The sequence below is a fragment of the Spinacia oleracea genome, chromosome 3, assembly GCF_020520425.1.
Source record: "Spinacia oleracea cultivar Varoflay chromosome 3, BTI_SOV_V1, whole genome shotgun sequence".
Lineage (NCBI taxonomy): Eukaryota > Viridiplantae > Streptophyta > Magnoliopsida > Caryophyllales > Amaranthaceae > Spinacia > Spinacia oleracea.
In genome coordinates this window covers 150,416,291-150,488,379 of record NC_079489.1, presented here as the reverse complement: position 1 = coordinate 150,488,379, position 72,089 = coordinate 150,416,291, and the positions used below count along the sequence as shown (strand labels likewise).

Genomic DNA, 72,089 nt, shown 5'->3' with positions numbered 1-72,089 from the left:
TATTCACTCAAATCTGTGTGAAATAATAAAGTCATAAAACCTTTCTTTAGCTTTGAACTCTATTGTCTAGGCGTTCTAACAATAGTTCATATCTTTTGTTACTTTCAACAAGTAAGACTAGTCGTCTTAAATTGATCTAGAAATCAATGAACTTTCAAAAGTCCATCAAAATAGAGCTTTTGAATGTTAATTTGTTGATGTGGTCTAAGCAACAATGCCAAAGATTAGTGGAACTCAAATCAAGGGGTTGATTTGTACCTAGTAAAGTTCTTTAAAGAGTTGTTTGTTTTAATCAAGCATATTGACTCAACCTGTAATTGACCATTTCATTCAAATAAACAAACAAACATTGTTTTTGTTTTTCTTGAATGTGAGTCTTTCTGTGTTTGAAAACAGAAATTTAGGTATGTTGATTATGGAACAAAATAGCCATTAAGTTCCAGCCTTTGAAAGGACTTAAAACAAACTAGATGACCCTACAACTAATGTAGCATTGCCATGCTTCATTTCCCACTTGTAGGTCATTAGTGTATCCTAGCTTCCATTGTTTGAGTTATTACCGAAGTAAGAACCTCAAGCGGTATATGATACCAAGGAAGTTTGATTGCTAGGTCACTTCTCTTTAAACATAAACTTATAGGTAGAAACGGAATCGTAAATTCCTTTCATTTGTTCCTCGTTTTCCTATTTCTTGTACCCTTTCTTATAGTCTTAAGAATTGATTTCTTTAGTGTTGACTTTTATACTTTGTTAGACATGTCCAATGTCACCAACAAGGTTTTTACCATTTTAATTTATGTTGAATATTTTGCTTCAACTAGATGATCTTACCAGAAGCTTCTAAAGTTCTCTAAGCATCGATCTATTCGAATGTCTAGGGACTAGACTCATTCGAGAATTAAATGGACAAAGATGTTTAGGTTGTTAACCATTGGTAAAGCTGAGCGTTTAAGCTCAATGCTTTATGATCTCAAAACTACAGTGTATTTTGAATTCACAAGCACCAATTGGTTTGCCATTCGATTTTGATACTCGAAAACAACCATAAAAGTCGCTATAAGAAACGTACATTTTAAATTGCTCATTTTCTCTCATTTCCGTGAATCGTTCTTGGATTCACTACCAATCGAGGAAATTTACTGTTACCTTTCTAAAAGGATTTACTGCAGTGCAAGATATTTAATTATAAACAATAATTAAAACATACATTGAAGCATGCAAAGTCTAAACATTTACCATGAGTAATAACTTGAAAATTAAAGCAATCATGCAATTTCAACAAGTTATTAGCATTTTATTCGAATTATGTGTTCCGGCAGGTGTGAATAAAATGATTCCAAGATCCTAAAATCATTGAAGAACTAAGCACAGTTTGTCGACTTAATCCTAAAACATCTTAGGTAAGCAAAAGCCTTTTGCTAATAGTCTAGAAACTATTCTTGGTTGATAGGTACGTCTAAGAACTTATTAGGTAAACCTATCGATGTTGCCACGACATAAAAGGACTCCTTACTTATATCGTTGAGTTTCACCAAAACTAACATGTACTCACAATTATTTGTGTAACTTGCCCCTTTAGGACCAATAAGTAACACCTCGCTGAGCGAAAACTATTACTAGATTGATGTAAAGGATATCCAAGCAAGTGTATATTTTGGCATGGCACCTTTTAACTCAATTTTTAAGATTGGAACTTAAGGCTCTTACTATGTTGGTTAGATTTTAAGTGAACTAAAATCCTTAATCATGCAACATAATCAAGCTTTTGATCTCATGCATTTTAAGACATATTTAAAAGCAATAAATAACTTAAAACATGCATAAGATAAATGTGATCTAGTATGGCCCGACTTCATCTTGAAGCTTTAAATTCAAAGTCCGTCTTGAAAATCTCCGTGGGAGGCACCATTTTCTTCAAATAGGATAAGCTATAATTAAAAATAATTACAACTATTTGATGGTACGCAGACCATATTTGAATTGAAAAACAACTTTGGTACTTTAGACCAATTACATTCAAATTAATGGTACGCAGACCATATTTTCTATCCTATTTGGGCCATACTAGTCACTTCATACCCTGCAAAACAGTACATATACAATATATACCATTCACCCATTAATTATCATGAATGGCCCACATAGCTGGTTAGTAAAACACATTATGCATCACGTAAACATTTGCAGTAATTAATCAAGGGCACCAATAATCTACCAATTATTCAGTCCTTATTAATTCTAATCAAGTTTTTTTAACCTTAAGGATTTGTAGACCTAATCAAGAGTTTATGACTAAAAAGGGCTCCCACTTAAACCAATAAATTCATATGCTTTACTAATTTTAAACATAAAAATGTATTTCTAGTCTAACCGGAAACATACAAATTTAATTAAAATTTAAAGCTCATATAAATTTATAATTGAATCCAAAAAGTTTAATTTAATTTCAGTCGTATTTAAATTAATTCATGATTTTAATTTTAGTAAAATAATTAGAATAAATAAAATTTATTATAATTACAATATTCAAAATTAAAATCCAAGAAAATAATTTAAATTATTAATTTTAAAATTAATTAAAATTACGTAAACTGAAAATTTCAAATTAAAATTTCAAAACGATCTAATCGCATCGCAACAATCCCACGCAACGCACGCCCATGGGCCACACGCACACAGCCATCGTTGGCCATGTGCGCGCAGCCCATGCGCTGCCTCGCATTGCTGCTGCTCACCATCGCAAGGCATCACGCGAGCTGGTGCTCGCTGCGCGCGCCAGCGGTCGATGCACGCGAGCCATCGCTCGCTGCGCTCGCTCGCCAGCGCTCGATGCACGCGAGCCATCGCTCGCTGCGCTCGCTCGCCAGCGCTCGTTCCATGCGAGCCATCGCTCGCTGCGCGCCTGCCTTTCCCGCACGCGAGCTTGCGCTCATCGCACGAGGCAGCAGTATGCGAGCTGACGCTCGCTGCGCGCGAGGCATCGACGCTGGGCGTAGCACTCGTGGCACGCGAGCTTGCGCTCGCTGCGCGCGAGGCTCCGCACGCTTGCGCGCGAGGCTCCGCACGCTTGCGCGAGGCAGTGCGCGCTGTGGCGCAGCTCGCTTGCTGCCCACACGCGACTGCTGTGCCTTACTTTCGCCCTCGCCCATTCGTCCATTGCTCACAGCCCACGACACAAGGCAGGGCTGCTGCCTTGTGCTTGTGCACCATGGCCTTGCTCATTGCATTCGTGCCGCATGGGCGACGAGCTCCCTTGCTCGTCGTCACATGCCCGCACTATACAACACCCCTTAAGGGTAACACGTAGCGTCCATTGCTTTGTGCGTGCAAGTTATATGAGCGAATCGCATAAAATTTAAAAAATTTATATTTAAAATTAATGACAAATTAATAAATAATATTAATTTCATAATTTTAGGGCGAAAAATCGAAAATTTATTATTCAATTGATTTCGGATTAACATGGATTCAAGTCTAGGTCATAAAAAATTTAAAATTTAACATAATTTTACAATTTTTATGGTGGTTTTTAATCATAGGTATCTAATTAAATTATAATTAATTATGAAAATAAAATTAATTCTAAATTATTCTAATTTTCAACAAATTAATCATAATTACAAATTAAATTGCATAGTTAAAAAGGCTAGGCATTCAAACTTGTTAAACATATACAGTAGGTCAATCAAAAATTCAAGATTTATCAACAAGAATCGCAAATATTTAATTTAACATCTTAAATTTACGAAATTTTGCATTCGAAAAACTAAAACCTCCGAAAAGTCATAGTTAGGCTTCGAATTTGAGAATTCTGGATTCGGCAGAAAAATATTATTTTTGTCAAAATTTTAGAATGCCTTTTACATGCGGAATTGACACAAAAATCACTCGATTTGGATGAGTAACGAAGAAACTGCCGAAAAATTGCGTACGTATAATTAAATAAACGCAATTTGCAATTAATTAACAATTACGAAAATTAATCACCCCTTTTAATTCTTGCAAATTTGTAATATTTAACCATGTTCATGCAATTTTAGATTATGAAAATAATAAGAGGCTCTGATACCACTGTTAGGTTATGATACATATGACAATTCATAAATCATGCGGAAAAACCATAAAGCCAGGAAAACATATTATTTACACATAATCATTTAGCATAGTTTAGATGCATACTCTTTGTTGCGTGCCCTCCCTAGCTGCGCCCGAACCGAACAAGAACAAGTCTTTAGGACTCCAAGTGTCGTCCCTCCGTAGATAGTCCACAGCACGTCCGGATCCGCCTTAAGATTGACCAACTAGAATCGCCCTTAAGGTACTTAGAATTTTCGGCACTTTATAGGCAATTGTATGACTGAATTTTGCTCTCAAAAACTCACTTTGAATACTTGAATGCTCGATGTAAATATGTGACCCTAGGCACCTATTTATAGAGTTATGGAAAAGGATTTGGAATCCTATTAGTATACTAATTTATTTAATTATAATCCTACTAGGACTCTAATTAAATAAACTAAATCTTTTAGGATTAGATTTAATCATATGACAAATCCCGGTAGCTTTAGGATTCGAGTAGCACACAAACACACACGCACGCACAGCAGCCCACGAGGGGCGCCATGCGCGCGCGCGCAGCCCGCGAGCTCGCAGCCCACTGCCGCAAGCCCACACGCTGCCGTAGCCTTGGCGCGCGCTGGGCCTGCCTTGCGGTGGGCCTGGCGCAGCCTTGGCTGGTGCGTTTGTGGCGCGCTGGCTTGCTGGGCGATGGCCCGGCTTCATGCTGGGCCTTCGTCTGGCAGGCCTCGTCCGATGCTAATTCGTACGATACGCTTCCGATTAATTTCCCGATTCCGGAATTCATTTCCGATACGAACAATATTCAATATTTCCGATTCCGGAATCAATTTCCGTTTCGAATAAATATTTAATATTTCCGTTTCCGGAATTATTTTCCGATTCCGATAATATTTCCGATTCTGACAATATTTCCGTTTCCGGCAATATTTCCGATTCCGGCAATATTTCCATTTCCGATAATATTTTCCGATACGTACCATGTTTCCGTTTCCGGCAACATCTACGACTTGGATAATATTTATATTTCCGATACGATCCATATTTCCGTTTCCGGCAATATCATCGTTTCCGGAGTATTCATTTCTTGCCTGTGACGATCTCAGCTCCCACTGAAACCAAGATCCGTCGATTCCGAATATCCATAGATGGAGTATTTAATGCCATTAAATACTTGATCCGTTTACGTACTATTTGTGTGACCCTACGGGTTCAGTCAAGAGTAAGCTGTGGATTAATATCATTAATTCCACTTGAACTGAAGCGACCTCTAGCTAGGCATTCAGCTCACTTGATCTCACTGAATTATTAACTTGTTAATTAATACTGATCCGCATTTATTAGACTTAACATTGAATGCATACTTGGACCAAGGGCATTATTTCCTTCAGCAGCATCATTCCCCTGGCCTGCCGAGTCAAACTCCTCCTCCTTCTCAGGAGATTTCTCTTGAGCATTATCCGGGGCAGGCTGCGCAGAATCGTTCACTCGAGACCGATTCACCCGAGTAAAGGGCTGGTTGCGATCACGGGGACACCTGCCAATAAGGGCCGCACCACGACCACAATCCAAGCTTTTAAAACCACCAGCCATTTCAGACGAGCCGGCAGTATGAGTTGTAACAAAAAGTTGTTGAGGAGCGGTGTCAACAGCCCAACCACCGATAGAACGATCAGACGGCTCGCGAATAGTAAGGGGCTTGGGGGCTGGTAAGGAACTCAGCCTTTTTGTTGAAGGAAATAATTCCCTTGGTCTAAGTATGTATTCTATGTTAAGTCTAATAAATGCGGTTCAGTATTAATTAACAAGTTAATAATTCAGTGAGATCAAGTGAGCTGAATGCCTAGCTAGAGGCCGCTTCAGTTCAAGTGGAATTAATGATATTAATCCACAGCTTACTCTTGACTGAACCCGTAGGGTCACACAAATAGTACGTAAACGGATCAAGTATTTAATGGCATTAGATACTCCATCTATGGATATTCGGAATCGACGGATCTTGGTTTCAGTGGGAGCTGAGATCGTCACAGGCAAGAAATGAATACTCCGGAAACGATGATATTGCCGGAAACGGAAATATGGATCGTATCGGAAATATAAATATTATCCAAGTCGTAGATGTTGCCGGAAACGGAAACATGGTACGTATCGGAAAATATTATCGGAAATGGAAATATTGCCAGAATCGGAAATATTGCCGGAAACGGAAATATTGTCAGAATCGGAAATATTATCGGAATCGGAAAATAATTCCGGAAACGGAAATATTAAATATTTGTTCGAAACGGAAATTAATTCCGGAATCGAAAATATTAAATATTATTCGTATCGGAAATATATTCCGGAATCGGGAATTTAATCGGAAGCGTATCGTACGAATAAGCATCGGACGAGGCCTGCCGGACGAGGGCCCAGTACGAAGCCAGGCCATCGCCCAGCAAGCCAAGCGCGCCACACGAACAGCCAAGGCCACGCCAGGCCCAGCGCAAGGCCAGGCCCAGCAGGCCGTAGGCAGCGCGCGCAGCTACGAGCAGTGGGCTGCGAGCATTGCTGCAGCTCGCGTGGGCTTGTAGCTCGCGTGGGCCGTGCGGCCGTGTGGGCTGTGCGCGGGCATGGCCTGCACGCTTGCGGGTCATGCTCGCGTAAGTGTTTGTGTTCGCATACGAAACCTAAAACGTGCAGAGTTCGGTTAATGATTAAATTCCTAATTCTATTTGATAAATTAATTAAATAAGAGTTTTATTATAATTCTAATTTAATTAATTCGTATCCTAATATGAATCCAACTCTCTTTCCATACCCCTATAAATATGTGGCCTGGGTTCACAATTTATAACGAGTTTTTCAAGTATTCAAAGTGAGTTTTTGAGAGAAAAATTCAGTCATACATCTTGCTCAAAAGTGCCGAAAATTCTAGTACCTTAAGGGCGATTCTAGTTGGTCAATCTTAAGCGGATCCCGACGTGCTGTGAACTATCTACGGAGGGACGACACTTGGAGTCCTAAAGACTTGTTCTTGTTCGGTTCGGGCGCAGCTAGGGAAGGCACGCAACAAAGAGTATGCATCTAAATTATGCTATATGATTATGTGTAAATAATATGTATTCCTGGCTTAATGGTTGTTTCCGCATGATTTATGTAATGTCATATGTATCATAACCTAACAGTGGTATCACGAGCCTCTTATTATTTTCATAATCTAAATTGCATGAACATGGTTAAATATTACAAATTTGCAAGAATTAAAAGGGGTGATTAATTTTCGTAATTGTTAATTAATTGCAAATTGCGTTTATTTAATTATACGTACGCAGTTTTTCGGCAGTTTCTTCGTTACTCATCCAAATCGAGTGATTTTTGTGTCAATTCCGCATGTAAAAGGCATTCTAAAATTTTGACAAAAATAGTCTTTTTCTGCCGAACCCAGAATTCTCAAATTCGAAGCCTAACTATGACTTTTCGAAGGTTTTAGTTTTTCGAATGCAATATTTCGTAAATTTAAGATGTTAAATTAAATATTTGCGATTCTTGTTGATAAATCTTGAATTTTTGATTGACCTACTGTATATGTTTAACAAGTTTGAATGCCTAGCCTTGTTAATTATGCAATCTAATTTGTAATTATGATTAATTTGTTGAAAATTAGAATAATTTAGAATTAATTTGATTTTCATAATTAATTATAATTTAATTAGAAACCTATGATTAAAAACCACCATAAAAATTGTAAATTTATGATAAATTTTAAATTTTTATGACCTAGACTTGAATCCATGTAAATCGGAAATCAATTGAATAATAAATTTTCGATTTTTTCGCCCTAAAATTATGAAATTAATATTATTTATTAATTTGTCATTAATTTTAAATATAAATTTTAAATTTTATGCGATTCGTTCATATAACTTGCACGCACAAAGCAATGGACGCTTCGTGTTACCCTTAAGGGGTGTTGTATAGTGCGGGCATGCGACGACGAGCAAGGGAGCTCGTCGCCCGTGCGGCACGAATGCAATGAGCAAGGGCGTGGTGCACGAGCACAAGGCAGCAGCCCTGCCTTGTGTCGTGGGCCACGAGCACAAGGAAGCAGCCCTGCCTTGTGTCGTGGGCCACGAGCTATGAACAAATGGGCATGGGCGAAAGGCAAGCCAAGGCAGTCGCGTGTGGGCAGCAAGCGAGCTGCGCCACAACGCGCACTGCCTCGCGCAAGAGCGCGCAGCCTCGCGCGCAGCGAGCGCAAGCTCGCGTGCCACGAGCGCTGCGCCCAGCGTTGATCGCGCGCGATGGCTCGCGCGCACAGCGAGCGATGTCGCGCGCACAGCGAGCGATGGCTCGCGCGCACAGCGAGCAATGGCTCGCGCGCACAGCGAGCGATGGCTCGCGCGCAGCGAGCGCTGGCGAGCGCGCACAGGGAGCGATGGCTCGCGTGCGTCGAGCGCTGGCGCGCGCGCAGCGAGCACCATAGCGTGCGATGGCTTGCGATGGAAGATGCAGCAGCTATGCGACGAGCGCATGGGCTTCGCGCACATGGCCAGCGATGGCTGTGTGCGTGCGGCCCATGGGCGTGCGATGCGTAGGGTGTTTGCGTTGCGATTAGATCGTTTTGAATGTTTAATTTGAAATTTTTCAGTTTACGTAATTTTAATAAATTTTAAAATTAATAATTTAAATTATTTTCTTGGATTTTAATTTTGAATATTGTAATTATAATAAATTTTATTTATTCTAATTATTTTACTAAAATTAAAATCATGAATTAATTTATATGAGCTTTAAATTTTAATTAAATTTGTATGTTTCCGGTTAGACTTGAAATACATTTTTATGTTTAAAATTAGTAAAGCATATGAATTTATTGGTTTAAGTGGGAGCCCTTTTAGTCATAAAACTCTTGATTAGGTCTACAAATCCTTAAGGTTAAAACAACTTGATTAGAATTAATAAGGACTGAATAATTGGTAGATTATTGGTGCCCTTGATTAATTGCTGCAAATGTTTACGTGATGCATAATGTGTTTTACTAACCAGCTATGTGGGCCATTCATGATAATGAATGGGTGAATGGTATATATTGTATATGTACTGTTTTGCAGGTTATGAAGTGACTAGTATGGCCCAAATAGGATAGAAAATATGGTCTGCGTACCATTAATTTGAATGTAATTGGTCTAAAGTACCAAAGTTATTTTTCAATTCAAATATGGTCTGCGTACCATCAAATAGTTGTAATTAGTTATAGCTTATCCTATTTGAACAAAATGGTGACTCCCACGGAGATTTTCAAGACGGACTTTGAAGTCAAAGCTTCAAGATGAAGTCGGGCCATACTAGATCACATTTATCTTATGCATGTTTTAAGTTATTTATTGCTTTTAAATATGTCTTAAAATGCATGAGATCAAAAGCTTGATTATGTTGCATGATTAAGGATTTTAGTTCACTTAAAATCTAACCAACATAGTAAGAGCCTTAAGTTCCAAACTTAAAAATTGAGTTAAAAGGTGCCATGCCAAAATATACACTTGCTTGGATATCCTTTACATCAATCTAGTAATAGTTTTCGCTCAGCGAGGTGTTACTTATTGGTCCTAAAGGGGCAAGGTACACAAATAATTGTGAGTACATGTTAGTTTTGGTGAAACTCAACGATATAAGTAAGGAGTCCTTTTATGTCGTGGCAAAATCGATAGGTTTACCTAATAAGTTCTTAGACGTACCTATCAACCAAGAATAGTTTCTAGACTATTAGCAAAAGGCTTTTGCTTACCTAAGATGTTCTAGGATTAAGTCGACAAACTGTGCTTAGTTCTTCAATGATTTTAGGATCTTGGAATCATTTTATTCACACCTGCCGGAACACATAACTTGAATAAAATGCTTAATAAACATTGAATTATGCATGTATGCTAGAATTTAAGTTTATTAAGAGAAACTGTGAATGGTTATTTATTTGTTTATTCTTTTCAATTGTAGTTTTTAATATGGCAAACAACAATTCATTCAACATTCGATCAATTCTCGAAAAGGAGAAGTTGAACGGGAAAAACTTCCTTGACTGGCAAAGGAACTTGCAAATAGTTCTTATGCAGGAAGAAAAGGAGTATGTCCTAGATGAGGCGATGCCCGAAGCCGCAGGCGACAGGGTCACTCAGGCAGCCCTCAATCGTTGGATTGATGCCAACAAGGATGTGAAATGTCTAATGCTCGCCACCATGAGTGCGGATCTGCAGAAAACGTTCATCAACTCAGATGCTTTCACAATCATCAGTGAGTTGAAGAACATGTTCCAAGATCTGGCTCGAGTCGAAAGATTCGAGACTCATAGGCAAATTCTTGAGACCAAGCTTAAGAAAGGCGAGCCCGTAAGTCCACATGTTCTCAAAATGATTGGACTCATTGAGAATATGAGTCGGCTGGATCAGCAATTTTCTCAGGAAATGGCTATAGACACCATCCTCCATTCTCTTCATAGCGGGTATGATCAGTTCAAACTGAACTACAGTATGAATAGTCTGGACAAAACGCTCACTGAGCTTCACGGTATGCTGAAGACCGCTGAAAAGACGCTCAAAAGTGATAAGCAGGATGTGCTTATGGTGCGTGGGGGCAAGTTCAAGAAATCTGGAAAGAAGAGGAATGCTAAGAAAGGTGGCAACAAGGCCAGCCCAACTAAGAAAACTGGCGCCAAATCTGTAAAGAGGAAGGTCAGTCAACCCACTTCTGAATCCGAATGCTTCTACTGCAAGAAGAAGGGGCATTGGAAGAGAGATTGCTTGAAGCTAAAGGAAGATCAGAAGAACGGAACAGTCGTTCCATCTTCAGGTATTTTCGTTATAGACTGTATACTTGCTAATTCAACTTCTTGGGTATTAGATACAGGTTGTGGCTCACACTTATGTTCCAATCCACAGGGACTAAGAAGAAGTAGAAAGTTAAGCAAGGGTGAAGTCGACCTACGAGTGGGAAATGGAGCACGGATTGCTGCATTAGCTGTAGGAACTTACTATTTGTCGTTGCCCTCCGGGCTAGTTTTGGAACTGGAAGAATGTTTCCATGTTCCAAGTCTTACTAAAAACATCATTTCAGTTTCTTGCTTAGATGCTAAGGGATTTTCCTTTTTAATAAAAGACAATAGTTGTTCGTTTTATTTTAAAGAGATGTTTTATGGATCTGCTAGATTAGTCAATGGACTTTATTTATTAGATCACGACAAACAAGTATATAACATAAATACCAAAAAGGCCAAAAAGGATGATTCAGATCTCACCTATCTGTGGCATTGTCGATTAGGACATATAAACTTGAAACGCTTAGAAAGACTTCAAAAGGAAGGAATTCTAGAACCATTTGACTTAGAGGATTATGGTAAATGCGAATCATGTTTACTTGGCAAAATGACAAAGCAACCTTTCTCTAAAGTTGGAGAAAGAGCAAATGAACTATTGGGTTTAATCCATACAGATGTATGTGGACCAATGAGTACAAATGCTAGAGGTGGTTTCAGCTACTTTATCACTTTCACTGATGACTTCAGTAGGTATGGTTATGTCTACCTAATGAAGCATAAGTCTGAATCCTTTGACAAATTCAAGGAATTTCAAAGTGAAGTAGAGAATCAATTAGGCAAGAAGATTAAGGCACTGCGGTCTGATAAAGGCGGTGAATATCTGAGCTATGAATTTGATGACCATCTGAAAGAATGTGGAATTCTATCAGAATTGACTCCTCCTGGAACACCACAATGGAACGGTGTGTCGGAACGGAGGAACAGAACCTTGCTAGACATGGTCAGGTCAATGATGGGTCAGGCCGAACTTCCATTAGAATTTTGGGGACATGCACTAAATACAGCTGCACTCACTATAAATAGAGCTCCGTCTAAAGCTGTCGAAAAGACTCCATACGAATTATGGTTTGGAAAGCCTCCAAATGTATCTTTTCTTAAGATTTGGGGATGTGAAGTATACGTCAAGCGATTAATTTCAGACAAACTTCATCCAAAATCTGACAAATGTATCCTTGTGGGCTATCCAAAGGAAACAAAGGGGTATTACTTCTACAATACATCTGAGAACAAGGTGTTTGTTGCTCGAGATGGTGTCTTTTTGGAGAAAGATCACATTTCCAAAATGACAAGTGGGAGAAGAGTAGACCTCGAAGAAATTCGAGTCGAACAACAAACTCTAGAGAATGCTCAAGATGACATTCAGGATGAAACTCAGAGATCTTTAGAAGAATCTGGTGAGAATCATGGTCAATCTAGAAATGTTACCCCGCGTAGATCGCAAAGATATAGATCTCAACCGGAAAGGTACTTAGGTATTTTGACGAACGAGAGCTATGACGTTCTATTACTTGAAAGTGATGAACCTGCGACTTACAAACAAGCTATGACGAGCCCTAGCTCCAAGCAATGGCAAGAAGCCATGCAATCTGAATTGGACTCCATGTCTGAAAACCAAGTATGGGATTTGGTCGATTTGCCAGATGGCTACCAAGCCATTGGAAGCAAATGGGTTTTCAAACTGAAAAAGGACAAGGATGGGAAACTTGAAGTTTTCAAAGCTAGATTGGTTGCAAAAGGTTACAGGCAAGTCCACGGTGTGGATTACGATGAAACCTTTTCACCAGTTGCAATGCTAAAGTCTATTCGGATAATGTTAGCAATCGCTGCATATTACGATTACGAAATATGGCAGATGGATGTCAAAACTGCTTTCTTAAACGGCGTTTTAACAGAAACTGTGTTTATGACACAGCCTGAAGGTTTTGAGGATCCAAAGAATTCTAAAAAGGTATGCAAGCTAAAGAAATCAATCTACGGATTGAAGCAGGCATCCAGGAGCTGGAATATACGTTTTGATGAAGCAGTCAGTGACTTTGGTTTCATCAAGAACGCAGACGAATCTTGTGTATACAAGAAGGTCAGTGGGAGCAAAATTGCTTTCCTAGTATTATATGTCGACGACATATTACTTATCGGAAATGACATTCTTATGTTGAATTCTGTCAAGATTTGGCTTGGGAAATGTTTTTCGATGAAGGATCTAGGAGAAGCACAGTACATATTGGGCATCAAGATTTACAGAGATAGATCTAAAAGGATGATTGGACTTAGCCAAAGCACTTATATCAATAAGGTGCTTGATAGGTTCAAGATGGCGGACTCCAAGCGAGGCTACCTACCCATGTCTCATGTAATGACTCTAAGCAAGACTCAGTGCCCAAAAACACTTGATGAGCGTAGACGAATGAATGGGATTCCATATGCATCATTGATTGGTTCAATAATGTATGCTATGATATGTACACGCCCGGATGTTGCGTACGCACTCAGTGCTACGAGCAGATACCAGTCAGACCCAGGAGAGGCGTATTGGACTGCTGCCAAGAACATTCTGAAGTACCTGAAAAGGCACAAAGATGACTTCCTGGTCTATGGTGGAGATGATGAATTAATTGTTAAAGGCTATACGGACGCAAGTTTCCAAACCGACAAAGATGATTTCAGATCACAGTCTGGGTTTGTCTTCTGCCTCAACGGAGGAGCAGTAAGCTGGAAAAGTGCTAAGCAAAGCACCATTGCGGATTCTACAACTGAAGCGGAGTACATTGCTGCACATGAAGCAACAAAGGAAGCTATATGGCTAAGGAAGTTCATAGGTGAACTTGGTGTAGTCCCCTCCATTAAAGGACCAATAGCCCTGTATTGTGACAATAACGGAGCTATTGCACAGGCAAAAGAGCCTAGACACCACCACAGAGTCAAGCATGTACTTCGTAGATTTCACCTTCTACGAGAGTTCGTTGAAAGAAAAGAAGTCGAGATAAGCAAAATTGGAACTGATGACAACATATCAGATCCATTAACTAAACCTCTGCCGCAGGCGAAGCACAACTCGCACACTGCAGCTATGGGAATCAAGCATATTGGAGAATGGCTTTGATGTCTCTGTTTAATGTTTTAAAGTTTTAGAGTTTAAATCTTTGTAAAACATTATTGGTTAATCATTCACAATAAATGAAAAGAATTCATTTTTCCATTAAATTTGTGGTTTATTAAATGATGAGTCCCTTCAATTTGACGATATATTCAAGATAGACTGTCAGGACCAGTCCTGTGACTAAGAAATGTCTATCAAGTGAACTTGAATGTCAAAGGTTGAAAATGGTCCCTAGTCGGAGTTTTCTATAAAATTGGACGCATAGAAAACGTTAGACGATTAGAATGCAAGATGACTAGTAGTTCTGTTTCTTGAACTATGTGGACATGGCAATGTCATAATCATTTGCATAGATACTTACTTTGGGAAGACTAGTATCGGACAAGACCTATGAAACTTTACTGTAAGAGATGAAAATCTGTCATAAGTAAATTTCATTAAATTATTAGACACTAAATCCTCAATACCTGAGTGATTTGAGATTACTTGTTTGAGAACTGGTTGCTTTGACGTTGACCAACCGTCGCACCGTAAAAGGAGGCTATAAAGGCAACGCTCAGGTAATCACCTATCAAACGAAGTCTAATCTCAAGATCGCAAGATTGGGATTGTCCTCCCATAAATCGGGATGAGATGCTTAAAAGTTGTACAAGGCCACTCGGAGAGCTAGAAACTGTGAAATGCATGGCCGTGCTCGGATGAATCATAGGCTATGATTATCTGTTTATTTGATCAGTTGAACTCTGAAACCGAGGAACACCTCTGGACATAATAAGGATGACAACTCTTACCTTATGTTCAAGAGCAAGCATCGAGCGACAAAGGAATTAGGAAATGCACACTTGTCCCTAAGGACAAGTGGGAGACTGAAGGAAATAATGCCCTTGGTCCAAGTATGCATTCTATGTTAAGTCTAATAAATGCGGTTCAGTATTAATTAACAAGTTAATAATTCAGTGAGATCAAGTGAGCTGAATGCCTAGCTAGAGGCCGCTTCAGTTCAAGTGGAATTAATGATATTAATCCACAGCTTACTCTTGACTGAACCCGTAGGGTCACACAAATAGTACGTAAACGGATCAAGTATTTAATGGCATTAGATACTCCATCTATGGATATTCGGAATCGACGGATCTTGGTTTCAGTGGGAGCTGAGATCGTCACAGGCAAGAAATGAATACTCCGGAAACGATGATATTGCCGGAAACGGAAATATGGATCGTATCGGAAATATAAATATTATCCAAGTCGTAGATGTTGCCGGAAACGGAAACATGGTACGTATCGGAAAATATTATCGGAAATGGAAATATTGCCAGAATCAGAAATATTGCCGGAAACGGAAATATTGTCAGAATCGGAAATATTATCGGAATCGGAAAATAATTCCGGAAACGGAAATATTAAATATTTGTTCGAAACGGAAATTAATTCCGGAATCGAAAATATTAAATATTATTCGTATCGGAAATATATTCCGGAATCGGGAATTTAATCGGAAGCGTATCGTACGAATAAGCATCGGACGAGGCCTGCCGGACGAGGGCCCAGCACGAAGCCAGGCCATCGCCCAGCAAGCCAAGCGCGCCACACGAACAGCCAAGGCCACGCCAGGCCCAGCGCAAGGCCAGGCCCAGCAGGCCGTAGGCAGCGCGCGCAGCTACGAGCAGTGGGCTGCGAGCATTGCTGCAGCTCGCGTGGGCTTGTAGCTCGCGTGGGCCGTGCGGCCGTGTGGGCTGTGCGCGGGCATGGCCTGCACGCTTGCGGGTCATGCTCGCGTAAGTGTTTGTGTTCGCATACGAAACCTAAAACGTGCAGAGTTCGGTTAATGATTAAATTCCTAATTTTATTTGATAAATTAATTAAATAAGAGTTTTATTATAATTCTAATTTAATTAATTCGTATCCTAATATGATTCCAACTCTCTTTCCATACCCCTATAAATATGTGGCATGGGTTCACAATTTATAACGAGTTTTTCAAGTATTCAAAGTGAGTTTTTGAGAGAAAAATTCAGTCACACATCTTGCTCAAAAGTGCCGAAAATTCTAGTACCTTAAGGGCGATTCTAGTTGGTCAATCTTAAGGCGGATCCGGACGTGCTGTGAACTATCTATGGAGGGACGACACTTGGAGTCCTAAAGACTTGTTCTTGTTCGGTTCGGGCGCAGCTAGGGAAGGCACGCAACAAAGAGTATGCATCTAAATTATGCTATATGATTATGTGTAAATAATATGTATTCCTGGCTTAATGGTTGTTTCCGCATGATTTATGTAATGTCATATGTATCATAACCTAACATTTGTTTTCTTGGCAGGAGGATTCACTGGCAGGCTCCTCCCGAGATAAACCGCGTTTTTTGTTCGCTTTAGTGGCGTAGCTGGATAGAGTAGAAAACAAGCCTTTCGGATTCGGAGGGTTATTGGTAGTAGGACGACCGTCTTTGCCCAATCCAAGAATACCGAAGTCAAGAGTGTGCAGACCTGGTAAGAAGCACAAATAAATGTTCAAACACAGACAATAAAAATACACACCATACAACAAAGCATACTTAAACAAATTAAAAGGGGGATATAACTATCAGCCCCACGACCATACCAAGAGTATGAGTGTGGCACAAGCCGACTGCAGACAACGACCCATTTGCCAGAATGTACTTGGCGGGAGGCAACCAATATTTAGGAACAGTCACAGACTTCTGCAAACCAGTATCAACATGTAAACAAGATACAAACTGATGCGCCCTTTTCTCCCTGAAACCCAGCTCCCAAATAGGGTAATGGTTCATATGAGGACGGGGAAGGTGAAAGCGAGTCCGAATGGGGAAGTCAGATGGCACTCTCAACCAGTAGAACTTTTTCTCCCAACCTTTATAGCTCGACAACTTGGGGTTGACAGTCATTTTGCTTGCCTTGGTGTAAAAAGACCACCATCCAGACTTCTTTTTATATTTCTTCAACCAAATCAATCGCCTAAACAGGTTAATGGTTTGGGGCCATTGCTTAAAGGACGACAACCAGGTAAAAGCCACCACATTTCTCACTACCTGAGGTGTGACCTGCGCCAAACATACGTTCCAAGCCCGAAATACCTTCTCTATAAAGGGATGCAGGGGAAATCGGAGGCCGAAATCAAAATGGTGGGCATACACGCCGATATGACCAGGAGGACAATCCAAAATCACACTCCCCTCAGCAGGAATCACAAGACGGTAGCCTTTGGGCAGCTTCAAATATTCTTTGGCCCAGCACGGATGGTTATCTTTGATAGCCCTATCGCGAAAAGTTTTGACTAGCTTAGCCTTGCCAACGGCAGTACCAGCAGGAGGAGGGCACTCAACCCTAAACCTCATCTCCTCCGTATCGGAGTCTGGCTCCACATCCAAATCTCCTTCCCTCACAACCTGCTCGCAGAGAGATGTCACATCTTCACCATCATCCCACAGCTTACCAATATCATCGCCAGACTCCAAAATTGAATCCCCTATATCCTCATATTCTTCCCCATCACTACCAGCGGAGTTTTCGGACCCTGCAACATCGTCAGCACGACTGCTAACCTCTCCAGCATCCATTTGACGGCTCCCACCAGCCACATTCTCTAAATGGGCACCCCTAACGGCATCCTGATTAAAAGACACAACAACATTGCCAAAATTAGTGCTATAGTCACCATGTCCTTTACCGGCAGGGTCCATAAATTGCGTCCATGATCGAAGTTCGTACTCAAGGGCAATAGAGGGAGCATCCACTGTCGGGATTGTTTCGAAGTTATCTATTAAATTCAAATCACGACGAATATCGGCTCGTACCTGTTTACGCATTTGAGCCTGTAATTCCTTGGCAGCATCCGCGTAGGACGGTTCAAAGTAGTCAGAGGTAGACGGTTTATCATCATCCTCAAAATTGACGTCCTCAGAAATGGACGCAAGGTCAGCATCATCATACCCATCCCCACTCAACTCATTCTCACTATCTCGCTACTCGACATATACCTAGACACAAATTTATGCGCAAGGAGGAAATACAAAAGAAAAAAGACTATACCTTCTAGCACAGCACGAAACTAGCAGCCCAGAACCGAGAAACAGCACTCCCACAAATACCACAGTCAGCAAGCAAAGCAGCAGCAGAGAAAAATTCGCAAGAACAAGGAGAGAATTTGAGAAGGAGAGAGAAAAGTTTTAAGAGAAGAATGAAAAAGTTTGACAATTTAGGAAACGAAAGTTAAATAGTCAAAAGTCGAAAAAACGGGCGATTTGACGGTTAAAATAAGTTGAAAAGACCGGTCAAATCTCAGCCGTCGAAATAAAGCAATGAAGCGACACGCGTCGCAAGGCATGCAGATGCATTACACGTGGAATAAATTTAAGCGGTACAAATTCAAAAAACCTTCCAAATTCTAAAGATAAAAAAACTCAAGGGGGCTAGTCAGCATCCATAGTCTCAAGGGGGCTAGTCAGCGTCCAAAGTCTCAAGGAGGCTAGTCAGCATCCAAAGTCTCAAGGGGGCTAGTCAGCATCCAAAGTCCCAAGGGGATAATATCCTAAGGATCATATCAGTAAAGCGAAACATGGTTCCTTGTTTGTTTGATCTGCTTATTTTTTCGCGAAAAATGCAGGTGGTATTCATTATGAGGGGGCTAGTCAGCATTTAAAACATAATCAACGCACCAACACATTTCGCGAAAAACGCGCAGTCTTGGGGGCTAGTTGTAGGGAGAGAACTATTTTCAGAGCAAGCACATCAGTCAAGACGGATATGCTCACTCTGAGGGGGCTAGTTGTACGGGTGTGCTACCAGCTGGCTGGTAACATCCCCAACCAGTTAAGGATAATAGCCAATAATCCTTAACGGCAACTATTAATTCTTACCAGCATCTCCGAAAGGCCGGTAGGGAGGCGACACGTGATCAATCAAGAAGTCAACGGGTCGCTATCAATCGGGTAGGACCCAACTAGCCGTACACCCGACCCGCGCCTATATATATGAGCTTCATTTATTACAAAAGGTACGCAATCACAATCATTATCACCAAACCTAAAATACTTATTACTTACCATACCTGACTTTAGCATCGGAGGGGGGATCCTCGAATCACCCTCGAGGCTAGTTCATCTTTGTTACCTGCGCAGGATATCATCAGGAGAACAGCACCACACAATCAGCAAGACCTCTCCAACCGTTCCCAATTCATACCGGAACAGTAACCATGCCCAATGAAAAAAGACACCCTAACAATAAACAATGTAGTGACACTGATCAAGGGTAATATGTTTATTACAAGTTATTAATATGATCAATACTGCAATACAACACCAACAATGAGAATAATACACAAGTGTAATATGGGGTTTGAACCCACATCATGTACAATATTGTACATTGCTTTACCATTTGAGCTAATAGCCTTGAAAATAAGGTAACTTATAATCGTACTACAATAAAGAAAACTAATAACATCAATAAGGGTAACTAAGAGAACAGAACATGTGCGAAAACCTTCCTCTTTTGGACCGCCACACAATATATTATCGTAGATCGACCTTTCTGAAAACTTTGTGAAAACAAAATGAAAAAATTGTTTTTTGCCATCTAAAAACTATTGGGAAATTCTCATTAGTACACCTAAACTATTGGTTTCTGCCAATGATACACTTACTTTTAATTACATGTAGGTACTAAATGCAGGACAAAAATCCCTAAATGCGGAATTGTTTAATGAATTTAAAAAAAAAAGAAAGACAAAAATATCCTTTAAAAATTTAATAGTCTCCAAAACAAAAATAGAAAACCCTTCACCATTTCATGCTAGCCTGCTAGTCGCCTCTTATTACTGCTCAATTCTCATTCATCTTCTTCCTTGGTTTCGCCTCTTATTACTGTTCAATTCTCATTCATCTTCTTCATGAGGTTTTCACCTTGTAGACTCCATTGATGTTTCCGTGTGTCTCTTGAAGGTATGTCGTATCTTCCGGAGGTTATGCTAAACTAATGGGTAAGGTTGCAGGCAGCTAAATTCGGGTGTCGGATTTGTTATCCGACGGTCTAGTTAGGGTGCCGGAAAAAACTTATGGCCCTACGTTTATGGTGCCGGCTATTTTTTTTCGGCGGTCTTGTTCGGGTGCCGCATCTAACATTCGACGGTCTCGTTCGGGTTCGTTTTCTATTTATTCGTTCTACAATACGATTTTTTTGACCAAAATAAATCTGATTACGTACCGTAAATAGTAGTCTTTGCATAATTCATCATTTCCACCGATTTGTAGCACAAGGTGAGAGTTAAAGATTTCTAGAGTTATTATTTTACAAGTTATTGAATACAGAGTATTAAAGCGATTATATAACTTTTAGATGGAAAAAATATACTCCGTAGATTAGAACAAGGAAAAAATAGGAATTGATAATATTTAAATAATATTAAGTTTTTCTACATTTAGGTAAAATACTACAACTTGTGTACTAACATGAAAAATGTGAGATTAATGTATTGACTTCCTTATTACCATGACTTATTCCATTAAATATTTAAATGTGGTTAATCGGGTTAAAAATAAAAGCAAATAAATCTCACATTTTCCATGTTAGTACACAAGCTGTTTAGGAGTACCCGACAACATTCAGCAAAAAAATCCAGCAAAAATGTGTATTATGCCTTACAAAAAAAAAGTCTCAATTAACCATAAAATTAGATTTTTGGTTGGGATTGTGTCGGTTGAGTACTAATTTGAGAGTTCACTTATTGTGATTCTCTTGTCGTGTCTTCCCTCTTATGGACCTAACATTCTAGTTGCGTTGTCTGCTGCTCTTGCTATTGTTGCTACAAATTCAGCGACTTTTGCCGCCTTTTCAGTAACTTTCAGACTTAAGTGTAGACTGTGTTCAGTTTTGTTTAGGTTTTTAGATGTTAAAGGAAGAAGAAAGGAAAAGAAGAGGAGGAAGATGTTTTAGGGTTCTGCTTCAAATCAAAGTGTTATGTTTTCTTTAATTTATTTTATTTTTATTTTTTTTACCAATGGTTAACCATAGTTAAAATATTGAACGGAAAAGTTCATCGTAATGACATTATAGGTGTACTATTGGAAAGTCAATTTTTATTGAGTGTATCGTTGGCAGAAGTCAATAGTACAAGTGTACTAATGGAATTTCCCAACAATATTTAAACTTGATTTTTACCACCCGAAAATGAAATAAATAGATGAAAATATTATGTTGCGGGCACAGTAACGGTAATATTTGTGATATTTTGTCTTCTTCCACGAAATCATGTATTTAACTTCATTATCTCCCCCGCGTTTCTTCTCTTCTATGAATTCACATACTTTTTCCTCCTATTAATTCACAAAATTGACGAAACTCAATGGCAGTAAAGACAGGAGGGTGATGGAGTTACAAAAATCGTAGAGGGAGTGTAAAAAAATGGAGGTAAATTGAATTAGTAGGACATAACAGTTTCATCCATTTTTTGATTTTCAGGTGGTACAAAAACTTTAATTTTTTTTAAGATGGTAAAATGCAAGTTTTAGTTTTTTAGGTGGTAAAAAATAAATTTTCGATTTTTATAGGTGGTAACAATTTATCCTTTTTTTACCGAAGGAAATTGTGTGAATTACTAATGGAAAAAACATTAATTTTCTCATTTCGTGGGCCACACTTCAACCGCAACTTTTAAACTATTAGCATTTTATAAAGTAAAAAGTCATATATATTAATAGCTATTTTTTCACAAAGTTCCAAAAAAGGGGGGACAATTATAAATTTATAATGAAATAATTTGAGGAATATTTCAAGAAAAGAGAAGAGATGAAGAGGGTAGCCGTTGGTAAAGAAGAAGAAGGGCAAAAAGATCATTACGAGTGGTAAAAGTGGAAGTAAAAGAGAAAATTAAAGTAGGTCCAACAAATAAAAAGTACGGAGTAACAATTTTTTTTTTAAATAATACATTAGAAGCCCCTCCGCACGAGGGTTACTCCTAAGTAATCATTGTCTAAAATGGAAAGTAACTGGAGACTTTTACAAGATTCGATATTCATGGTGTTGTTAATTAAGTGACCAACATTTGCGATCCAATCTATTACTCGGGTAGCTTCTCGGTAGACGTGCTTAATATCCCAATTGTCGAAGATGGTGAGAATATCCTTGATATCTTGAAGGATGAAATGGAGCTTCCACGGGATTTTCCAAGTTCCTTTTATTACATTGATAACCATCAAATTGTCTCCTTCAACACTTAGATGCTTGATGTTGAGGTGTTTTGCTTCTTGAAGTCCTTTGTGAAGAGCACAAGCTTCTGCAATGCATGAAAGCTTGTGTAATGCCCAGATTGTAAGTGCGGGTAAGGATATAAGTGTCATTGTGGTCGCGAATGATAAATTCAGCTGCTGCTGATGAAGTTTTGTATGATCCGTCAAAATTGAGCTTGAACGTACCCGGTGGAGGAGGGTATCATCGAACTAAAATAGGAGTAGGAGTGTAGTTAACTGTTGTGTGTGTGAAGTGAAAGGGGTACTCTTAAGTTGATGTAGGTCAATCTCAATCCGCAGCTGCCATTCTTTGTGGGCTATGCTAGCCTTAAAGAAGACTCGAAAAGCATTAAAGTTACCATTGTTGAAAATGTAATCATTTCTCTCTTTCAATAGATCCCAAGTGGTAAATAAAAATTTACAGAGGGTTGTTTGGAAGTATTTTAGATATCGAATGGTATTCAAAAAAAGTTATGGTGATGGTTAGAGAAATCTAATTAAGTTTTAGTGTGGTTAAGTGTTCAAATCTATTTTGCAGTTGGACACTTAATAAAAAGGTGATTAATAGTTTCAATATAAGTGTCACAAAGAGGATATACATCAAAAGGCAAAATGTTTCTTTTAAAGAGAATTATTTATCCAAAATCAAACACTAATCTAAAATAAAATTCAATCCATAATCAAACATTAATCCAATAATAAAGCGCCACGTAAGAAATCTAATGGTTTCGGTCAATGAAAAATAAGATTTTGAATTAAAAAAGTTGAGTGCCACGTAGATATTTTTATTAATTAATTATTAATATTACGCATATACAATTTCATCAAAAAAACAAACATTCTAATAAATAAAAAATAAATCTAAAATGAAATTTAATCCAATCCGTGCAACGCACGGGCTAAAATCTAGTCTCTAATATACGGAGTACTACTCTTGTTTCTTACTCATTATTATTTGGCACAATTTGGCGTCAGACCGTTCACGTAAGTTGTTTTAACTTCCTTTTGTGATTTATCCTTAAGAAAAATAGTTATGTGAAGTTTTGTTAGCATGTAAATGGACCATTGGTGTTTCTTATTCTTCTTCTCATTTGGAATTTATGCCATTTATGGCAAATTATTCACCCAAAACTGCTCTCATCCTACAATGCTAACACAAATTCTTATTTATAATGGGTGTACAATAAATATTGTACACCGGAGTAAAAGTTAACTCAAAATGCTTAAAAGTTAAGCATATATATGTAAAAGTTATCTATTTTTTAGTGATAAATTTTTTCATTTTAGTAAAACTTATTTCTTCAAACTAACTAATAATGTATAAAATTAATCATTTAACCCTTTAAAATATTTATCTATTAATTTTTTTTTACTAATATAAAAGTTAATCAAAACTAGGTTAAAGTTACAAAAAAAGGGGTTAAAGTTATCTTGGTGTACAATAAATTTATTGTACACCTTGTGCACACAAGACCTTTTGCAATTCTAATTCCAACTTAATCTCACCCTAATCCCCTCCCCTAACCTACCCGCTTGCACTTTCTATTCATTTTTGTCCACTTAGAGCAATCTCAATGGTAAGCTAATCGTTAAATTAGATTGTCATGCCAACTAAGATGTTAAGCTAATTTATTTTCTAACTATTTTATGTCCCAATGACAAACTAATCTGGCAATCTAGCTTGCTACGGATTATTAAATTAGGTTCACTTTTCAATTAATCATTTAATTTGAACTTTATTTTAATTAAAACTTACATTCCAATTGGACAAGTTTTTCCCAAGAAATTAACTTGTCCAAGCTAATTTGCTTGGCCAAACTATTTTATCAAAATCACTCCAATGGTTAAGCTAATAGTTTGAGATTTTTGCAAATTGCTGTTAAGGCACAAATGATAATACACTAAGTCAATGGGCAACATGTTGACTTTAGTCAGTTGGTTAGTTAAAAGTTTGTTAAGCTGTTATAACAAACTTGATGACATGGCATTGCATTGTATAAAATCGATATTGCGTTGTATAAGTACTGTTTTAGCTGATTGTGATCAGTTATCAAATAACAGAAATAAAATCCTAATTCCTATCTCTTCTCTCTGATTCTCTTGTACTCTCATTCTTCTCTCTTCTTCTTCTTCTTCTTCTTCTTTCTTATCTTCTATTCTTTCTTCCTTCTTAGTTCTTTCTTGACTTGATCAACAAGAAATTGATCAAAGATATTGATCAAAGCAGTCACACTCAAGGTGACTGTAACATTGGTATCAGAGCAACTATTGACATCAAACAATCTTTGATGATCTCAGATAAGACCCTGGGAAATCAATTCTGGAAAAAAGAGATTTTCGCATTAGCAATTAGAAATTGATCAATCTGGTTGAAATTGATTGTTGAGAAATTCCTTAAACTGGCGCCTGCAACTCGAAAGGTGATAGAGGATCACTTGAAGCAGCTTGAGGAAAGGTTATATGAGCAGTCTGTAAGGATGGAAACACAATCTGCACATATTCTGGATCAATCAAGAAAGATTGATGATATGCTAGCTGTGATGATGGAAATGAAGAATCAATGGAAGGATTCAACTCCTACAGGTTCTAGGAGTAGAGGTAATCATGAAACTAATTCATTGCAGAAATCTTTAGGGTATAATCCAAAGTTGTCATTTCCTAAATTTGATGGTACTAATTGCAGAATCTGGATTAGAAAATGTAGCAAGTACTTTAGCTTGTGTAAAATTGCTGATGATCAAAAGGTTGATTTAGCTTCTTTAAACATGAATGATAAGGCTGAGAGTTGGGTTAGTAGTTATTTGTCTGCTAGAGGACATGTGGAATGGCATGAATTTTGTCTTGACTTGGCTGCTAGATTTAAAGATACTAGGGGTACCAATTCTGTAGAAAAGTTTAATAAGTTGACACAAACTGATTCAATTGAGACATATCTGGATGAGTTTGAAGATTTAAAATCCGGTGTACTGCAAACCCATCACAATTTGCCTGAAGAGTTCATATTAGATAGCTTTATTGGGGGTCTTGATCCAGTAGTGAAACCCTTTGTGAAACCTTTCAAACCCAATACTATAGCTGAGGCTGTGGAGTTTGTAAGATTACAAGAAGAACATAATTTAGCTTTAAACCAAAAACCAGCCAAAACACATTCATACTCACAAAATTACAAAGCCATACAAGCTGTCCCTTTGAATGCCAGTAAACCAGCCTTGTTACCCACTCCTTCTACAAAACCTATTCCACTTCCCATCACTAAGTTTCACAATAGACCAAACAGGAATTTTAGACATGTACCTGCTGATGTGAGGGCTGAGAAAATAGCAAAAGGCCTTTGTTACTACTGTGATCAACATTATGATAGGAATCATAAATGTCTTTTGCTGGAACCACAGCTATTTACTGTGGAGATTGCTGGCAGTAGTGAGGATAAAGCAGATAGCAATAGTGATCTAGAAGCTGAAACAGATGAAGATGAGGATGTGAATGAACCAGTTCTGTCACTGAATGCACTGTCAGGAAACCAAAACTTTCAAACCATGAGAGTAAAAGGATTGAAGGGGTCTAGAGTGTTTCATATCCTAGTGGATTCAGGAAGTACTCACAACTTTCTGGATTTGAATTTAGCTAGAAAAATGGGGTGTTCCATTGAGAGCATTCCAGCTCAGCATGTTACAGTAGCTGATGGCAATCATCTCAAGTGTCAACATGTCTGCAAAGGGTTTAGTTGGGAGATGCAAGGAAAATTGTTTGTGACTGATGTCATGCTGATTGATTTAGGAGGTTGTGATATGGTCTTAGGTGTCCAGTGGTTGGCTACACTTGGACCAATATGTTGGGATTTTAAAGAGTTGAAAATGGTGTTTGATCAAGAAGGTGATCAGTTTACTCTAAAAGGAGTACATCCACAGAAAGTCAGGTTGCTTGAAGGTCCACCTACAGAGAAACTTATAGAGAATGCAGTCCAATTGTGTTTGCTTCAGGTTAGGGATATATCATTCAATGAAGTAAAATTAGATAATGCCTTGTTAACACCTGTGTCAAGTGAGCTTCAGTCACTGAAAGACAGATACAAAGATATCTTTGCTGATCCTGAGTTGTTACCACCCCATAGGGGTGTATTTGACCATACCATTCCACTTGAACCAAATGCAAGGCCAGTGAATATTAGACCATATAGGTATCCACTCAAACAAAGGGATATTATTGAGCAATTGGTGCAAGAAATGCTGGACAGAGGTATAATACAGAACAGTGCTAGCCCTTTTGCATCCCCTGTGGTTTTGGTTGGGAAAAAAGATGGTACATGGAGGCTTTGTGTGGATTACAGGGAGTTGAATAGCAAGACCATTAAGAATAAATTCCCTATCCCTATTATTGATGAGTTAATTGATGAACTAGCAGGTGCTACTGTGTTTAGCAAGCTTGACTTAAGAGCTGGTTATCATCAACTCAGGGTACATGATGATGATGTACACAAAACAGCTTTTAAAACTCATGCTGGTCACTTTGAGTTTCTGGTCATGCCATTTGGCCTTACAAATGCTCCAGCATCTTTTCAAGGATGGATGTACAGTGTGTTTAAACCACTCTTGAGAAAGAGTGTATTGGTGTTCTTTGATGACATATTGGTGTACAACAAGACTATAGAGGATCATTGGCAACACCTAGGTCAGGTGTTTGAACTCATGAGACACAATATGATGTTTGCTAAAGCTAGTAAATGCAGCTTTGCCATGGAAAGGGTGGAATATTTAGGACATTATATTTCAGCTAAGGGAGTTGAAACTGATCCACAGAAAATTTCTGCAGTGGAAAGTTGGCATGTTCCATCAAATGTTAAGGAGTTAAGAAGTTTTTTGGGCTTAACAGGTTATTACAGAAAATTTGTGCAGAATTATTCTCTTATATGTAAGCCTTTGACTGAGTTGCTTAAAAAGGGGGCATTTCAGTGGAGTGATCAAGCACAACAAGCTTTTGTTCTTCTCAAAAAAGCTCTTATTTCTTCTCCAGTTTTAGCAGTTCCTAACTTCTCTAAGTCTTTGTTGTGGAAACAGATGCTTCATGTAAGGGTATTGGGGCTGTTTTGATGCAAGAAAATCACCCTTTGGCTTATATCAGTAGAACATTGGGTTCCAAATGGCAAAAGCTCTCTGTGTATGAGAAGGAACTGCTGGCAATTGTTTTTGCAGTTTAGAAGTGGGAGCAATATTTGATGAGCACACATTTCATAATTAAAACAGACCAAAAAAGTTTGAAATGGCTTTTACAACAGAAAGTCTCAACTCCTTTCCAACAGTTTTGGCTTTCAAAGTTAATGGGGTTTGATTATGAAATTCAGTACAAAAGTGGAAAAGAGAATGTAGCTGCAGATGCATTATCTAGGGTCCAAGGTTCTTCTATTCTGTGTATGGCAATTTCAGTGGTTTCTTCTGACTTAACTGAACTAATAAAGGCCAGTTATTCATTGGATGCGAGCCTGCTAACTACACTCACACAACTGCAGCAACCTGGTGCACTTGCAGTGGATAATTTTACCTTGGTTGATGGGTTGTTAAGAAGAAAACACAAACTGGTAGTTGGACCTGATGCTAACTTAAGATCTAGAATCATTACTTGGTTGCACTCAGAACCTGAGAGTGGACATTCTGGCAGAGATCTCACAGTGAGAAGGGTTAAGAACTTGTTCTACTGGAAAGGGTTGACAAAAGATGTGAGGCAATTTGTAAAATCTTGTAAAGTTTGTCAAGCAGCAAAGTATGACACTGCTGCATATCCAGGGTTGCTTCCGCATTTACCTATTCCAGAGGCAGTGTGGGTTGACATTTCCATGGATTTTATCACTGGATTGCCTAAATCAGGAGGCAAAGAAGTTATCTTTGTTGTAGTGGACAGGTTAAGCAAGTACAACCATTTCATGTCTCTTTCTCACCCTTTTACTGCAGTTCAAGTGGCTCAATCTTACCTAGATCATGTGTTCAAATTGCATGGTTGGCCAAGAACTATTGTGAGTGACAGAGATGCTATTTTCCTCAGTCAATTCTGGCAAGGTTTGTTTAGCTTACATGGCACTACATTTTTGCTCTCTTCTTCCTATCATCCAGAAACAGATGGCCAAACTGAGGTGATCAATAGGTGCTTGGAAACCTATCTAAGATGTATGTGTGCTGACAGTCCTAAAGACTGGAATGCTTGGCTACCATTGGCTGAATGGTGGTATAATACCCATTTCCACTCAGCCACTCAGCTAACACCTTATGAAGTTGTGTATGGGCAACCACCCCCCTTGCATTTGCCTTATTTACCAGGAGATTCTGTTAATTGGGAGGTGGACAGGAGCATGGAAAGAAGAGAATCAATAGTTTCTTTACTGAAGTTTCATCTTTTAAGAGCACAGGATAGGATGAAGTTACAAGCTGACAAACACAGAAGTGACAGAGTGTTTTTAGTTGGGGATTGGGTGTGGCTTAAGCTACAACCCTACAGACAAACTTCAATCCAGCGCAGGGGTAATCAGAAATTGTCTCGCAAGTTTTATGGTCCATTTCAGATCATTGCAGTGGTTGGAAAAGTGGTATACAAGCTTCAGTTACCAAGTGATGCAAAAATTCACAATGTCTTTCATGTTTCTTAACTGAAAGTTTTCCATGGTACTTTGCCTATTGCAACTCATATTCCCAACTAGTTCCAAGGTCAAGATCTTCAAGCTAAGAGTCAACCTTTGGCTGTTTTAGACAGTAGGGTGGTCAATAAGCAAGGACAAGATCAGCTGCAATATTTGGTGCAATGGATGGACAGTCCTGTACATGAAACCACATGGGAAATAGCTTCTGAATTTGTGCTTCAGTTTCCTGATTTTCAACTACCTTGAACTTGGGACAAGTTCTTTTTCAAAGGGGGAAGAAATGTTAAGGCACAAATGATAATACACTAAGTCAATGGGCAACATGTTGACTTTAGTCAGTTGGTTAGTTAAAAGTTTGTTAAGCTGTTATAACAAACTTGATGACATGGCATTGCATTGTATAAAATCGATATTGCGTTGTATAAGTACTGTTTTAGCTGATTGTGATCAGTTATCAAATAACAGAAATAAAATCCTAATTCCTATCTCTTCTCTCTGATTCTCTCGTACTCTGATTTTTCTCTCTTCTTCTTCTTCTTCTTTCTTATCTTCTATTCTTTCTTCCTTCTTAGTTCTTTCTTGACTTGATCAGCAAGAAACTGATCAAAGATATTGATCAAAGCAGTCACACTCAAGGTAACTGTAACAATTGCAAACATTATTTTATCGAAATGCTCTTACGTCCCTAGCTATATTTCGAATATCCCTAGCTACAATCATTCGAAATGCTCTTACATTCTTTTTTTTATACTTTTTTTCACCTTCAATTAATTTAAAAATATTAATTTTAAGCTACATATAAAGACAAGGAGTATCGCTCGCGTCAATAACTAGTTATTGTGCAGAAAGCTGCGCGGGGCTTAGAGGGAGCCCATGACACATTGACATTTGACATCTTTATTTTATAACTTATTGATTTGCGTTAGGAAGAGAGAGTGATCCTTAACAATCACCCCATAACTTTGATACAAAAATTAAAAAAGTGTAGACATGTTCGAGCCGTGTATTATTTATCGAGTACTTGAATAGGAGTAGTCACCATGATTATCGTTAGTTCGTTACGCGTAATGGACACGATCTAACTAACCAATTGTTTATGCTTTCATCTTTTAATTAATGGTTTCCATAGGAATGGCCTAATTGTACGAGTATCACTTATCTTGCTTCAAAACTTTGGACCACCACCGATGTCAAATAAAATAAAATTGACCACCATTTGGGGTATTGGGAGTAAAGATGGCCGTGGGGCGGGTCGGGGCGGGCTTCGTGCCAAGCCCACAGCCTGTGGGCCTAACTGGGTCGGGCTCAATTTAGGCCCACGTTATATCGTGTCGGACCGGATCGAAAAGTTCAAAACAAGGCACAAGCCAGCTCGAGCCCACGGGCTTTCGTGTCGGGCCGTCATGCCTAAGGCTAATTTTACAAAATTTAACGTGCTTTGTTGTGTTGGGTCGAGTCGTGCCGTGCATTGTCGTGCTTTTTCTAAAAATTTAAGGCCCAGGTCCGGCCCACGACATCGTGCCAGTGCCGAGCCGAACTTTTTTCGTGCTCGGGTCGGGCTTCGGGTCGGCCCTATCCACATCCATCTTTAATTGGGAGTAGTACTTTCTTTGGTATATGTAATGTAAAATGTAACAATATGTTTATAAAGTGCCCTTCTCAAGTGTGTTCAACGACAATATAATTTACTAATGGGGAGGGAGATTCGAACATATAATTTATCGTAAACAGACTTTTATTCTTAACTATCAGGCTAACACCTATGGTTTAATTTAGAGTAATCATTACCCTATCCATTTGTCATTTGTTTTAGGCTTTTGGAAAAGAACCCAACATTATTTTATCAAACTTTTTACCCTAGTATAGAATCCTATATTTGGTCCCCATTCTACAATTTCCTTTAACCATGTGCACAATCTCTCTTATTACTAACCTGAAACAGGAGGGCGTAGATTATTACGTACAGGTAAAGATGGCTGTGGGTTGGACCGGCCCGAAGTCTGACCCGGCACGAGCACGAAAAAATCATACCCCAACATGGGCACGAAGTCGTGGGCCTTAATTTTTTGAAAAAAGCACGACACGATAAAGTACACTAAATTTAGTAAAATTAGCCTTAGGCTCGATGAGCCGGATTGGCCCGACATGAAAGCATGTGGGTTTGGGGTCGGGCCTGAGCCATGTTTTGAACTTTTTTGCCCGCCCCGCCCCGATACAACATGGGCCTGGCATGACCCCGACCCGTCAGACCCTCGACCTAAAGCTCGACCCACGGCCATCTTTACGTATAGGTAGAGAGAAGTAATTAAGGTCATAAGAACAACGACAATGGTAATTAATACCTTATTCATTGTTACTTTTACACTATTTATGTACTTGGTACATATTTTAACCATCATATTTACTAAAAGTACAATGTAAATAAGATAATGTTAGTTATTATAAAATGTTGTCCGGTAATAAAAATTGACAAAGATGAGAATAGGGCCAAATTGACATGGTTCATCATGACTTAATGAGACCCCAACATCCACATCCTACATTCCCTGATGTTAGTGGGTATAAAAAGAAGACATAGATAGGCAAGGAAGTCTCCGAGCAATTCGTTGGAAAAAATCGTGGAAATTCCAATTTATTTGAGGAGAGTTTTCCCACCAATTTTCGGATCACCTCACACACAAAAACAAACAAAAATGGCAATCTTCTTCTTAAAACGCAAATGCTAAAAAGTTCCACCTCTTTCTTTGATGTTTCTCACAAACACAATTTCATCATTTCCCAACACTTTCTGACTACACGTTTTTACCCTTTTTGTCGTTAAAATTTGCTTCGTAGAAATTCTGGTCTCGATCATGGTAGTTTAAAAGTGGAGATTCAGGTCAATTTGATTATTTAACTTTCTGGGTTAGATAGATAAACCAAAAACGGATTAGTATTTTGAAATTAAAAAAATGGAGAGTTATTTGAGTCAGAACTTTGAGGTGAAACCAAAGGGAACGTCAGATGAAGTGTTGGAAAGATGGAGGAATTTGTGTGGCGTCGTTAAAAACCCAAAGCGTCGCTTTCGTTTTACTGCCAACCTTTCCAAGCGTTACGAAGCTGCTGCTATGCGCCGTACCAATCAGGTTCGACCTTTTTCTCTACTTTTATGGTCTCATTATTTGTGTCTGTGTATTATTTTGATTTATGAATGCAATGTACCATTGAAGTTTTGGGTGATAGGTGACATGTTCGAATCCCCCTTCCCATTTGTAAATTTATATTGCCAATTGTTGCTTATTCCCACAAAAAATGTATGAATGGAATGTAATTAATGTAACATTTTCATGAATGATTTTAAAAAATGTAATATGATCCACTTAATTTGCCAAAAAAATTAAAAATATGATCCACTTATGTTCTTAAATTTGATATTGAAGGGGAAATGTTATTGACTTATTATGGTTCACTTGATGATTTTTTTTTAAAATTTTTATTTTTGGTTTTGGTACAAATGATCAGCAATACAAATTATCAATGGGAGAGGGGATTTGAACCTAAGAATTATCGTATACAGATTTTCAGTCTTAACCACTAGGCCAAGACCTCATTGATTGACTTGATGAATTTTGATTGTAGAGCTTGCAATTTTAATAAACGGGTCATGCTTCGTGTTTGGTTTCGTGTCAATTTGTTACTGTTCACAAATATAAAAAAGAAACAATATGAAAATTCAAGATAATTGCATAATATGACAACGAATAGGGTCAAATTCAAGTTGATTTGTGTTTGTATTCATGCCAGATTCAATTATTCTTGCTCAGACATTGTCACCTCTAATTTGACTGTCAAATATCAATGTTATTAGAAAAAAAAAAAAAAGTCAATTGACTTTAGTCTTATGTTTTTGGCATTGCAGGAAAAATTACGAATTGCTGTTCTAGTTTCCAAGGCTGCATTTCAGTTTATACAGGGTGAGTACGTGCTTTTAAACATGTATTATGTTCTTGTGTTAATATTATTGCTCACATTTTGTGACATTTTCTGAGTATAGGTGTAACACCAAGTGATTATGCAGTCCCTAAAGAAGTTATAGCAGCAGGTTATGGTATATGTGCTGATGAATTAAGTGGCATTGTCGAAGGCCATGATTTAAAGAAGGTAAAAGCCCATGGAGGAGTACCTGGCATTGCAGAAAAGCTCTGCACTTCAACTGAAAACGGGATAACCACCGACCCAACCACTATTTCCCTTAGACAGGACATGTTTGGGATCAACAAGTTTGCAGAAACACAACCTCGAAGTTTCTGGGTGTTTGTTTGGGAAGCACTTCAAGACATGACATTGATGATTCTTGGTGTTTGTGCATTCGTCTCTCTAATAGTTGGTGTTGCTACAGAAGGGTGGCCCAGGGGAGCCCATGACGGGCTTGGGATTGTAGCATCCATCTTACTAGTTGTGTTTGTAACTGCAACTAGTGATTATCGCCAGTCTTTACAATTCAAAGATCTTGACAAAGAAAAGAAGAAGATTGCCATACAAGTTACTAGGAATGGATACAGGCAGAAGATGTCTATATATGAGTTACTTCCTGGTGATATTGTTCATCTCTCTATAGGTGATCAGGTCCCTGCTGATGGGCTTTTTGTGTCAGGATTCTCGGTATTGATTGATGAATCAAGCTTAACCGGAGAAAGTGAGCCTGTTATGGTGAGTGAAGAAAACCCGTTTCTTTTATCGGGTACTAAAGTACAAGACGGATCATGTAAGATGATAATAACAACTGTTGGGATGAGGACACAATGGGGTAAATTAATGGCAACTCTTAGTGAAGGAGGTGATGATGAGACCCCGCTACAGGTGAAACTAAACGGGGTTGCTACCATTATTGGTAAAATCGGACTCTTTTTTGCTGTTGTGACTTTTGCAGTACTTGTAAACGGGTTAATTGCTCGTAAATGGAGAGAAGGGAGTCATTGGTATTGGGCTGGTGATGAAGCATTGGAATTGTTAGAGTATTTTGCTATTGCTGTTACCATTGTTGTGGTGGCTGTTCCTGAAGGGTTACCTTTAGCTGTAACTTTGAGTCTTGCATTTGCAATGAAACAGATGATGAATGATAAGGCTTTAGTCAGAAACTTGGCTGCTTGTGAGACTATGGGTTCATCTACTACTATCTGTAGTGATAAAACCGGGACTCTAACTACTAATCGTATGACTGTTGTCAAATCCTGCATCGGCTTAAATGTCAAGGAAATTAACAGGGAATCTGGGTTGAAATCTGAGTTGCCTGATTCTACATTGAAGCTTCTGATACAATCAATATTCAACAACACAGGAGGTGAGGTTGTTGCGAACAAGAAAGGGAAACATGAAATATTAGGAACACCCACTGAAACCGCTCTGTTAGAGTTTGCTTTATCACTTGGTGGTGATTTCCATGCTGAGAGAAAATCATCAAAGCTTATCAAAGTTGAACCATTCAACTCTACAAAGAAGAGGATGGGTGTTGTATTAGAACTCCCCAATGGAGGTGGTTTAAGGGCCCACAGTAAAGGTGCTTCAGAGATAGTATTAGCTACCTGTGATAAAGTCATCAATGGAAATGGAGAAGTTGTTCCCCTTGATGCAGAAAGATTGGACCATCTTAAGGTTACAATTGATCTGTTTGCAAATGAATCTCTTCGAACTTTGTGTCTTGTTTATATGGATCTTGAGAATGATGCAGGGTTTACTGCAAATGATCCTATGCCTACTGAAGGGTATACTTGTATAGGGATTGTCGGTATTAAAGATCCTGTTAGACCTGGTGTTAAGGAGTCTGTTGCAATATGTCGTTCAGCTGGGATTACTGTAAGGATGGTTACAGGTGATAATATTAATACAGCTAAGGCTATTGCAAGGGAATGTGGTATTCTTACTGATGATGGTATTGCTATAGAAGGTCCAGTTTTTAGAGAAAAGAGCATGGAAGAATTGGAGAAAATCATTCCGAAAATTCAGGTAGAGTACATTAACTGGTTTTTATCAGTCAAAACTGTTTCTTGTGGATTATACCTAACAACTAAAACTGGCCTTTTTTTGATTTAGGATTTGTTCTGTTTGACTTATTTCAGACAAAATAAGTTCAGATAATATAAGTTCAGAAAAGATGTTTTTTCAGACATTTTCACACACATATAAGTTTATTTCAGATAAAATAAGTTTAGTTCAGATAAGTTCAGATAATATAAGTTCAGTCAAAATAAGTTGAAGAGAACAAGGTTTAATGGATTGTTCTTTTTTTGTTTTTGCAGGTGATGGCACGATCTTCTCCCCTAGATAAACACACACTGGTGAAGCACCTGAGAACAACATTTAATGAAGTCGTGGCAGTAACAGGAGACGGTACAAATGATGCCCCAGCTCTTCATGAAGCTGATATTGGACTTGCAATGGGAATTGCTGGTACTGAGGTATGTAGTACACTTGCATAATGTTGTTGTTCATCTCAATTTCAGACCATTTTTTGTGTACTTGTACTGACAATTATCCATCTCTATATCTCCAGGTGGCTAAAGAAAGTGCTGATGTTATCATTCTAGATGACAATTTCTCTACAATTGTCACTGTTGCTAAATGGGGGCGTTCAGTTTACATTAACATTCAGAAGTTTGTGCAGTTTCAGTTGACTGTTAATATCGTTGCCTTGCTTGTTAACTTCTTTTCAGCCTGTTGGACTGGTAAGAATCCTACTCTTGTTAACACAAAGAAAAAAAAATCATATGAATGATCCGAGTTTGGCCATATTTTTGTACTTTTGAGTAATCATAAGACATTCAGATGCTTAAACTTTTGGGTTATTTCTGGGACAATTGTAAGAAGTAATAATTTCTCTTAAGATTATTATGAGAATATGACCCAAAATGCTGCTGTCATTAAGGCCCAGTTTGTTTTGACGGAAAACACTTTTCCGGAAAATGATTTTCCCATTTTCCTTTCGTTGTTTTGTAAAGGTGGAAAACAATTTTCTCAAATGTGGAAAACAACTTTCCCTAATGGAAAACCAACTTTCTTTTTGAGAAGAAGGAATGCCCACATTTTCATCTCTAATCCCTTACATTTCAGTTTACCTCCTCTTATCTATCTCTTTTTTCCACTTCTATGTTCATTTTCTCTACAACTTCTCTTGTAAGGAAACAAACAAAGGAAAACCATTTTCCCTTGAAAATTGTTTTGCATGGAAAATCATTTTCCTTTGAATATATTTTCCGTTGAAACAAACAGAGCCTAAGAGTTAATCGAAAGGTGGGATTAGTTCAAATTTGAAATAGATGATCAAAACTCAAAAGTTTGAAGTATGCATTAAAATTTTCATTTCCAAGATTGTTGAACTGTGTTGATTTTCTTGGTGTTTGACACTCTTGATTTCACTATTTCAGGAAGTGCTCCACTTACTGCTGTTCAGCTTCTATGGGTGAACATGATCATGGACACACTTGGAGCTCTTGCATTGGCTACTGAGCCTCCAAATGACGAGTTAATGAAACGAACACCAGTAGGAAGGCAAGGAAATTTCATTAGTAATGTAATGTGGAGGAACATATTAGGCCAATCCTTTTACCAATTCATGGTAATATGGTTTCTGCAAGCATATGGAAAAGCTTTGTTTGGACTTCAAGGTCCAGAGGGTGACCTGAGCTTAAATACTCTGATCTTCAACTCATTTGTGTTCTGTCAGGTAAATTACAGTTTTTTATGTTTTCAATAAGCTCTTTTTTTTAGAGGATTAATCATGTATCATAAGTTGATAAAGAAAGTTTTTGCTGTTTTGCATAAATTAGGAAATTTTGTGTGGTTTACGACCTTAAAAAAAAAAAACTCAATTTGTGTTTTACTACCTAAAAATCTCAAACTTTTATTGTACCACCTAAAAAAATAAAAAAAAAGTTCATTTTACTGCCTTTTAACGGCAAAGTTAACGGCACTAATCGTGGAGCACACAGATTAAGTCCCCCCCCCCCATTCTTTACCTAATTTATGTGATTTTCTTCTTTACTCCTTCTTATTGAATTTTTTACTTTCTTCTTTACTCCTCAATTCTCACCACCCATTTTGCACTTTAAATCTCTAAATTAATCAAATTACAAACTTAAGTTAAATGCTTAAAAACATCGTGGAAGTTTACAAAAGAAATGTTATACTAGCCGTTGAAGTGGGCCCAGTAACGATTCGGTTAACTTTGATGTTAAAAGGTAGTAAAACGAATTTTTTATATTTTCTTAGATGGTAAAATAAAAGTTGAGAATTTCAGGTTGTAAAAGTAAAACACAAAAAAATCCCATAAATTATGCAAATTTTTTCACAGGAAAACTAATTTAACAGTCTCCTGGTTACTTTCTTGTTGCAGATTTTCAACGAAATAAGCTCAAGAGACATGGAGGAAATAGACGTTTTCAAGGGAATTTTAGACAATTATGTTTTTGTTACTGTCATCAGTGTCACCCTTTTCTTTCAAATTATAATAGTGGAATATCTTGGTACATTTGCCAACACAACTCCCCTCAGTTTCATGCAGTGGTTCGTTAGTATTTTCATTGGGTTTTTGGGCATGCCAGTTGCAGCCGGGTTAAAGATGATACCGGTTTAAGACCCGTGAACCAGAAGTCCGGTTTTTATTGATCAAGTTCAAGCGCTAATAGTCTAACTTCATCAACCAGGAGAAGCCATTGATTGGAAGAATTTCATGTGAATGCTCTGAATTTCAAGAGATAACTTTGTTTCCTTGAAGTTTCTAATGTTTGTTTAACAACCAAGGCATTTTTGCAATGCCAGGTTTTAGGGAAATAGTTTGTTAATTTTTTTTTTTTTTAGAAATACCCCTTTTGAGTTGAGTACTTGTTAACCACTATGAATTCTTTTTGTAACTAGGATTTTGATTCAGTTTGACTGTAATCTGTTTCATCAGTACTGTGATTTTGATTCAGAAAGACTGTAATCTGTTTCATACTTTCATCAGTTAGACTGTGATTTTGATTCAGAAAGGCTGTAATATGTTTTTCAGTCAGAAAGATTGTAATCTGTTTCATCAGATTGTAATGTTCGATATGCAAAGATCGTAGCTTTGCTAAACCAATATTCTGTAACTAGGGTTTTGATTTCATTCAGTCAGACTGTAATTTGTTTCATCATCTATGAGAATTACCAGATTTTCTCCGGGTAACAGAATTTCCAGTTTCAGTTAAAAAAGAATACACATTTGAGTGGATGTTGCGTCTGCTTCACAAATTCCAATAATATGAGTTATTTTCTGAATATGCAAAAGAGCAGAAGATGATGCCACAAATGAGAAGAAAACCTTTCTAGTTTTATAAAACTAGATCCAACAAAAAAAAAACACTATATCAAGAAAAATGGACAAAGCCCAGCCCGGACCGTAAAAATTCTACCTTAACCTAGCCCAGCCCAGCCCTTTAAACTTTGGCTCAGCCCGTTGAATAGGTCTAGTGTACATTAACTTTGATTTTGATGTTTAACGTAATTGCAGAATCTTTGAATGAAATCATAGATACATAAAGAGAAACATAAGATACCGCAATTTTTTTGCTACACCCAGGTACAATCAGGGTCCGGGGGGTACAAGTTGTACCCCTCCAAATTATAAGATATAAATTTTAAAAATGAATATTTACTGATTTGAAAATGATCAGTTACTTATTGATTTGAAAATAAATATTTACTATTTTGAAAATGAACAACCTAATTATTATATGAATATGTATTACTTTGGCAAATATATGTATGTACATATTGTGCAATTTAAAATTTCAAATAGAATGTTACTAACAGTTTGAACATGTTAAACGTTGACTTTGTAAAATTGTACTACATACTTGAATTACAAAATATTAATAGAAATCACCATGATTAGCTAGGATATGATGTTGTAATTAATTAGGAGAACAAAAGTATATACTCCATAGTTAGTAATTACATTCTGCTAATTAATCAAACCCGGCCCGGAAGAAGTGGTCCAAGTACAAGAGACCATCCTCAAGACTAATATATCTCCAACTAAGTATACTCATTATCCCAACACTAACCTTCTCAATCCTACTCATTTTACTAAATTTCTCAACTTGGTCCTTCAACCCGAACCGAATATCCGCCACCAGCCCGCTCGACATCCTGCCGGAGCAACACCCCGGCGATGGAAGCTCCGCCGAGAAGAACCCCTCGACACCCGAAGCCAGCTTCCCGGTACTCTCCTCGGCGACGGTGAACACCGCTTTCCAATCCCTCTCCGCCACCATCCACGTCACCTTTGCCTTCCTAAGGTCCTCCAAGGTCCACTCCCTCTCCTCCGCCGCCACCTCGACATCAAATCTGAACATCCCATGAGGGTCACGGTGCATGTCGTTGCATGGCTTGACTACCTGTTAAATACCAAACTTTGAATTATGAAAATAAAACAAATTGCTAAGTGTTGATTAGTAATATATTACCATGTTACCGGTCCAATACTAACACACCAAGCCAAATGCCCCACTTGTCCTAATAAGTCAAGTCACAATATACTTAATATATCAAGCACACGGATATATTTAAAGATTAGATTAGATCCCGTGCACGCACGGATTATGATATTTTTTTACAAAATATTTACCTAAATATTCCAAAATACTGCATAATTGTATTTTTTTTTTTTGGATTATGATATTTTTTTACAAAATATTTACCTAAATATTCCAAAATACTGCATAATTGTATTTTTTTTTTTTAAAATACTCATTTTGATGTATTCATCTAATATACATATTATATACGTGTAATATGCTAATTTTACACTATATATTGGGTAAACATATTTTCCATTACTAAAGTACCGATTTGACTAAAACATTATGAAAAAGTTTTTAGCAAAATTATTATTACGAAATATCTATTATTGTAATAACTTATAAACTAATACTTTTTTATACATAGATAGTTTATAAAAAGGGCAGAGAATAAAAAATAAAAATAAAAGAGATATATATTTTAGGAAAATATTTTAGATCGGAAAATTTTATACCAGTGACGAGTCCGGATCCTCTAGAGTTTTAATAAAACTTTAGAGGTAGACTTGTATTTAAAGTATACATTTTAAAATCAATGCTTATATTATTGAGAAGGAAAAATCAGGGAATGGATATTAATTAATGAGAAAAGTAGGGGAAATTTTAGATATATAATAGATGAGCCATTGAATTTTCAATCAATGGTTGATATTGCTCAAACTCTACCTTGTAGAGTTATTTTAAAACTGCAAAGGATCCAAAACCGAAATGATATGTGTTATTCTTAGTGTCTGTTTTAGTATAAAGTAATAGATAGATATGCAAATGATCATATTTCTTCCACGTGGAGAAAACTCTTACAATAACAAAATGAAGACTATTATCTAACACTACCTCTACTACGCCGCCTGGGAGACGGATGGAGAAGATGAACATGAGACAGTCGAGGGAGAGACGGGGTTTACGAGGCTTCCGTTGGCGGCGGAGCGCCGCGCTATGGCCAAGACCATAGAGGCGGAAGCGGGGGAGCGAGGCGGCAACCGAGCTAAGGGTGGTTACGAGAGAGGGGAAGGCGGCAGCGCAAAGTGGGTCCCACAGATGGTCGGAGGAGAAGCAAGTGTACCATGTCTTGGACACACAAGAGGCTATGGCTAAGGTTTTAGGATCTAAATGGTGAGAAACCAGGTCTAGGATTTCCCATGGTGGTGGTGACTTAATTGAAGACATCATCTTAATTATTATTATTATTTTGTTAATAATAGTTTTTTTTTTGGGTATGATTTTTGTTTCATATTGTTTTTCTTGCGTATTATATATGAACATTTCAGCGGTGATCGAATTATATGTTTGGGGTTATAAGATAAGGTTTGCCTCCATTAATATTTTGCAATGTTAGCTTTTAATAGGTGTCAAAATGTGGATTGTTTGTGCATGGGGTTTGGTTGCCACGATTCATCATTTGGAAATTAAAAAAAAAAAATACGGAGTAACAAAAATGTTGAAGGAAAGAACTCTTGGTTTTGGTATGTGATTACAAGAGTTTGATGCCTGCCAAAATCATATTTTAAGTTATACATATAGAGTACATTTTATTTCATTTGTTTTTTTTCCCTACATTAGAAAAAAGACTTAAAAGAGATCTAATCGATGACTGAACCAACACCTATCACATGTTAGCTAGCTCAGCTATGCAGGTATTCGTTTGAATTACTCCCAAATATTTCACAATTGATGAGACCTCCAAGTCACAAGGTAAGTTCCCCACCAACTCAATCAACTTGTGTTAATCTAAATACATTTTGTATCATGCCTTTCCAAAAATATCATCCAGTCCATATATACAAGAGTACTCCCATTTAAAAGTCAAAGATTTAAATTTAACGAGGGTTAAATAGTTACTCCCTCCGTTTCTTTTTGTTCTTTACGTCTTCCTTTTTGGGTATTTTAAAATGTTCTCTACATTATCTTTTATATTACCACATAAATGCTTTAATATTCTATCAAAATTTGTGTCAAATGATTATTTTAACCAATTAAATTCATTGGGTCATTTAATCTCTCACACTTTTTATTGGGACATTAAAATTTTCTCATTTTTTCAGAATTTTGATAAGAGTGAAAATATTAAAAACAAACAAATTTTTCTTGTTTAAATAAAAAAATAGAGAAATTTTAATGCACATTAATTAGTCGTTAATAAATGTGTAAAAGGCCAAACGTAAAGAACAAAAAGAAACCGGAGAGTAAAAAATTACGGAGTAGTAAGTATTTAATCAAGGAAATCCAGCTGAATGACAAATTCAAAAGGCAGCAATGGACCATGAGCAGTGAAGAAAAGAAATAGAAATGGCATGCGAATCAAAAAGCACGCCTCGCATTTATATATACTTCATATTCATATTTGTGTTTCAGGCGCATTCCCGGCACAATTATACCGGAGGCCACAACGGAGAAATACAAAGAAAGAATAAAAGTACATTATTGCAAATAAAAATTCGATGCTTGCATGGCGGCCCTAGACACATACTCCGTACCAGTGTTACCTGATTCCCTAATCACCCCGCGGACTCGGAACCGAAATATCAAATCATAAATAAAATTGTACCTTTTTGGTCTAGTTTAGCTAATTAGGTACTAAATTGTGATCCCGTACCCAATCTCATACTAGCAAATCATAGCGAATCATGTAACACTGCTCCGTATATACAGATGAATAAATGAATTACGCCTCTCCTCCTCAATTGTTTCAAAAAAGCCACCATCTTTTCTTCTTTTTCATCTGCCAGGGACTGGGAGGTGGCAACTCTGCATATGGTTCAACACCTTAATTAGCCTTTCAGATAGTTTTAACAAATCAGTTCAATTCAAAATATAATAATGGATTAATACTTGGATGTTCTTCCTTAGCAAAACACACGGCTATCACACAACTTTATCACGCTCCATATGAACAAATCCTAATTTCAGGTAATAATCTCAACTTGTGGAGTGACATACAAGATATCGGTGTGGACCAACTAGGCTCAAATATGTGCAAGAAATTTTTTTGTTTATGAACTAGGCTCGGTTAATAAACGAGACGTTCATGACCCGTTCACGAACACAAAATTTCTTAAACGAACCGAGCTTAAACAGATTTTTGAGCTCAGTTGAAAACTCGGGCTAAAGCTCGCCTAAAGTAATGAACATGAACATGAACAAGCTAGTACTCGGCTCGGCTCGTTTGCACCCCTAACATTAGGTCACCCATCATTTTAACAAAACGCTTCACAACTGCTATTGGGATTTATCACAACCTTGCAGGTTTTGGTACATATCTTAAGATCCCATGAGGGCATTGCAAAAAGAATATGGGTGGAGACTCTAAGAGTCTTGTGATTACAACTATTGGAGACTCTTTACTCATTCATTATTCTGGCCTTGAAGACTCAATCAAACACTTATCCATGGACCTTCACTTCACAATTGGAGGACAAGGAACACAATGGAATATTAGTGTAGTCTATGAGAGAAAGAGGAAAGTTCACCTTGATCTTTAGTCTCATAAAACAACCAAGAGAGGAATGTTGGATAAACATTCCAATTCAATGCCCTTCCACGTCTACACACAAAAAGTTAACTGTAAAATTGCATGTTTCCTATTATCCCACCACCGCTCTTCCATTAATTTTGATTTGATGTCCTATCCTCTCCCTCCACCCACCCACAAACACACAAATTGAAAAGCATAACAATTGAGAGAACTAATAATTTCATAGAAACTGAGGTGCTTGACCACTTCTCTTAGTACACAGATGCAGCAACTACAATGCAAGAACATGGTGCACACTAAACCGGACAGTTTGGTAAATGGATACAAAGAACTGAAGTTACCTCCTTGTGGGTAGATTGAATTGTAGTGCACTTCTGCCCAAAAGCTAATTAAGATTACTGCATAAAACAACCCCGAAAACAGAAAATTAAGACAAATTCTTCAGAGCAAGAAAATGGACGACGGCATTATGAAAATGAAGTAGCAAAAAAGCTTTGTGATGATGTTAAGTTATAATTATAAAGCTTAAGCTTCAAGGACCAAAGCAACATCAGCAATAATATGGGCTCCCGGTTATTATTCTTTTCAAGTTGAAAACCCTTCAGTTTGATGAAAGTACCAATATTATATTTGTTGAAGCATTTGTAACATTAATTTAGGGAATATACCTAATGACAACTTCTAATCTCGAAAATTCTTCATCCCAATATTACTAATAGGACCCAATGCCAGTTTGAGTGATGAAAATGAATTACATAAGTACACAACTAGTACATATCAGGGAACAAAAACGACAGCTATCTAGCATGTCAAATTGTCAAAAAACTGGGGGTTGTAAGGATGATAAATTATCAGATAAGATTTTGAAGAACAACAAAATGGAGTCAGGATATACTTAGAGACGCCCAAAACAGCTCACCTCGTTTTGACTTTTGAACCTTTGGAATAATCTCCATATAACAGGAGTCCTTGAATGAAGTTATAAGGAATATCTTAACACCATACTGCAAAAACAGGCTCCGTCAAGAAAAATATTCCAGAAGCATAATACCATCAAAAAAATATGGGTAAAAACAATTCATCAAAACATATGCACAGTATATCACAGAACATCACTTCACCATTCAACAGCAGAACCCCATTCTAGTGCTGTTCAGCTTAACAGGAATGAAGGGGAAAGTTCGAAGTAAAGACTGGTGAAAATCTCACCTGTATTACAGGGTAGAATTAGAAAGTAATGGACTAAATTTCCCTGAAGTTGTGATGTGTCAGCAGAAAGGGCCAAGCGGTCTCGTGGTGTTAATAGACAAGCTCTAGAGTAATTAATGATTCGTAGAGCAATTTAAGATTTTAAGATTTTTAATCGACAACCCAAGACAAATTTACACAAAAAGCAAGGAAATATGAGAAATCAATCTGCAATGCCTGTTTTCTATGTTGTAAGAAGCTGAAGACATGCATATTTTCAAGAATTATTTTCCACTATACTGATAATAATACTATGCAGAATATGAAACGTTACGACTTCAGTAACTACAAAGAGCTCAATGAGACCGAAAATGAAAAAGAAAGGGTCTCCTGCTTCTAAAAACAAGCACTGTGTTTCTTGGTCGAGAATCTAACACTAAAAAAACCAGGGCAGAGCTATAAATTCATGCATACCGAGTCAGCAGCTGCCTGCAAGGTGACATGATCTCCCCATTCACCACTCCTATATTCCAAATAAGTAAAAAGGTAAGACATACTAAACATAAATAATCACTACATTAAAAGTTGTCAGAAACACAACTGAAATAACTATCGAACTAAAGTTAGACCACTGAAATGTCCTTCAACGAGGAAAATGATCAGGGGATATTCAGGATTCTCCCAAAATGAGTGGGAAGAAGATTTTTGAGAAGAAAACAAAATCCAAACACTAAGGAACCAGAATAAACTGAAGCAGGTTGATGATGAGAGTATAAATAAAACTATAAAAGGTGGTATTTTAGATAAGAATAAGCAAACTACTATGCGGAAAACTGTACATCTGGTGAACCACATGTATCCCAAAAGAGGGAAGTCAACATTTAAGCAGATGGCAGAAATTCAGAATGTCAATCCTTAATGATCTTTAAAAATCAATAACAGCTCTTCTAATAGATTAGATAAAAATTAAGCAAGCTTTATACTGTACTTGGACATCTTGTTTAAGTATTCACCATACGCCATGGGAACATATCCCTCGTAAGACTCTGGTTGTGATTTGAGCTGACAAAACCAACAATTCAGCAAATAAGGGCAAACACTACAAATGGCACAACAAAAAGAATCAAAAAGGAAAACTCTCTCAAAGCAACTCATATTTCAATTTCTCAAGAACCCACCTGATTGACAACCTGTTGCCTCACAAACTTATGGTGTTCCGGAGTGCGATAGAATTGATCTGACAAAGCACGAAACTGAGAAAGCACATTACAAGTTCAAAAGTCAGATGCAAGTGATGCACTTTTACACATTTCAACTCCAGAGGAGTAGTGATGGTACTTGCAGGCAGTACTGACAATATTAATTGTATTTGCAGGCAGTACCACCAATGGGAACATGATACACAGTATTGGCAATACTAAATGTATTCGCTTCAATCATTGGAGCTCTGTGGATTGAGACATTCCACTAGCATAATATAACCGAACCAACTGTAAGATATACACAGAAACCAAATACTAACACAATCAAATCAAAGAGTTGGCCAAGGTTGAATCACTAATTATGCAGCATAGTTATTGGAATCTTCAGCTGGTGCAGAAACTAACAAGAAATGAACAAGTATCAGGGCTAAACAACTGACCTGGCAATTGCCATCCCCCTGGACCTTGCGCTCAACCAAATCATACAACTGCAATCTGATCAAAAGTGCCTCTGTTATAGAAGTCATAACAGTGACAATTGGAATGAAGTTACTGACAAGAACAACAATACTAGGCAACATCAAAAAATTAATTTCTCCAGATTGGCACCAAGCTGCCACTGAAAAACACAGACAACAGCAGCAAGAACATGCCACCACAAAGTTTAAATTACGTAATGGATAAATTTTACAATGAATTTTTTTTTAAAGCTTCAGAAGACAAGGGTTGAAGCCTATGAACTACTCTATGATCAATCTCCCATCAAACCCCACCGGCCCACCCCCAACAAAAACATAAAATCCTCTAAAGATACATCCATACCTATCTAGTAGTCGTTGATGATCTGAAGTTGCTTCATTCATTGAAGGTATTTCCCCATTAATTCGAGGGACATGCTGCACGGGGAAAATATATTCTTCACTTGTATGGTTCCCTTTAAAGATTGACCAAGCATACATAAATATACTTGATCATAAGTTGATTTCTACTAATTAAAAATAAAGAGACAATAAACATATAACAATGATATGATACAACAAGCAGCATTCCAACACGAACACTACCCCAAGAATAGACCATAGGTATTGTTTCATGGGGGGGGGGGGGTACATTTTTCTTACAGTGATCAAACATGCTCTGTAAACACAGTTTCCATGGAGTTCAATATTATCATTGAAACAGGGGCAAGGGAAGAAAGTCCATGCAATGTCAACAACAGCTAGAAGATTCAAACTTCAATGCCGTGTGAAAAATGTTATACATTTACATTCTTGTTCTCTCCTCGTGAAGGGGGAAGAAGCTAAAGCTTAAAAGAGTTGCCTTCTCTAGGTGTCTTCTTCAGCCCGTATTATCTCTATGGGCAAGCATGATGAACTCATATGAAAGATATTAAAATCAGAAAGGAACCTTCTACTGTGGGAAATATACACAAGTGGGCTAGAAATATGTGACAAAACCATAGACCTACAGATTACTTACTGGCACAGGGATCAATTGGTTTAACCTCTTCCCCAGTTCTCCATCAACTGCTGACTCATCCGCAAATTCCAAAGTATACGAATAATCTTCACCATCATTTGATCTCTCCCCTGGGCTAGAACATGAACTTGAGTGGCCTGTATCATCTGCCTCCTGGGCGTTCTCTTGAGCTGCAGTTTAAGAATATGCACATGAAAAAGGAAGAAGAACAAGGAGAAGCGTCGCCAACTAATTAAATTTAAGTACCAGGACAATAATTGGCGGAAGATGGTACAAGCCACTGTGATGATGAATTGGATGAATGAAACTGCTCTGGTTCTGTATGTGAAGATTGAGTCGGATTATCAACTTCTATTCTTGAAAATTCTTCTTGTAGAGAACGGGCAAGTATTGCATCACTTTCTACATAATTACAGTCAGAATTACACGACGTATCGTAATTATACTCTCTCGTATATTGTTGAGGATAACTGCTCCCTTCTTCTGTGTTATAATCCCCCCCGTAAGTACTATTGAACAATGGTCCGAAATCAAGAAGATTCAAACCCCACCGGATGACATCTTGATCTTGCTCATCGATAGTCATCTAATATTAGATTGACCAAAAACCTGCGTAAGACGCCAAAGATAGCAGAGGTCATACTCCAGCAGTTTGGCACACACAAATACTCTGTAAACAAGTTGGGAAATTGCTTGTGCCTCAATTTTAGTGGGACAGTCCATCCTTCTGTGGATAATCTTTTTTGAGAGGGAGGTGTTGTGAATGTACAATATCCACACACAAAAAAAATAGAGGTTCTCCTAATTTCTAGGAGCCAAAAGTACATTAATATAGAAAATAAACGGTGACTTCAACAGTAGCAAGTGTGTTAAAAAAAATTGCAGAAACTTTAACAGAAACCTGAAGAACCTTCTAACAACAGACAGAATATGACTTTGAAAACAATATGAAGGACCACTTCAAGTCAAATCAATGGAGTTACATAATAATAATATGAACATAGGATGTCCCCAGACAAATAGACAATCACAAAGGATAGCAAATGATTCAAGAGGAAAGATAAAACAGATTAAAATAGGACAATAAGAAAATGAATATTGAATCTTTCTTCAAACCAAAAAATGGTACGTGAACCTTGGCTGACAACAAAGAAGCATGAAAAAGAAACGAATCCAATACAAATTGTACAATGCTATCACCACGATTGTAGTTTAGAATCTAACGCACCACCACTCCCTAACTAATGTTTGTTTAAGAGGCATAAAAATCAGATAAGCCACACTCTCAAAGTCTAAAGTCCAAATGTTTAACAAAGTTTTATATTCACTGCAAACAAGGGCCATACTACATAGAGAGCATACAAACTGCAAAGCAAGAAATTGTTGGCAGGAACCTATTTATTTTGGAAAAGCACAACGGGTATAAGTAAATCATTAGAAGACTGGATTCATTGAAATTTATACAACGATAGCAACTCAGTACATGAACTTTTCAAATTTAACAGGAAATCTACTAATCCATTGAAAAAAAATCAGTGACTTATTTATTGCTCCCTTCGTCCTGGAATAAGTATCACATTGTCCCAATCCCACAACATTTAACATTCACAATGATTTAACTAAAATATCCTTCGTACTAGTTGTGTCTTTTACTAGGCCATACACACGGTAAGTAATGGGGAGCGCATCATTTTTTGGGAGAATATTTAGACACGGAAGCGAACCTTTAAGGATCCTTAATTTAGAAATTCTCTAGAATGGTAGGAAACAATGTAGCATAGAATACAGCATCACAAGACAAGAATTCCTGAAGTAACATATTTTAAAAGGGCCATGAAGCACATGAAACCGCAGTAGATGAAAAAAATAATATAACTAAATAACTTAGGGGTCTGGAAATATATGGTAATCAAGACGAAATCCTCCTTAACCAACACCAAATCCTAGGCATTAATTAAATGGGATTCCTTTTCTTTATTCAACAAATTCCATTCCAACAAAGTTGTGATTAACCTCCCTCCCTATCTCAGCATTATAAACCTTCACCGACTACACTTCCTCCCTATCCATCCCATAATGACTTTAAATGTCAAAAATACAACTTCTCATGTAAACTTCCCTTTGAAAGTTTAAAATGACATCCTTTCCATAGAAATACATACTTACTACCTTTGTACCTTAATACTCGCAACACTTGTGTTTGTGGGTAGTACATGAAAATGAATAAACTAATGTGCATGTGGAGCTAATTGAGATATTTTAATTGTTTATGAAGGATAAATAATTGGTGCAGGTGGGTTAGTAGAAGGGAGAAACAATAAAGAACTTTACAAATGGGGTTAGTAGGAGAAATCAATAAAGAAAATAGTGATCTCATGCCAAAATAGCAAGTGTTAAGAGTATTCATGAAAGAGTAATAGTTTACCACCACAATAGAACTGAAAATACACCTGACATTCTCAGAGTACTTTGGTGGAATTTTAGTGAGAAAAGTGAGACTATATTATGGAGTACCTCTCCTTAACCAGAAACATTTACACATTTCAACTCATCTCTTAATTTATCCACCATTTCCCTACACTCGTCCCCATTTTACACACTCTCTCTTGCTTTATTCAACTTTTTCTTCAACCCACAACACCAACACTCTCTCTCCTTTATCTTGTTATTTCTAGTAAATGTGAACAACATACAGAAACGGAGTATGATTCCATGCGGCAGTAATCAAATAGCATTGGAGATTCAAAGAGGTAATTGCAGAAATTTGATCAATTTTATCAAACTAAGCATAATTTACTAATTCAGAAGTAGTATAATTACTTGTATACAAAAAATAAACAACCAATCAATATGATGGATAAACTTCATCAAAAACTCAATCACGTCAAGTATGAAAACTAATCTTCAAAACTCGAAATCAGTAAATTAAATCAACATAAGAATGATTACAAACAAAGAGTAATTAAAAGAGCAAAGATAATTAGGTTTGATCGAATACCTAAAATCGGTGATCGGAGACGATAATCGGCGACCGAGACGGCAGGAAGAGAGAGAAAAAGGGGGCTCGGATTGCGGGTCGGAAGAACAAACAGGAAAAACCACAATGAGAGCGTTTGTGGATGAATGGACGATGAATGTACTTTACGTAATGATTTGGATTTTGAAACTTGCACAACTTGTTAGGCGTTAAAATACGGTCACGTGAGAAGCTTTAGCTGTTATTCTCCGCACCTTTGAAAAGTGTTTGGTTTTACGTAAAGATGGAGTGGGCCGGGCCGGGCTTCGGGTCGAGCCCATGGGTCGTGGGCCTAACCGGGCCGAGCTCACGCCAGGCCCGCGTTGTTTCATGTTGTGCCGAGCCGAAAAGTTAAAAAGGGGCACAGGCCCCGGCCAAACCCATGGGCTTTCGTGCCGTGTCGGGCCGGCCCGTCGTGTCTAAGGCTAATTTTACTAAATTTAGCGTGTTTTATCGTGTTGGGTCGAATCGTGCCGTGCCTATGTTTTTTTTAGTAAGTAGGAGTATATGTGGGTCTGTGATTAAGTGAGAGAAATGATATAATATTAGTAAAAGTATGTCATTTATAGCAAATATTAAGGGACAACTTTATAAGGAAAGTGAGGCGAGTATGTCCGGCTTTATAAGAAAAGTGGGGCGAGTATTAAGGGCCAGATGGAGTAAATGTAATTTGTCTTGTTTAAATTTTAAAAAAATAGGAATCTCAATGCACATTAATTAGACGTTAAATCGCGTGCAGAATACCAAACGTAACGAACATTTTGGGATAGAGGGAGCATAAATTCTTATATGAGACTGTCCTCACCATCAACTGATGGTGAGACCAGTTCACACTTGCGAATTTAGGTATGTTACTTCTATAATTTAGACATGTTACTTTTTTTTTATAATTTTAGAGGAGTTACTTTTTTTAGTTTAGGTATGTTACTTCTATAGTTTATACATGTTACTTTTTTTTTTGTACGGAGTAGTTTTAGGGGAGATACCTTCTTAGTTTGGATATGTTACTTCTATAGTTTAGACATGTTACTTTTTTTTATATAATTTTAGAGGAAGTACTTTTTTTTAGTTTAGGTATGTTACTTCTATAGTTTATACATGTTACTTTTTTTTTTATACGGAGTAGTTTTAAGGGAGATACTTTCTTAGTTTAGGTATGTTACTTCTATAGTTTAGACATGTTACTTTTTTTTTAATAATTTTAGAGGAGGTATTTTTTTTTAGTTTAGGTATTTACTTCTATAGTTTAGACATGTTACCTTTTTTTATACGGAATAGTTTTAGGGGAGGTACCTTTTTAGTTTAGGTATGTTACTTCTATAGTTTAGACATGTTACTTTTTTTTATACGGATTAGTTTTAGGGGAGGTACCTTTTTAGTTTATGTATTACTTCTATAGTTTAGACATGTTACTTTTTTTTATACGGAATAATTTTAGGGGAGGTACATTTTTAGTTTAGGTATTTAATTCTATAGTTTAGACATGTTACTTTTTTTTTATTATTATTATTTTAGAGGAGGTACTTTTTTAGTTTAGGTATGTTACTTCTATAGTTTAGATCTGTTACTTCTTTTTTTAGTTTTAGGGGAGGTACGCTTATAGTTTAAACGTTACTTTATAGTTATAGAGGGAGTACTTTTATAGTTTAAGCATGTTACTTTTATAGTTTTAGGGGGAATACTTTTATAGTTTAGGCCTCTTAATTTTAATATTTTTAGACTTGTTACTTTTATAATTTAGGCTTGTTACTTTTATAGTTTAGGCTTGTTACCTTTAAAGTTTATTCAAGGTACTTCTATAATTTAGACTTGTGTTTTTTTATAGTTTAGGCGTTACTTTCATAGTTTTATGGGAGATACTTTCATAGTTTAGGCATTACTTCTATAAATAGAGTGGTACAAAACATCCTGTGATGAGTCAGACAATCAAATGGGATACTACGACTCTTTCAAACGAAGACAAGCATCGAAAAGAGACAATCAAGTCAACTTGTTCATAATCAAACTAGCAAGTTTTTGGGACAATGTAATCAGTAAGATTGATAACAATGAACTTCCTCATGATTTCCACAAACGGCGAAAGTGGGTGAATGCTGCTCACTTTTATCAGCTTTTAGTTGAGCCTTTAGACATTGTAGAGTATTACAGAAGTGGTGAGAACTTGAAGAAAGGACATTATGTAAGAAATGGGAGAGAGAGAAGGCACGAGGTTTAACGCTATTGGTTTCGCGCTCGTCACACCATCAAGTTGATGGTGTGACTGATCTCACAGGAGACGCGCTGATTTGTTTCCTATTTGTATGATTTAGCTTGTTATCTTTCTATTTAGCATATTTGACTGTAATTATGACTAATTGTTTGTATAAATGTGTTTGGTAATATATATGGCCACAGTAGAGTAACCAAAAATTATACATGGGGGGGGGACTTAACATACGATTTTTATAACAATGCAAAAAAAAAAAACACAAATCCTATTTACAAGTGGTGTAAATAAATATTGTACACTGGAGTAAAAGTTAACTTTAATTGCTTATAAGTTACCCTTGTATAGTTGCATATGTAAAAGTAATCTATTTTTATAGTGATATAATTTTTCATTTTAATAAAAATTATTTATTCAAAATCACTAATAATGTATAATATTAATCGTAGGAGGCAATATTTGAACCTTGTACCTCCAACAAGGTCTAATCTTGAAGGTAAAATTACCCACTTGAGTGTTAACTATTTTATTATGTAAGATAATATTTATGAACCCATGTCGTTTGTAGCATTAATTTAATTTTGTTAGGTAAGAGTAGTAATTATGAATAGAAGTATCTTTTACAATTTTACATTAACAATCCTATAAGAAAAAAGAAGGTGAAACGAGCATTTTTTTAATGAGAGGTTTGAGATCAATCATTTTTTCAATACTCTTTTCACCGAATATTTCTTTTATAGATTTTGGCTTGTTAAACCTCTAAAATCTCTTTGATTTATACCTCTAAAAACACCTCAAACCTCTCTTTCCCAAACATATACATTACTATAACAACTAGGGGGGTCTCTCCAACTTAGACCTTATTTGAATAAGTAGATCTTATAAATTCGGATAAATTTCAATAAGGTCGTAAAAGTTAAATAAGGTCCTATAAGTACTTATAAGTTGAATAATGTCCTATAAATTCTCCAATAAACTCCTATAAATTTCAATAAGATCTTACAAGTTTCAATGGGTCTAATATTTCAATGAATAAAATAAATTATATACGTGATACATTGAATAAATTAAATTAAAATTACTATATAAAGATAATCTAAAATACTTTAAATCAAGTTCAATAAGATTATATAAAATTCTATAAGTTAAATAATGTCTTATATGTTCACATGCATGATTTCTCATAATTTCAAGTCTTATAGTGAATGCACAACCCAAACAAACGGGCACAGTAAAGGCCCGATTAATATGAGGGGCATGCGGCATGGGCCCATGCTATTATGGGCTCATTGCAGGGCTTAGAAAAAATGGGTAAAATATATTGCATCGGTACAGATATCCGTTAAATTTCATACCTTTTTTTAGCCAAGTTATAAATGACTAAATGGTTCTTTTCTGACCTGTATTCCCCACAGAAATCAAGTCTTTTTTTTGTTACCACCCGGTTCATCCTTAAGGCTTATTTAAATTTGGGGCGAGTTTTGGATGGATAGGTTCCAGTCCCCTCCCAATTACTGTAGCGGGGGTCGAACACGCGACCCGTCCTACGAAGTTCAGCCCAATCACCACTGAACCAACTAATAATTAATTTTTTTTTTGGTGTTAGCACCCGATTCACCTTATGGCTAATCCGAATTCGGGACGAGTTCTGGGGGATAGGTTCCAGTCCCCTCCCAATTTTTATTGCGGGCAATTGATAGAATTCAAGTATTTTTTTACACCACTCTTTTTGTGCTTGATTAATAATTCCCGTCTTAAAATATCGTCCTATTTTTTTCCTTCTAGACCGTCACTAAATAATTGCTCCATTCCGTCTTTACTTTACCCTAATATATTTAATGACAAATCTGCCAAATTGGGGTTGGGAAATCTTCTAGAGACGAAGGGAGTAATCACATTACATATATTTATGCTACATTTGATTTAATGTTTGGAAATCGGTAGGGGTGCAAACGAGTCGAACCAATCCGAGCCGAGTATTACCATGTTCATGTTCTTGTTCATTTGACTTAGGCAAGCTCGAGCCCGAACCTGAGCTTCTATTCAAGCTCGGTTAGTTTAAGAGATTTTGTACTCCTGAACAGTTTATGAACATCTCATTTATAAATCGAGCTTTTTTCATAAATAAGCTTTTTCTACAAACGGGTTTCTTAAACGAGTTTTTTTTTCCTAAAACGGCCATGTTTCTTAAATGGGATTCAAATTTAGAAGTCAAAAGTCTGATGATCCTTAAAAAAAAAATTATGTAACATAAATAACAAACTTGTTTATGAACATTAATACTCCGTAAATGAGTTATTCATGAACAGAAATGAACGAGCATACACATATTTATGTTCAAGCTCCTTTATTGAATGAGCATACACATGTTTGTATTCAACCTCGTTTATTAATGAACAAACGAGCTTTAGCCGAGCCTGAAAGCAAACTCGGATAGTTTACTAAGAGTCTCGTTTCATTTGCCTCCCTAGAAATCGGTCTAACAAATGATAGTGGATTCTTCATTTGCTCTAGCTGGAGTATTATGTCGAGCAATTTCCACAATTTGTCTTTATATAACTTGGTCTTTCTAATGAGATCAAATGACAATTTGTCGATTGTTCCTATCAATAACTATTTTATGATCAATCATGTATTCTAACACAATGATGTAATACCTAATCATGAGCTCGACTGTTTTTTTTCAGTTTTAATTTTGATCTTTAGTCACTTAAAATTCATCAATACTACGAGGGTTAGTTTTGATTGAAAGAGACTAGTGTTCATGCACTAAGTGTAATTTTAAATAATGTAATTTTAAATAATGTAAACTAGTGTGTGATACATTTATAAATAATGTAATTTTATACTACTAAGTGTAGGAAAATTAAAACATTTCTTAACATAATATTTGTGTATTTATAAATCTTAATAATAATATTAATGGGGTATAGTGGTTATTTCATAGAGAAAACACCTAAAAGTCAACATCAGATATTTTCTTATAGAATAATAAAAATATATACTTCTTCGTATAAGTTATTATATCCCTTGATAGCATAACCGTTGGTGTCTTTGGTGAGCCTCATTAGAGGATCAAAACATTTCATAAACGCTTTTATCTCTCCAATTCCGAGTCATAAAATCTAATTTTTTTAGGGCTTACATTGAGACTCTAATGTTCATTGGTGTGAGACTTTTATTTTAATTTTTTTTTTTTTTTTTACATAAGAGCATATTCCTTAATAGGTCGTGAAGTTGGTTGTTTATCTAGTTGTTATATATGGGGTGTTTGGCAATTGGTTGTTGGCGGTTAGCTATCGGCTGTTTTACTTGGCTGGTTTGACTGACTGTTGGCTGTGGCTTTTCAGTTGGTTGTTTGACTTATAAAGATGTTTGGTAAACTCATTTGTTGGCGTTTGTCTGTGACTATGTAAAATGATATTTATGGACACTATTATGTTTTATTAACCATTTATTACATTCTTAATATTAATTAACCAAATTAATTAACCAAGTTAATTAGCATTTAAATTAATTATTAAATAATCTAATTAATAAATAATAAAATTAGTAATAAAATAAATGAATAACAAAAATAACTATTATTTACTTCTAGTTCAAAGAATTATTAACTTAAATATTTATTAATTATTATTAATTAAACTTATGTGTTATTAATTAATCATGGTTAATGCATGGTTAATCATTGAATACTCTATATTAATTATTTAATACTCCGTAAATTATTAAATAATTTAATTATTAAATAAAAAATATATTAATTAAAATTACTATTTAAATAAATTAATTAATTAGTTGTATTTTAAATAATCACTAATTAATTAGTTCTTAATTAGTAGTAACTAATACCACTCTAAAAAATTAGTAGTAATTAAAAATATGAGTTAGTAATTAATAGTTCTAATGCATAATTAATAATTGTTAGTAATTAAAAATGATTTAGTTCCTAAAAAGAAATTGAACCAAATAAAAGTCAAGTCATGTACCCTTCTACATTAATTTTTCAGAAAATAAAGTCGTTTTCACCAATAAGTTCCAAAGGGTGGATGAATGTGTAACACAAAAACGTCATATCGAGCCAAAAGAAACGCTTAGTAATGTATATATTCCTCATAGCTTTCAATCTTTACGAAAGGCACATCAAGTTGCATTTGAATTAAGAAGCACATCTAGCTATCTAGGTAGGGTACTTGTGTATCACTAGATTCACTACCAAGTACCAGCTCATATACCACTTATGAAGTACGATGTATCTACCAACAACAACCAAATTATAGTTTTAAAACTATTTTTTGGGTTAGGACGATGTTCCGTTTGACGTTTGCTACATTAATGACATTTATATTTACTTATATTTTTATTTTATTTTTTTGCAATGATATCATGAATAATGTAATAGTTTAGTAGTTAAAAAATTATCCTTTAAACACAATGTCAGAGGTCCGAATCGACATTTTTCTTAATGTATATGTTCGTTTACATAGAGCGAATAGGTAGGATAGAAGTTTGCAAAGAAAATATAAAATAGAAAAAGAGAAAGAGAGGAAAAAGAAGCGATGGTTTTGACATCAACAAGAGGCTTATGATCAAATTGGACACATTTTTTAGTATCAACAAAGAGTATGTCAGTACCAATATCATAGGTAACTCGTATTTGTACTAATTAGTAGTGTATTGGTAGACCAATAACACAATAATCAATACCAATTCAAATTAATCAGTACCAATAAGAGTCACTTGCGTCTATGTTAGACACAAGCCACTTTTGACATAGAATTCCTCAATATGAGTCATGTTGAGTCGTCCACATATTTGCTTTGGTCTTCATCTACCCCTCACAGTTTCATCAGTTAGCCATTCTCCAAGCCTTATTTGACCTCTGTATGAAGTATCTCCCTTAGAAGAAATAAATATTCTTAATAGCGTGTGTAAATAATCGTACAACTTACCCTAACACGAGTGTCTAACCCTTGTATTGTGGTGACAATATGTCCAATGTATACTCCTTTGGTAACCTATGTTAGTTCTATCAAGAGACTCAAGACCCTAAACCTTGTTATTCAATCTAACATTAGGGTTTAGGGTAAATGCAAGGCATAACCAAAGCTATTGTCAATTAGATTGTCTTGAATCTTGATATAGGGTTTCCTAAACCCTAAACCCTAAACCAATGTTACTCATTTGGCTTCAATCATCTTCAATTTTTTCAGTCTGTGTCAAATTCAGCACCAACTCCATAGACACCAAAAGGACATCGAAAAGAGACAATGTCGTAAAATTCGATCATAAGAGCACCAAAGGAAGACAGTTCCATTGAAAAACTATGTATGCTCAATAGCTACAAGTGCTCGAACAAGAACACGAGCTAGAATACATTTATCTGATTAACAAAAGTCTGATTAAGAATAACAAACAATACTACTACAACAATTACGAAAATTGGTGAAAATTTGAACAGAGTAATACTATGAATGAACTAAAGATCTCTCTTCTGCTATTCTTACTTGATGAGTTTTTGAAAAATCCTCTATCTCTCTCTCTCTATCTCTCATTTATTTACTTGAATCCTCTGGTTTAGGAAATCTGTAACCCCACAATCAAAAAAACTTCCCTTCTCTTCTTTTACAAAACAAGGAAAAACAAAAACAATGTAATTACCATTTCTCAACTAATAATGTTCTCTTTCACTAATCCTCCATGTTTAAGCAATGCTTAATCCACAATAAACCGGGATTATTTTCCGTCAGTCTGGCAAATCAGGATTTTGGTCACTGTCACTGAAAGTTAGCTTTCTCTTTGTGCCTGATGTAGTTGGTGGAGTAGCAGTTTGATCAACTTCAGTCAAGTTAGGAGTAGTAGGATTTTCCTTACAACATATTCTCTGCATCAAGCTATAACAGGAAATCAGTTGTTCCTCCTGCTTCTGCATCTGTTGCTGCAGCATTACAAAAACATTAAAATGCATCAGATCAATGCAGTACTAATGGAAGTACATTTTAGTATTTTACTCAAGACTCTTCATTTCGCCTCAAGTACTCATGTCGGACTGACTCTCAACACTCACGCACCCTCATGAACGTGGAGATTCCTCCAAAACAAAGCCGAGTTCAGAGTGTTGGACACATAATATCCATGTCCGACATGAGTACCTTACTACCTTAGTCCGAGCATAACAATGTTAAACCATTTATCAGATCAATGCAGTACTAAGGCTCCGTTTGGTTTGGCATAAAACGTTTTCAGTGAAAAATGATTTTCCATGGAAAACTTTGATCAAGGAAAAATACAATTTCAAACTAGTTTTCTGTGTGTGTTTGGTTCCTTCCAAGAAAATTAATAGAAAAGGAAAATGGGAGAATATGGGTGAAGCTTGATGGGAAAAGGGAAGATGGAGCTAAGGAGGAAAGATGAAAAAGTGATTTCCCTTTCTTGTAAATGGAAAATGTTTTTCATCCCTTGTCAAACCAAACAACGTAAAATGATTGAAAAGGGAAAAATCGTTTTCCATGGAATGGAAACATATTACATCCTACCAAACATAGCCTAATGGAGGTACATTTTACTCAAGACTCTTCAATTCCCCTCAAGTACTCATGTCGGACTCTCTAACACCCTCACGAACATGGAGATTCCTCCAAAAAAAAAGCCAAGTCCGGAGTCTTGGACACATAGTATCCATGTCCAACATGAGTACCTTACTACCATAGTCCAATCATAAAAGTGTTTAGCCATTTATCAGATTAATGCAGTACTAATGGAGGTACATTTTACTCAAAACTCTTCGTTTCCCCTCAAGTACTCATGTCGGACTCTCTAACATTCCCAACACCCTTATGAACATGGAGTTTCCTCCAAAGCAAAGCCGTGTCCAGAGTCTTGGGCGCATAATACCCATGTCCAACATGGGTACCTTACTACCTTAGTCCAATTATAACAGTGTTTAACCATTTATCAGATTAATGCAGTACTAATGGAAGTACATTTTACTAAATCCTCTTCATTTCGCCTCAAGTACGCATTTCGGACTCTCCAACACTCCCCAACACCCTCATGATCATGGAGATTCCTCCAAAACAAAGCCATGTCCAACATGAGTACCTTAGTCCGATCACAACATTGTATAACCATTTATCAGATCAATCAGAACTAAAAAGAGTGAGGTATCTTACAATGTCTGATATTTCCCACATTGGAACAGTACTAACTTTAACTTTCAATGTTTCCTTTGTTAATTGCCAATCACAAGATGCTAATACAGCTGCAGCCGCAACCACAAACGGCTGATGATCATCAATTGAACTACTCTCTGCATCAAATCATCTACTATATGATCAACAATCAAATATTTTACAAACCCACCAAGAAATGAAAAATTGAGGGTGAAATTACAATGAATTTACCTTTGATCAAGGCCATAATCAAGCCTGTTGCAGTGGAGATCAATTCATGAACTAGTTTATTTTCGCGGTTTCCGAACTTATTAGCAAAGAAATGGATGTAAGCAAAAGGAGTGATCAAAGCCATATTCCATTCCAATGTAGTCAAAACAAGAAGCTCCATGTTTTGGATGACATTTGCCCCAAACACAACATCTGGAACTTGGTATTGTGATAATGCAGGCACTTTACATTCATCCATTTTTGCAGCCACTGATAAACAGGCAACTCCTAGTAATGTTACTGCCCATGGTTGATGCTCCTACCCCAATTCAATCACCATTAATCACCATTAATTAACAATAAATAGCAATGACATTGGATTAATCAATTCAAGATTTAAGAAGAACTCACATAGATGTGTTTCCTTGATAAGAAACGGTCCAAGTAAATGACTGATAAGTAAGCGGTTTTATTTTGGAATCCAAATGAATCTTTAGCCTACAATTAGAATAAATAAATATACACACATTAATTGATTAATTACTGGGATTATTGAAAAGGGGGGTGGGGGAAGAAAGAAGACGCACATTGAGAATCCAGTTGATGGCAAGAGAGCGATAATTCTTCAACCAAGAAGGGTAATCGGAAGAAGAAGCAGGTGAATTGGACGATGAATCTCTCTCTCTTTGGACCAACATTTGAAGATAAACATCATCGTCTTCAGAAACCAAATCTTGAAAGTACGGAACGATTTGAGAATTCAGAAATTGGGTACCCAAGTTCAGTTCATCTGCTTCGTTTAAGCAAGATGTATCTTCCCTGCAAAGTAGATTTAAGATGGAAGGAGATGATGAAGGTTTAGAGCTTGAACCCTCCATTTTTTATTTATTTTTAATATTTTATTTTTTTCTGGGGTTTTTGTTTTTTGGTTTAAGTTGCAGAATCTGTAGATTAGTAGGAGTGAAGAGAGAGAGAGAAAAAAGGGGGAAGATTGATGATAAATTTGGAGATTGAGGCAATCTAGGGGGAAGAAGGAGAGAGAAAGAGAAGAGAGGATTCTGGCGCTAAAAGAGTGTCTAAAAGGTGTGAGGAGGTGTTGAGAGCGGTTTTGGTGCCGCCAAAATTAGCGGATGTGATATAGAGATTGTGTGTTTTTTTTTCCAGCGGTTATTAGCGGATGGGGGAGTTTTAATTTATAACTGTTTCAGTCACTTTGGCCGAGTGGGTGAGTGAGTGAGTGTTCCCGGAGTTGTGGGCCGGCCCGTGTTGGGTAAAGATGGTTGTGGGCCGGCCCGTGTTGGGTTTCAGGTCGAGTTCACAGGATGTGGGCTTAAAACAGGTCGGGTCCACAGGGTTGTGGGCTTAAACGGGCCAGACCCACTCTTCATCGTGTCGAGTTGGGATGAAAAGTTCAAAATGCCATGGGTTGTCGGGTCGGGTCTTCGCTCCTAAGACTAACTTTTACTAAATTTAGTGTGCTTTGTCGAGTCGTGTTGTGCCTCATCGTGTTTTTACCAAAAAAATGCGGCCAAGGCACGACCCACGGCCCATCATGTTGGGTCGTGCTTTTTTCGTGCCCGTGTCGGGCAGGACTTTCTCGTGCCGGGTCGGGGCGGGTCTGAGTATGTTCTAGTTTCTACATTTCACGTTTGTCAATAAACATTTTCTTACATATTGAAAAGAATTTACGTTTTTTCTTACATATTAAAAAGAATTTACAAGATTTTCTTTAGATGTTAATAGTGTCAAAATTCTAAATCGGATAATTATTATGGAACGGAGGGAATATAAGGTAGAAGAAATATACCATCATACTCTATTGTTTAATTTTTTTTAATTTTTAATTTTAAAGAGAAACACCAAAGTAACAAAAAAATAAAATTAAAACAACAAGCAAATTAAACTAAGGAGGGATATGAAGAGGGAACGCTACCCCAAAGGCCCCCATACATCCTCCTCTAAAATTTTCCGTAAAGTTAAAGGGACACTATCTAAATGGTGATTTTGTTTACTTGCAAAATCTTTTGGTTGGCCATTCAATCCGCCGCTTGATTACCTTCACAATAAACGTGGGTCACTTTGACTTTCCATGATAATTATGTTACATGTTTTAAATAAATACGAAGTACTCCCTCTGTCACTAAAAGGTACGCCATTAGACTTTTCACGGTTTTCAATTATACACGCCTAAAAGTTATAAAATATTGATATTCCGAAAATATATATTGAAATGAATCTAACAAAACTCCACGTGATTATATTATTTTTTATAGTATAATGAAATTCATGGTAAAATTTTTCAAAATTTGACTAAAAAAAAATACAATGGACAATCTTTTAGAGACGGATGGAGTACTTTATAAGTTTTGTTTAATAAAAGATTTGGCAATTATTTTCATTTCGAACTTAAGAAAAGAACACGAATAATTTAGGGGCTTACTATTTACCGCCCCATTCATTTACTCATATACCCTTCTTTATTTACCCCTCTCATTCAACATTTAACCATATACCCGCCCCAAATCTAACCACCACCGCCGGCGACCACCTCCGACCACCATCGCCGGCCACTACCATCACGTGGTAGGCGACAAAATGGCCGAGTATTCACAAGAGTTTTTTTTTTGTCCGGATTTTTTTCAGAAACTTATGCATTTTTAGCTTGTACCATGGTACAGGCTTATGAATTTGAAACTTGTACCATGGTACAGACTTATGAGTTTTTAGCTTCGACCATGGTATTGTCTTATGCAGTTTAAGCTTGTACCATGGAAGAAGCTAAAAATTCATAAGCATGTACCATGGTACAAGCTAAATATTCATAAGTCTATATTATTTAAGATTTTGATTTGTTGTTGCATTTAATTTAATATAATCGGGAAAAAAAAATAGAGACTTATGAATTTTTAGCTCCTTCCATGGTACGAGCTTATGAATTTTAAGCTTATTCCATGGTACAAGCTTAAATTGCATAAGTCAATACCATGGTCGAAGCTAAAAACTCATAAGTCTGTACCATGGTACAAGCTTAAAATTCATAAGCATGTACCATGGTACAAGCTAAAAATGCATAAGTTTCAAAAAAAAATCGGACAAAAAAAAAACTCTTGTGAAGACTCGGCTATTTTTTCGCCTACGACGTGATGGTGGTGGCCGGAGGTAGTGGCTGGCGATGGTGGCCGAAACTGGTGGGGTGGTGTGAGAGAATTGAAAAGTAATATTAAGTAAGGGTATTAATGGAAAATAAGGGAAAATAATGGGGCGATTTTGAGTAATGTGGAGCGGCTTTTAGCGCTCCACATAATTTATTGTTGACTAGCTAGTTCTTGGTTGTAGGACTAATAGTTATTTTGTTAACAGTTGTTTAAAAAACTCATCCGAAAAAGTTACTCTGTGTAAAACAATACTCCGTGAATCAAAGGTGCTTTATAATCACGTGATTTTTGCTTTTTAAAAAAAAAACTTATTTAAACTTATCATAAATCATTTTAGTTATAAATAGTATATAGTGCGGAGTACTTGGTTAACTTTATTTTCATGAATTTATATTATCTGAACTTGTTTTCCTGAAATAAAAGGAAATAAGGTGAACAAAAGTAAGCCTAAGATTGACAACAAATGTAAAAGAGTGGTACTCTGTATCGTATTTGAGAAAAATCGATTGAAATAGATAGTTAAAACCTAATCGGAGTACCAACTTAGGGGTAGCACGCGTATTGTTTACTATCAAAAAAATCAACCGACGGGAGTTTTCCTAGCTTGTATAATTACAAACTCGTATTTACTTTTTTTGTGCGCGAATTAGCCACAAAGTGCAATACAAACTACTTGAGATGTTCAAATCTTTGACCTACCAAAAACAAATCTTCAATCTTAATCATTGATCCAATATCTCATTGAAAGGCGATTTTGACAAATGACAATCAGTCAAAAGAATATTTTTCTAACTTATATTACTAATAAAATAGTCCAACTTAAGCATTTACCAATTTCAACTAAACTTAGTAAGTGATATATACAAATTAACAATTCAATCCTTATCAACTTAAACAACTTTTCTCTCAATATTTCTGTTCTTGTAATCTTCTTTTTTATTGAAGAGTTAAAAATAATATAATTGGGAAATTGTAAGAAAAATTAAGTATACAAAACTTCATTAGATTGTTTCCGATAATAGGGCCTGAAAAGGGATCAAAACGAAAGAGAGTGTTTGACTTTTTCAGAAGTGGTCTTTTGAGACTCTCACCATAGAAAAGTTGGATCTCAAAAAATAAAATCGATACTGGAACTAAATAAGTAAATATTGTAGGAAAAATAAAATACTTAAGAAAGATTTTTGAGCCACAAATTGAGCCTCACCATTCTTATAAGATCTTAAAAAATAGAGTATATTTCAAGCAAGGCCAAGATGTCACTCCTCTTGTTTCTTTTTGTTGTTTAATTTTTTTTCTTAAGTATTGAAATGGGTATGACAAGATTGATACGTTGAAAATATATAACGATAAATTTAACAAGATTGATATTTGATAAATATAATAGTGAGAATTTACGATCAAAATTTTTCAGCTATGAACCACAAATTACAAAATGGTAAGAAAATTTATAATAGAGGTGGTATTCATTAGGGGTGAGCAAAAAGTTAGGTCGGGTACTCTGAATCGGAACCGGAACCTGTTAGAAACCTGCGGTTGCGGTTTTGGGTAACAAAATTGGGAACCTGTTGCAACGGGTTCCGGTTCCAGTTCTCAACTTTTCGATGCACACACCAATTCTAATATGAAATACTCAAAATAGGGGATAAGACTATATAAAAATGCTTCATATGCCCAAAATACAAAATAATCACAGCTAATTTTTAGAAAATATAAATATAGAAGCACAATTTAAGCTCAAACGGTGTAAAAAAAAAAAAGTAGCTCAAACCATAAAGTAACGTTTTTTTCAATAATTTATTTAAATTTTTAAAAAAATGTACCCTGAATCGGAACATGTTCCAACAGATTTCGTTTCTCATTTTCAGAAACCTATTACACGATACCGATTCTCATTTTCAGGAACCTGTTACAACAGGTTCCTGTTTTGGTTCCTGAAATTTTGACAGAGTACCTGTTATGCTCACACCTAGGGCGTGTTCGGCGGTAGCGTTTGAGGTAGCGGGTAGCGTTTTGACCTAGTCAAGACGCTACTTGTAAAATTTGTAAGTGTTTGGTAAAGTAGCGATTTAGATAGCGGTTAGCGGTTGGGTAGCTTTTGTCAAACGTTAAAATTAGTAGCGTTTAAGGTAGCGAGTAGCGTTTGACAAATTTATAATAAAGTTTTAAATAATATTCTTGCTTTTATTTTTATTTTATAATGTCAACCGCTATTTTTACCGAACACTCATATTAGTTACCCGCTACTTTGACAGCTAACCGTTACCCGCTACTATTCACCTTTACTCGCTACTTTAACCGCTACCCGCTACTCAACCGCTAACCGCTACCCGCTACCGCTAATTTTGCCGAACAGGGCCTAGTATTCATGTACCTTGGACGACGACGGAAAAAAAAAACAAAAAAAAAAAAATGTATAATACGTACTATAGTCACAACTCACAAGTAAATAGATGGAGAAACCGAAGTGACATTGAGAACTCGTTTTGTAGTGGCTACTTTGATGGCATGAGATAAAGGAGATTATGTAGACAAGTGACGTTTTCTTTTAGCTGGATTGACTACACATTCAAACCACATCAACAATGCAAAACTCTACAAGACTACCACCTTTGACTTAAAAGACCCTCTAGGCTCTTACAAAGGGTACTCTCTAAGACACTCCATGCAAGATAAATGTTTAGCTAACACTTCAACGACGTTTGGTTCGACTTATTTTAACTTGTTTTGACCTATTTTATTTAAAATGACAAGAAATATGTTCTTTTCACCTTAAAAATAAGTTTCGTTACCAATAAATTCAGATAAAGTTATAATCGGCTCTAATCAGGTTCAATAAGTTTATTATCTTGCAATGAGATATGACAAATCGAACAAGTTTCAATCATGTCCAACAAATTCCAATAAGGTTTAATGTGTCATGTTCATTGGATGAGAATTGGGCTTATATGAACTGAAATTAAAAAAAAAAAACCCTGACTAAATCTATCCTTATTGGAACTTATTGAGAGCACAATTATTGGACCTGATTGAAACTTATTGATCTAATAGAATCCATTACAACTTTTTTGAATTTATATAAACTCTCTTCAACTTGTTGGAGCTGAAACTTTTTTAAAAAAATTTAAGAAGATCTCCCTTTCTATGTACGAAAAAGTTATAGAAGTATAGAACCGTATTGACCATTTTTTTAAACGTAAATGGATTTTCAGAATTGGGTACATGTCTGGCTATATAGGCCCACGTGCTAGGCCCGCACACCTCCTGACCTAATGGATCGTGGCTCGAACAGACCAAGGAAAATTGTTGCCTAGTCAAACTCGTGTCTCTCTTCAATAAATGAGGCTCATGTCTATCCCGACCCACATGTTAAGCTAAGACGGGGATTGCTATACCAACATGCCCCTTACGTACTGAAGAATACCCAATATTAGTTTTATACGCTATCACGCCCCCTCACATGAAAGCCCTTTGGGCCTGAAGTGTGATGCAACATAGGTCTCCTCATACCCAGCGCGTAATATTCCACTTTGAAAGGAGGGGTGGATGAGATTTGAACCTGTGATCTTTGCGTCATGCTGACTCTGATACCATGTCAAAGGACCAACTCAACCAAAAGCTTAAGTTGATGGTTGAAGCCCCAAGATTAGTTGTATAATCTATCACATACTAATTTTAATATTCTTTGTTCATTGGTGAAAAATAAGCGGGTCTATCCATCTTGCTCATACAGTTGTACCAGACTCGTGACAAATTTCTAAAATGATCTTCATACACGTCCCATAAGCCATCGACATGTCTATACACATCTCATGAGCCATCGGCATGCCAATCGTGTCGTGTCCCGAGCTTACATTGGGCTCGTGCCGGCCCGATCCATGCCCAACTCAAAGGATTATTTTTTATTAAAAAAAGTGAATGGAGAAATAAATTGAAGAAGAGATCGATGTAAGCACACATGAGCATAGCAGATAGGAAGAGCGTCATCTCGTACTCTCGTGGGTGAAAACGGGAGAAGTGGGGACCACGTGGGTTGAGTCGTTGTTAATAATTATTTTGCTTAATTTGGCGCCAAAATAATGGAGCATTTCAATTTCAACTACTATCAATTTTGACTACTCTACTCTACTTTGCCAGTTGGGAGATGCTGCTCAAGTGCTGGGCCCTGGGGTGGGTTTGTTTACTCAATGCATCCAAATACTGATATAACCAAGTGACTCATCTCATTTTATAGGTGAAAATTCTACTATCTCCGTTTAGGGATGGTAATGGATCGGATTCGGATCGAATGGAGCTTTACTCGCATTCACCCGTTTATCAATCCGCTTAACTCACCACCCGCCTTCACCCATCCGTTATTCGCGGATGAAACGGGTGGATCGGGTGAATAACGGATGAATTTTTTATTTTAAAAATAATTACATCTAACTCTAACTTATAATCATTTTCATCAATAAAAAATTATTTTGTATAAGAATCTTACAACAAATACTTTGAAAAAAAATAATTGGCATTAAGAATCAAAAATATATTTTCTTGAATATATAATACGGATTTTTCATGAAATACCCCTCAATTTTTGCGAAATTCACCAAATGCCCCTCAACTTTCAGAAATTCACCAAATGCCCCTCACCTTTAATATAATACCCAAACTACCCTTACTAATGACACGTCGTTAGTCCGCCGTTAGCCTACTTTTCTAATTCACCAAATGCCCCTACAATGTAACTTATTTCACCAAATACCCCTATTTTAAAATATAATTCACCAAATGCCCAAATGTAAAAATTACCTTTTTAAAGCCCAACGACTAGTTTTTTGGGATTGAAAAATAGCCGTAGTATATTGTTTTAGTATAAATAACCCTGTTCTGAGTGTTTATTTAGTCACCAAATTGTTTTGTTGTAGTTTCATCTCATTTTGTGTCATGATTTATCATTCAAAATCATCATCCACACATAATGAGTCTATTACCTCTTGTTTTGCATGAATATAAGTTAAAATCACTACTCAAGGAAAGGAAAGGAAAAAAGGGCCTCCATATTGCAGATAACCAATTGATGTTACACTCTATTACCTCTACTAATGGAGTATCATATTCCTGTTATCCAAGCAGATAAGCGGGAAGAAAGTCTTGTTCTTAATTTCGTTTCGTGGCCTCAAATAACCGTGAACCAAACACGCATCAAACTCATTAAGTGGTGTTAGTCTTTTGAGTAGAGTTTCATTTGGTTGGTCTTTTATTTTGGAGACATTCTCTTAATTGTATCGCTCTTTTCATATGCCACTCTATAAGAAATGTAAATAAGTAAATTGAGGCATTATATATTTGTATCAAGTGTATTGCTTGCATATACAAAATACCAAGTAGTACTTGGCCTAACCTAGTTGTTGAGATTGTATCTTACAACCTCAAAGTTGTATTTTGGGGGTGAGGATTCCCTTCCCTTGAGTATCCTCTTATACTCAAGGGGCTTACTTATTAACTCGGGTCGAATAGTTCTAAACTGTAACATACCATTGCCACAGTATCTATCATCACACTGCCTTATATCTTCCATAGTCTCAACTCTCAAGTGACTGGAAAGTTTTGGTGACTAAAACAATAAGCTACGGCTATTTTTCAATCCCAAAAAACTAGCCGTTGGGCATTTCAAAGATAATTTTTACATTTGGGCATTTGGTGAATTATATTTTAAAATAGGGGTATTTGGTGAAATAAGTAACATTGTAGGGGCATTTGGTGAATTAGAAAAGTAGGCTAACGGCAGACTAACGGCGGACTAACGGCGCGTCATTAGTAAGGGTAGTTTGGGTATTATATTAAAGGTGAGGGGCATTTGGTGAATTTCTGAAAGTTGAGGGGCATTTGGTGAATTTCGTGAAAATTGAGGGGTATTTCATGAAAAATCCGTATATAATATTTTTATTAAAATTGGGTGAAAAATATATTAAACGGATGGATGGATGATAAAAGGATGGAGCGAGGGTCATTTGTATCCGACCTGATCCGTCACCCGGTTCATCCATCACCCGCATATCATCTGTTTAGTTCGGGTATCTATCCATTTAAAAATTGCGGTGGATCGAGTAAATGGATATCCATTTAATTTTGCCATCCCTACATCCGTCTCAAAATGACATTTACGTTTTTTTGTTCTAGTCTGTTTCATATTTTTTTTACATTATGTTTTATTTAATTTTTAAACATGAAAGTTTAATATCTTAATCTTCTTACATCACAGCATGTATCATATTTCACTCACTATCTCTTATTTTATTCATTATTTCTTACACTACACATCTTTTTACACTCTCTCACTTACTTTATCCGTATTTTATTAGATTCACCCATTTTTTTACACACTCTTCTTTTTTCGTCTTACTATTTGTACAAATAATAACCGTAAAGAACGTTATGAAACGGGAGTAGTATTAAAATGTTAAATCGTTAAAATTGATATTGTTTGACCTAAAAGTCAAATAAGTACTCACTCCGTCCTTATTTACATATAGACAAACTGTTTTACTGAGGTTTGGGGCAAAATTTTGCAAGAAAATGAGATTAAACATTGTCTTTTTAACTTTTATGAGCGTATGCAAGTGGAGAAATGGTGGGGAGCTTTACGGAGTACTATATAAGAACATTGGACAATCTTTAAGAAACATACTAAACTAAATTATGGGGCGGAATTTTAAATAAAGACAGAGAGAGTAGTTTAGTACTTCTTCTGTTCTTATTTACAATTTGACTTTACCACTATGTATACACGTTTCTTTGGCCATTAATTTTGTTATTTATGCATTAGAAACACTATAATAACCAAGAAATTTTATTTGGACTCGCCCCATGATAGATCTGCCGTTAAAAGTGATAACTCCATGAAAACTTGAAGAAATATTACGAATGAGCGAGAGAGAAAACAAGATAATCACATACTCCCTCCGTCCCGGAATACTCGACCCGGTTTGACCGGCACAGAGTTTAAGGGACTTGAATTGACTTATTTAATTTAATAGGTAGTAGTTGATAGTGGGGTATTATTTTAATGTAGTTAGTGGGAGTTGAGTTAAGAGGTGGGGTTGGGAGAGAGTAGGGGTTGAATTTTTAATTATTTTGTGTATGGAGTAGGGGTAGGTGGGTTAATAGGGGTAGAGTGAGAAATAATATAATATTATTAGAATATTTCCATTTTTAGAAACAGGTCAAGTATTAAGGGACGAACCGATAAGGAAAACAGGTCAAGTATTCCGGGACGGAGGGAGTATTCTTTAGAACTCAAAGATACAGAGGTACAAATACTATAGAACAGATCATGTTCAAGTAATATCGTATATTCATAGATTCTTGTTTAAATGTGGTGTACAATAAATATTGTATATAAGAGTAAAAGTTAACTCAAAATGCTTAAAAGTTACCCCGGCATATGTAAAAGTTACAGAGTATCTAGTTTTTTGATAAAAAAAATTCATTTTAATAAAAAATATTCCTTCAAAATCACTAATAATATATAAAGGCAATCATTTAACCCTTTAAAATAATTATCCATCAATTTTTTTTCAATAACGTAAAAGTTAATCAAAACATATTAAAAAGTTACAAAAATTGGGTAAAAGATATTCCGATGTACAATAAATTTATTATACATTGTGCGTGCAAGACCTTTTGGATATTACATAGTATTCACATTCTACTACTTATTTCTTAAATAATTACAAACTACTCCTTCTGTTTTTTATTCTTTACATATTCCTTTTTTGGTGTCCATTTTTATTTTTTACGTTTGAAATATGTAAAAAATCATGCATATCAAGTGATTATTTTAATCAATCAACTTTATTGGGGTATTAAATTTCAATTTCTAAATAAAGCATAAATCTCTCACATTTTTCCAATATCAGATTTTGGATAAAATTGAAAACAGTATTAAATAAAAAAACGGTATCCACGTTAGTTATTCGTTAATCGCGTGCATGATACCAAATATAAATATTAAAAAGGAACAATATATTATTTATGTACAAATATCCCCTGACTAATTCCACATAAGTTAAGGAAAAGTAATGTACTCCCTCCGTCTCTTTTTGTTCTTTACGTATTTTATTTCGGGTGTTCCATTTGTTCTTTACATTATTTTACACTATCAAATAGTTGACTTAATATTCTTTCAAAATTTGTGTCCAAAAATTATTTTAACCAATTAAATTTATTGGGGCACTTAAACTTTCACACCTTTTCGTTGTGTAATTAAATCTTTCTCGTATTTTTTATAAAAGTGAAAATATTATAAATAAATGTAAGTTGCCTTGCTTAAATAAGAAACAATCTTAATGGACAGTAATTAGTCGTTAAATCGCAAGCATAATACCAAATATAAAAAACAAAAGATGACGGAGGTAGTATTTCCTAGTTGTTTAAGAGCAATAATAAGAGCATAATATTATATTGAGGGTTTTTAATCTCTCTGCTATGCCACCTAATTAAGCTTCAACTCCAAATAAGAGTCCCCTCTAAAAAGTTGTCTAAAAAGTTGTGGAAATGCACTAACTCTTAGCACCAACTCTTAGGACCAACTCTTATTATCTCTTGTTCTCTTATTTTATTTTATTTTTATGCAAAAAATATTGATAAGGTACTAGCTCTTATTTGTAAGAGCTAGCTGTTATTTCATAATTTTCTCTTACAAACTCTTATTAAGAGAATCTCATTATACACATAAGAGCTAGCTCTTGAATTTTTTTATCTCTTTATTTATGTTTCTTTTGCAATTATAAAATGTAATGTGTTATAGCATTTACCATTTAAACGAGAGGTCAAGGATTCGATGCTTATACAAACAACATTTTTAAATAGGAAAATTTAGTAATACTAATTTAACCTTTGGTTGGATTATCTTTTATTAATCCCACACACGATATTTTTTTTAATAATCCCACATTTACTAACTAATGCCTTTTATTGGGCTTAAGTGACCGGTAATTGGTGAAAAAGTCAACGAGATGGTGATGAATTGATGATGAAGACTGAATATATCGAGAGTGAATACTGCCACGTAGGGATATATTACCGCGCTAAAACAGGTTTATGACCTATTAGACTCAATAAAAGTCGTCGGGTAGTAAATGTGGAATTATTGAAAAATATGTCGAAGGTAGGCTTAACAAAAGAAAATCGGCTAAAAGTTGGATTAATATTACCAAATTTTCTTTTAAATCTATGAAGATTACATGACACATACACTTGCTTAGAAACGTTTTTTTAAAGACATGCATGAAATGAAGACCTATAAACAGAACGTCCATGTGACACATACACTTGCTTAAAAACGCTTTTTAATATATAAGTACACTAGTTTTTAGGTCGGGGCAACGCCCCACGTTACTGCATTAATAACATTTATACTTCACTTTTATTTGAAAATCAATTCCATCTTTCTACGTTTATTACTATTTTTTTTTACAATGATAACATATAACGTATTGTAACTCAATGATAACACTTCATTGTTTAAACGTGAGGTCGCGG

At 36.3% G+C, this 72,089-nt stretch overlaps 5 protein-coding genes across 6 annotated transcripts; 2 read left to right on the top strand and 3 right to left on the bottom strand.

The window, feature by feature from the left end:
- The first annotated feature begins 24,742 nt into the window (after window positions 1-24,742).
- LOC110776918 (uncharacterized) lies at window positions 24,743-27,459 on the top strand. The gene is made up of 2 exons (XM_056839802.1): window positions 24,743-27,173; window positions 27,320-27,459. Exons 1-2 carry the CDS (start codon window positions 24,743-24,745, stop codon window positions 27,457-27,459), a joined length of 2,571 nt encoding a protein of 856 aa, XP_056695780.1.
- Window positions 27,460-31,435: 3,976 nt separating this feature from the next.
- On the top strand, window positions 31,436-38,036 carry LOC110776916 (calcium-transporting ATPase 2, plasma membrane-type). The gene is made up of 7 exons (XM_021981488.2): window positions 31,436-32,012; window positions 32,786-32,840; window positions 32,921-34,869; window positions 35,163-35,321; window positions 35,417-35,588; window positions 36,288-36,586; window positions 37,256-38,036. Exons 1-7 carry the CDS (start codon window positions 31,839-31,841, stop codon window positions 37,493-37,495), a joined length of 3,048 nt encoding a protein of 1,015 aa, XP_021837180.1. The 5' UTR covers window positions 31,436-31,838; the 3' UTR covers window positions 37,496-38,036.
- Window positions 38,037-38,783: 747 nt separating this feature from the next.
- LOC110776919 (probable F-box protein At5g04010) lies at window positions 38,784-40,631 on the bottom strand. The gene is made up of 2 exons (XM_021981492.2): window positions 40,299-40,631; window positions 38,784-39,281 (listed from the first exon to the last, which is right to left on the bottom strand). Exons 1-2 carry the CDS (start codon window positions 40,629-40,631, stop codon window positions 38,850-38,852), a joined length of 765 nt encoding a protein of 254 aa, XP_021837184.1. The 3' UTR covers window positions 38,784-38,849.
- Window positions 40,632-41,745: 1,114 nt separating this feature from the next.
- LOC110776917 (OVARIAN TUMOR DOMAIN-containing deubiquitinating enzyme 12) lies at window positions 41,746-49,961 on the bottom strand. Of its 2 annotated transcripts, XR_008931256.1 has the most exons (12): window positions 49,804-49,961; window positions 47,052-47,414; window positions 46,806-46,975; window positions 46,149-46,222; window positions 45,767-45,821; window positions 45,303-45,377; window positions 45,113-45,186; window positions 44,599-44,647; window positions 43,856-43,940; window positions 43,278-43,334; window positions 42,932-43,005; window positions 41,746-42,209 (listed from the first exon to the last, which is right to left on the bottom strand). XR_008931256.1 is itself a non-coding variant. In XM_021981490.2 (11 exons), exons 2-11 carry the CDS (start codon window positions 47,389-47,391, stop codon window positions 42,151-42,153), a joined length of 1,038 nt encoding a protein of 345 aa, XP_021837182.1. In that variant the 5' UTR covers window positions 47,392-47,414; window positions 49,804-49,958; the 3' UTR covers window positions 41,746-42,150. The 2 variants fall into 2 exon arrangements, 1 of the variants encoding a protein (XP_021837182.1); XM_021981490.2 differs by lacking the exon at window positions 42,932-43,005 and having other exon boundaries at window positions 49,804-49,958.
- Window positions 49,962-57,381: 7,420 nt separating this feature from the next.
- Window positions 57,382-60,568, bottom strand: LOC110776920 (cyclin-D5-1). The gene is made up of 5 exons (XM_021981493.2): window positions 59,997-60,568; window positions 59,821-59,907; window positions 59,431-59,728; window positions 59,200-59,336; window positions 57,382-57,965 (listed from the first exon to the last, which is right to left on the bottom strand). The coding sequence occupies exons 1-5, from the start codon at window positions 60,285-60,287 to the stop codon at window positions 57,774-57,776; spliced, it is 1,005 nt and encodes a 334-aa protein (XP_021837185.1). The 5' UTR covers window positions 60,288-60,568; the 3' UTR covers window positions 57,382-57,773.
- Window positions 60,569-72,089: the final 11,521 nt, after the last annotated feature.

Coding starts and splice junctions, on each gene's coding strand:
- LOC110776918 (XM_056839802.1), top strand. CDS start 24,743: ATGGAAACACAATCTGCACATATTCTGGATCAATCAAGAAAGATTGAT. Junction 27,174..27,319: donor GCAGAATTATTCTCTTATAT/GTAAGCCTTTGA, acceptor TTGTGGAAACAG/ATGCTTCATGTAAGGGTATT.
- LOC110776916 (XM_021981488.2), top strand. CDS start 31,839: ATGGAGAGTTATTTGAGTCAGAACTTTGAGGTGAAACCAAAGGGAACG. Junction 32,013..32,785: donor CTATGCGCCGTACCAATCAG/GTTCGACCTTTT, acceptor TTGGCATTGCAG/GAAAAATTACGAATTGCTGT. Junction 34,870..35,162: donor AAATCATTCCGAAAATTCAG/GTAGAGTACATT, acceptor TTGTTTTTGCAG/GTGATGGCACGATCTTCTCC.
- LOC110776919 (XM_021981492.2), bottom strand. CDS start 40,631: ATGTCTTCAATTAAGTCACCACCACCATGGGAAATCCTAGACCTGGTT. Junction 39,282..40,298: donor TCCCAGGCGGCGTAGTAGAG/GTAGTGTTAGAT, acceptor GGTATTTAACAG/GTAGTCAAGCCATGCAACGA.
- LOC110776917 (XM_021981490.2), bottom strand. CDS start 47,391: ATGACTATCGATGAGCAAGATCAAGATGTCATCCGGTGGGGTTTGAAT. Junction 46,976..47,051: donor TTCCGCCAATTATTGTCCTG/GTACTTAAATTT, acceptor CTTAAACTGCAG/CTCAAGAGAACGCCCAGGAG. Junction 43,941..44,598: donor TGCAGGCAGCTGCTGACTCG/GTATGCATGAAT, acceptor CTGTTTTTGCAG/TATGGTGTTAAGATATTCCT.
- LOC110776920 (XM_021981493.2), bottom strand. CDS start 60,287: ATGGAGGGTTCAAGCTCTAAACCTTCATCATCTCCTTCCATCTTAAAT. Junction 59,337..59,430: donor GATTATGGCCTTGATCAAAG/GTAAATTCATTG, acceptor GATTTGATGCAG/AGAGTAGTTCAATTGATGAT. Junction 57,966..59,199: donor TGTGGGAAATATCAGACATT/GTAAGATACCTC, acceptor GTAATGCTGCAG/CAACAGATGCAGAAGCAGGA.